Raw genomic sequence first — 72089 nt, 5'->3', positions numbered from 1 at the left:
CTTCCCTTCTCAGAAACTATCTCCACCCTCTCCTGAGTATCCTTATTTGATGGCCACCATCTTGGTTGACATACCAAGGACTGAAACAGGAAACCTCCAGATGTAAACACATGAGCTGCTCCAGCGTAAGCTAAAGGGACAACGCCCTTTAGTACTCCCTGTACCAGGTTCATATCCTCCATGGATGGAGCACAGACGGGGAAGCTCTACACACACTGGCAAGTGGGTTTCACTTGCAATGAAGTTTTGTCTGTCTGTGGCTCCTTTCAGTCATTGCAGTGGTGGGAACTGCGGAGCCACAGAATAGTCAATGGGGAAGAGGTTAGAAATTGAGATTTTCTTGTATGGGGACAGGTTATGGACCTAGAACCCAGGACTCCATTTTCCCTCTCTTGAACTGTGAGGAAGATGGGACTTTGAGCCACAATTGAATCTTGACTCCAACATCCCAGTTTGGGCCCCACTCCTATGAGGCCCATGATGTACACTGACATGGGCTCCAGCTCAGTAGGCTCACTGTATCAGGCCCTGCTGGCTGCCTTGTTCTATTCTGTGAATAGTGTGTGTGTGTGTGTGTGTGTGTGTGTGTGTGTGTGTGTGTGTGTGTGTGTGTGTGTGTGTGTGTGTGTGTGTGTAACAGTTATGAATCAGTATTCCAAAATGTGACTTATGTGCTAAGTTTGTTCCAGACAGTTCCAACATCCTCACCAACAGGCAAGGATTGAAACAGGAAACCTCCAGATGTAAACACATGAGCTGCTCCAGCCTAAGCTAAAGGGACAACACCCTTTAGTACTCCCTGTACCAGGTTCATATCCTCCAGGGATGGAGCACAGAGGGGGATTCTGTCTCCAAAAGACAGAGAAGGAGAGTAGGAAGGAGGCCAGGGACATATCTGCTCTGTGTGGGAGCAAGCACATTATAGTTGCAGGCCTCAGAGTCCCTGGGCTGGAACCCAGAGTAGGGGCAGGGCTGAGTTCTCCAACCAACTGCTGGTAAAGTGGCACAGGACCTGGCCTTGGAGCAGAAGACTGTCTGGAGCGATATGGGGACAATTGATCCATTGGGACATTGATACCCTGGAAGAGAAGGACTGTGTGGTGCCCTGGCCGGAGGGCTGAGTCACAGAGAGAGAATCCTGCAGAGTGAGGGAGGACATGCTGCGAGCAACTGTCAGAAGCGGGGTGTCAGACTTGAGTGGAGCTAATCCAAGACATAGCCACAAAGAGATGCCCAGTGTAACTTGGCAGATGGGTTTCCCTCTTGTGTTACAAGAGAAGAAGTGACCCCACCAAACTCACAATCTCTCAGAAAGCCAAGAAGCTCCTGGGTCTCAATTTCTCTCCATGACTCTGTCTCCCTCTCCCAGAGAAAAATGGGAGTTTTGAATGTTCCCACCCTCCCTGCATGTTCCCAATTACCACATTGTTCATGGTGTCTTTCAGATAGGATCCAGCTGTGAAATCTTCCTTTTGTCTCAGTCGACTTTTTCCCAGTTGACCAGTGCATTTGGCCAGGCCATGTATGCCCCCCAACTTGAATGTTCCATTGTTTGGCTGCTTGGACCCATTCATCTTTAATGCCTTGCAATCACTGGTTTTGTGATTGCGTAGCCTGTGGGTGAGGATGTTGGAATTGTCTGGAACAAACTTAGCACATAAGTCACATTTTGGAATACTGATTCATAACTATTACACACACACACACACACACACACACACACACACACACACACACACACACACAAACATTCATGACAGCTGGAATATGGGAGATTTTCTGTGGAAAACTTCAATTTTGTCTAGAAACTAAAAACAATAAAGTTTGTTTTCTTTTGGTTCTGGACAAGCAAAAAACAAAGATATTCATCTGAAAACCAAATTTTTTTGATAAAGCCTGCTGAAAACAAAACTTTTTTTATTGAAAAAAAAAACTGTTTTTTTTTTAATTTTCAGTCAAAAATATCGTTGTGTGTGTTTACAACAGACCTGCTGGCTGATTTACACATTTCTATGAAAGATTTTAAGTCAGGGGGCAGATCTGACTAATTGTTTTCTGCTGGTAACCGGATTATGAGAATCCGCACCTCTGTTGTAAAGGACTGAAAGGAGGACTCAGCAATGGACATATTTTATTTTGTTTTATCTTTTGAACAAGGTTGAGATGAACCAGACTTTTTCATTAGACTGTGTATCTTGGATTAGGAGAATACGACCTGTTGGAGAACTGGAACCCTTAGGGCTTGGCTACACTTGCAAACTACAGTGCATTAAAGCAACCCCTGGCGCTCTAACTCACTATGTGTCCACACTGGCAAGGCACGTAGAGTGCCTGGGCTCTGCAGCTGGAGCGCTTCTGGTAATCCATCTTCACAAGAAGCATAAAACTTGCTGCGCCCCAGCTGAAATGCCCCAGCATCAGTGTGAACGAGGTGTTACATTACTACACTGTGATTGGCCTCCAGAGACATCCCATAATCCCCTGAAGTTAAGTGGCCATTCTTCTCATTGTTTTGTTATCGGCTGCAGGAATGCGGACATCCCCCTTCAAAGTTTCGTTTCTGACAACCGGCTGCTTATCTGCTCCAGACAAGACATGGTCTCAGGACCCCAAAATACCTACACACAACACACTCCCTGTCACACTCTGCCCTACGCTACCCTTTACCCCAGGGAATCATTTATGTCCTTGGTCCTCAGGCTGTAATAGCTTCCTACTCTCCTTCTCTGTCTTTTGGAGACAACTTGTCAAGGTTCCTTCCCCACTCTGAACTTTAGGGTACAGATGTGGGGACCTGCATGGACTCTTCTAAACTTAATTACCAGCTTAGATCTGGTGTCGCTTCCACCAGCCCCAAGCACTACTTTTCTTCCTTGGGTAGTCTTGAGAGACTTCACCAATTTCCTGGTGAACATAGATCCAAACCCTTGGATCTTAAAACAAGGAGAAATTGACCCTTCCCCCTCCTTTCTCTCACCAACTCCTGGTGGATCCAGATCCAAACCCCTTGGATCTTAAAACAAGGAGAAATTAACCCTTCCCCCTCCTTTCTCCCACCAACTCCTGGTGGACCCAGATCCAACCCCCTTGGATCTAAAAAAAAGGAAAAAATCAATCAGGTATTAAGAAAAAGGCTTTTAATTAAAGAAAAAAAAGTAAAAGAAAATCCTCTGGTTGAGATTAGCATACCAGCTACTCTCACAGACAACAGATTCAAAACACAGAGGTTGTTCCCCTGGGCAAAAATCTTAATACACATAAGAATACCCAAATTTGATAATTCCCTTAATGATACCAAGACAAGTTACAAAGAAAATAAACATAAACCTATTCATCCCTTTCTAAACCTTACTACTCTGATAAGAGGCTGGTTCCTTGATCTTTTCCACTCCGGCTGAAACTGAAACTCTAAACAGAGTAAAACTTCCTTCCTTCCTTTTGAAACATCTTGTTCCCCCATTGGTTCCTCTGGTCATGTGTCATCTAGGCTTCATTAACTTCTTAACCCTTAACCCAGGTAAAAGAGGCATTAACCCTTAACTATGTATTTATGACACAGCCTCTGGGTTTCCCAGGTCAAACTCCCTCCTCCCAGGTGATCTGAGGGAAGAGATCGGAAGTATCCCCCGTCGACCAGAAGGCATTGATGGATTGTCCTAAGGATAGGGGTTCCCTGACCACCACTCCCAAGAGGAGGAGAAAGGTGGTGATGTTCGGGGACTCCTTCCTAAGGGAAAGAGAGTCATCCATCTGCTGTCTGGACCGGGAATTCCGAGAAGCGTGTTGCTTGCCTGGAGCTAGAATTCAGGACATGACTGAGAGTCTTCCAAGACTCGTCAAACACTTGGTCTCTTACTCCTTCCTACTTATCCACCAATGATACTGCCAAGAATGACTTTGAGAAGATCACTGCAGACTATGTGGCTTTGGGAAGAAGGATAAAATTGTTTGGAGTGCAAATGATGTTCTCATCCATCCTCCTTGTTGAAAGAAAAGGCCCAGGCATGAACCATCGACTCAAAGAAGTAAATGCAAAAGGAGAGCTTTAAACTAGATCCTATTGGGGATGGTGACGAAAATCCGGCCAATGTGCATCTAGGCTCAAGTAATGATCACAAGCGGAAGGGACTAATTTCTGGAGAAGGGACTAGAAATCACAACTGCATTAAAAAGCCCAGAGGAAAAGCAACAGGGCAGTCTGCAAAATCCACAAGGTGCCTGACAATCCGATCTTGGGAGATTCCTTCTCCACCTGAAATCAAGTGATCAATAGTGCTTGGAGAATGAGAGCCAGACCCACCAGCCAGGCAGCTAGAAAAAATGATTCTCTGGCCCACCTCAGAGCACTGACTCACCCCATTCAGTGCCCCAGCTCCAGCTGAGGCCAATATCTGATGCTTTAAATGAAGGGGAGAGGAGAAACAGAATCCATCAGACCAACTGTGCATTGGGGAAAAAAGTCCTATCTGACACCTGCAGGCAACCAGCTCAAGTCCTTTGATTGGATGTGTGTAGATTGTTTGTTGCTTTGAAATCTATTTTTAAATGTTTGTTCCAATTGCTAAAAAAAAATAGAGTTTGTTTTTAGGTGGGTGTTGGTCAATGTCACTGGTGCCTGAAGCCCAGCTGGAGCTGCAGGGTGATACGTGGTTGGTATGTGGGATATATGCGAGATAGAGTAACTAGATCCTGGTCTGAGAGTGGAAGGAGTATGAGATTCTTCCCTGAATCAGATGAGGGCATGAGGCTCAACACCTGAGGTGGGTGCTTTCAGAGAGACCAGAGAGTAGGCAGAGGTGTCTCTAGCTCATAATCAGCTCTACCCTTGGCATGGCCATATGACAGTGTCACCTATCAGGAAACTACTTCAGGTCCTAACAACAAGGATCCCGTAGAACAATTTCAAGTCATGAAAAATGAGATGCGGCCTAATACCCCTTGACTTCAAATGAAGGGGTTTGGGTTCCTGAGCAATTACCCTAGGCACTGTTCAGCTAGGAAATATCTGGAAAGAAAAGGCCCTTCTCATGATGTGGGCTTAGGAGGTGGAAGGTTTGGTGCCCCAGATTTCTCTCCTCAGTACTGCTTACAACAGAACAATGCACAGAGTGAAGCACTGAGAGAGAAGTGAATGGGGAAAAATTCATCCAATGGGTCTGCTGCAGACCCAGGAATTAAACATAGAAATCACAGCCCACATGGTCTAGTCAGCATGTCTTCTAATAAATCAGAGAAGCCCAAGTGATTGCAATGGACACAGGGTCTTTTCAAAGCATGTTAATATTACAGCTTTTTGAAAACTTTTCAATGAAACTGTGTTCAGTTGGAAACTACAAGTTCAATGAAATAAATACTATTCCTGGGAACATATTGATTTTTTAAGAGAAATTAGCAAAACAATTTGTTTCAATTTGGTCAAAATGTTTCATTTTAAATTTATCATTTGACTTTTATGTTATGTTATAATTTATGTATATTGCATATATCATACTATAAAGTATAACATAATGTTCTTATGTTCTTATGACTTTTGCTAGGGCATTTGGGACTCCACAATCTGAGCCCAATAATTGTACCCCTGGGAGGAGCTGAGTCCTTAATAATATGAACACAGGGAAAAGGGGGCCTACCAGAAACTTTCCACCCTATCATCTGCAGTCTGAGGAACAAAAAGATGAAGGGGACCTTCAGAAAAGTTGTGCTGCAGAATTTAGGCATGATCTAGGCTGTCATTTTCAGAACAACCTATGGAAGTTTGGCACCCAGCTCCCATTGGCAGATCAGTGCCTAACTTCTTTAGGCCACTTTGAATAACTTAGCCCAAATCTCAACAGAATTATGATGATTGCCTTCAAACTTTAACTGGATTGTCAGGTGAAACAAGAAATGACATTTAAAAAAAATGTTGAATAGAAAAAAAAAGAATTGAAACAAAATAAAACATTTTGTTTTATTTTCACGCTTCTGTTCCCCCCCCCCATTCAAATGATTTGAATTTCAGGAATTTTGGCAAAAGCAAAGAGAAGGAGGACTAAATTTACAAAATGGCTAAAGACGGCACCACGTGAAATAAACACTTTTCCTGGGAACATATTGATTTTTAAGAGAAATTAGCAAAACAATTTGTTTCAATTTGGTCAAAATGTTTTTATCATTTGACATTTATGTTATATTATAATTTATGTATATTGCATATATCATACTATAAAGTATAACATAATGTAATATAATGATCAAGGCAACAAGAGACATTTGAATCTTATGAAAAACATTTTGTTTCAATAAGGTAGTTCTGATGATTCCGAAATGAAATATTTTAGAAAAAAAATAGTACATTTTAAGGTTTGGTTCTGATTAAGGATGAAAGTCCATTTCTGGAGTTTGCATGGATTGGAAATTCCATTTCCCAACAAATTTCAGCTGGTGTCATTGTCTCCATTTCAAGATGGAGAAACTGAGGCACGGGAAGGGGATGTGGCTTGTTCAAGGTCCAACAATTAACAAGTGTATTGATGGCACTAGAACCCAGTCAAAATGTCACTTAAAAATGAACTGTTTTCATTTTGAGTTGACATTTTGAAATGAAATATTTCATTTTGAAACATTGGAACTAGAACGGATTGAAAATTTTCTAACAGAACAGTTCCATAGGAACATGTTGATTCCATTAAAACTTTTAAAGGAAACAAGGCAGACTGGCTGGCTGTCTTTTCTGTTTTTTCTCTATGAAATTTCAGAATTTTGTTCTGGAAGATGTTCTGAAATATTTATTTATTTTTTGTTCTGATTCTGAGTAATAATAATAATAATAATAATAATGAGGAAACTTTGGAAAATTCCATGGAAAAGGAATTCTGGGTTTTGACTAACATTGGTTTTGATCAGAATGAAATGTTTTGCCATTTCTGAGTTCTCCAGCAGCCCACCTGGAAGGCTCTTGCTAATTTCACTTTCTGGCTACAGGGTAAAAGTGAACATCAGCAAGGGCCTTCCAGGCAGGCAGGCTGGCAGGGAATCATCATTGCAATGTTCCTGATGGAAAATCAATAGTATTTTCCAATTTTGAAATTTTTGAGGGTATTGGAGGCTGCGCCTGTAAGGGCTGATCTTCCCACATGGAGAAGAGGCACATTGAGGAGCTCTTGTTGTTGTTATGCTCAGCCAGCTGGCACTGAACACAGAGCTCTTGCAGGCTCCTTCAGCACAGAGGGATCACTGAACACCTCAATATTCTTATGGAAAAGTTTGATTTTGTGAAGGGAATTTTACATTAGAAAATCATTCCAGTGGAGGATTCCCAACCAGCTGTACCCAGATCTCATGGAGAGCTGATGTACTCCAGTGGGAAGAAGATTGGAGTATTGCTGGGGTATAGCATCTGGGCTTACTCGAACTGAGAGACAAAACATTTCCCTTAGCAGGAATGTGTCCACATGAAAGAAAAGAACAGATGGGCCCAGCCAAGACTCTAATCCATGCTGGGATCCCAAATTCCTGAACTTTCAAGAGAGGAGCTTCTGGATCTGGGGTCCTGGATCTGCCCTATCACTTAAAAACCCACCACTATCTGGATGATAATGTCCCCATTGCTGGTTGGTACAATCTCTATGGAGATGCAGGTCATGAATGTGTTCTGGAGACTGAACTCCCCTTTGCACTGTTCAGATGGCATCACAGGTCAGAGCTGTCTGACTGGTCCTTCAGAAGACTTCCCAGTTGGAGATAATTAGTGACAGCTCAGATGAGTGGAAATCATGAAATCAGTGGGAGTTAGGCACATCTGAGGAACCCACTAGGAACCTAGCTGAATATTTAGGTGTCTAAATACCTAAAACTTTAGACAGTTTTCCACATTTGACTCCTCATCTCCTCCATTTCCTAGTGGAGGTTTATATCAGGACATGTCATCGTTCCTCAGGACACTTTTTCAGGCACAATCTCTTCCCATTCATGTCCCCGTATTTAAATTCTGCAGAGTATGCAAAGGCTTTAACATCAGCCAAGGGATTCAGGTATCTATAGGAAGTACAGCATGCAGGGTATGTGGAGAATTCCCCGGGCACAGCACACATTGGAAGCACAGAGCTGTGATTATCCTCAGTGGGCATTGCAAAGGATTCAGTAGAAAAACACTTGAGACTGGGCCAAATTCATCTGGTGAGAGTCCACTGAATTCCAGGGGGTTACACCGGGAATGGTTTGGCTCTGTGAGCTTATGGAGGACATTGTATGCAGCATAGTGTACACTCAGGGCTGAAACAAGACATTTTATTGGCTGCAGAGTATACACTGATAACACTGAAAGACCTGCTTTTGAGGACAAAGGGCTTTCTTCTATGCCCCCTCCCCTGCCTCTTCTGTCTTCCTTCATCATCAAACAGCCACATTAGCTGCCCAAGAGCTGTAATTACCAAAAGGAATCAAGAGTGCACAACTCCCACTGAAACACTGTGGGAGTTGGGTGCCTAAATCCCTTAGGAACCTTTGAAAACCTCAACACTATTTTTGAACAAATTATTTTTCAAAAGAACATGTAGAAGCAGAGATTGTGGCTAGATACACTTCTTCCACATCCTCCTGCTTCTTGCCAATATGTGCCAGTCCTGCCCTGCAGGAACCCCTTTTGTAGGTGACAGGAGAATCCATTCTGCAATGTTCATGGCTCCTGTCTGATCATCAGCAAGAGAAGAAACTAGTGAATTTTGTTTGCACAATCCCCAATCTCCTCTGGACGCATTGATGAGGGAGAGGACTAATGTCTTCCCATGGTTATTCTGGCTAAGGGCAGAAAATGGAGCACCAAATCTTCTGGTCAACGTCTGTCTGTGCTGCTGTCATGAGTAAAACTGTTTGAATTTTTTTTGTCAAATCTGTTTTTTGATGGAAAATTCAGTTTTCAACCACATGGATATTTTTGTAAAAAATGCCTGCTATCTCTGGAAAACCAACACCCCAACCCGCAACACTTTTTGTCTGAAAATTTGAAACTTTCAGGTGAAAAGTGAATCTGTCTACTTGGAAATGCCACCTCAGTGTCCCATGAAAGATGTAGTTTGCGTACCTTGTGGTCATATTCTTCTTTATGAGCTGGACTCTCTAGCCAGACTACATCCTCTCATGATGCATTTCAGCTGTGGGACTCCCATGATGCACCAGAGTGGCTTAGGAAGAAGAAGGAATCCTGTGGTGCAGATATCATCCAGCCATGGAACCTGTCCCACAGATAACGGGAGTTTGAGGCACACAAACTGCAACTCCTATGAGACATGGCAGTAGTATTTCCGAATAGAAATTTACATATTCAGTTGAAAGTTGTGGGGAAGAGTTGTTTGTCATGTAGTCTGTCATAAACAGATAGTTAAGGGTTAATAGAACAGGAGTACTTCATGTCTCTTTTGCCTGTAAAGGGTTAACAAGGTCAGTGAGCCTGGCTGTCACCTGACCAGAGGACCAATCAGGGGACAGGATACTTTCAGATCTTGAGGGAGGGAAGTTTTGGTGTGTGCTGTTAGCTTTTGGTTGTTGTTCTCTCTCCAGAGAGAACAACCAGATGTGCAACCAGGTTTCTCTCCAATCTCTCTGATACAGTCTCTGATACTATGTCCAGAATAGTAAGTACTAGGTAGAATAGGCAAATTGTGCTTATGTTTGTTTTCTTTATTTGCAAATGTGTATTTGGCTGGAAGGAGTTCAAAGTGGTATTTTGCTGAAAGGATTTTAATTTGTACTTGTATACTTAGGCTGGGAGGGTATTCCCAGTGTCTATAGCTAAAAGACTCTGTAACATATTCCATCTTAAATTTACAAAGATAATTTTTACTGTTTTTCTTTCTTTAATTAAAAGCTTTTCTTGTTTAAGAACCTGATTGTTTTTTTTATTCTGGTGAGACCCCAGGGGACTAGGTCTGGATCCACCAGGGAACTGGCAGGGAGAAAGGAGGGAAGGAGGAGAGAAAGGTTATTTTCTCTCTTTGTTAGGATTATTTTCTCTCTCAGGGAGAGTCTGGGAGGGGGAAGAGAGAAGGAGGGGGGAAGGTAGATTTCCCTCTCTGTTTTAAGATTCAAGGAGTTTGAATCACAGTGATCTTCCAGGGTAACCCAGGGAGGGGAAGCCTGGGAGAGGCAACAGTGAGGGAAAAGGTTTACTTTCCTTGTGTTAAGATCCGGAGGGACTGGGTCTTGGGAGTCACCGGGCAAGGTTTTGGGGGGACCAGAGTGTACCAGGCACTGCAGTTCCTGGTTGGTGGCAGTGCTACAAGTACTAAGCTGGTAATTAAGCTTAGAGGAATTCATGCTGGTACCCCATCTTTTGGACGCTAAGGTTCAGAGTGGGGAATTATACCATGACATAGTCAAAAAAGAAATAAAAGTCTTAGTCAAAAGAGTCTCATTGCTCAATGGATACACTGGGGAGATCTGTAGACTAGAACTTACCTCCCTTGTGGGGGGTGAGGAGGAGCTGGAGCAGAGGTATAAATAAGGCGAGCTGCAGACCTCAGCCCGGTTGTCCCCATTGGCCCCTTTTCCCTCCTCAGACCTTTCTCCTGAGGTGTGAAGAGGTCAGCAGCCCATTCCTTGTAATGTCTTAGTGAAAATGTTGTTAGTGTAAAAGCCTGGGGTTTACACCTTGTTGTAAAACAGAAACTTCTGTGAGAAATTCTGGTATTTTGATGTATTTTTCATGTTAGATGGGGTGAAAATAGAAACATCAAAAAATTTCACTGAATAAAAAGTTCTTAAAACTTTCATTGGGAAATGTCAAAACCAAAAATACTAATTTATTATTATTATTATTATTATTATTATTATTATTATTATTATTATTATTATTATTATTATTATTATTAATAATAATAATAATAATAATAATAATAACAACAACAACAAAATAAAATGTGTTGATGTTCCAGTGAAAATTCTTTTATTTAGAAATGTCAGCTGAAAATGAAAAATATCATTATGAATTAGACTAACTTCTGTTGGTGGAAGAGACAAACTTTCGAGCTACACAGTTCTTCTTCAGATAGTCTGGAAACTTGTCTCTTCCACCAATAGAAGTTGATCCAATAAAAGATATTACCTCATCCATCTTGTGTCTTTCATATCCTGGGACCAACACGGCTACAAAACAGAAACGAAAATAACGAAAAGTCGGTTTGACTTAATATTAAAATGACATTTTAACTAAAAATGATCATTCAAATTATTTCAAATTTTTAAAATTTTGGAATTAGCATTTGAAATAAAAAAGAGAACTTTTTATAAAAAATTGGAAATTACATTTTGAAATAAAAAAGTTCATTTTAAGTGGATATTTCAAACTAGAAAATGGAAAAATTGCAATTAGCTCTTTCTGGGATTTTCAAAGGGACCCAAAGATAATTATATTCCCATATTCTATTGAAAACTCATTGGGATTTGAGCAACTAAGAGTAAAATTTTCAGAAGTGCCTGAATCTTGTTTCAAAATGGGACTTTGGCTCCTGAGGATGCTTTAGACTATATTTCTTACAGATTTTAAAAAAATCTCAGCCAAAATCAGAAAATGCAAAACGTCAGGTTCTGATTCTAACATGAACATAGGCTGGTCCTCAAACAAAGTCAGTCAGACAGAGCTATTATATAAGGTTCAACATGGGACTACTTTATTCCAGGTGGACTCTAAGACTTCAGTGTGAGGAGTTCATTTCTCTTGAGAAAAAATATCCTGCCTATCATTTTCCATAGAGACCCTTTTATCTCTTTGTTTCTTAGACTGTAAATGATTGGATTCATTAGTGGTGGCACCACACAATACAACACAGCAGCCATCAGGTCCAGAGATGTTGATGACATCGACCTGGGCCTCATGTACGTAAATGATGCTGTACTGATAAATAAACAAAAAACAGCCAGGTGTGGGATGCAGGTGGAGAAGGCTTTGTACCTGCCCTGCTCAGAGGGGATTCTCATCACCGTGGAGAAGATGTGAATGTAGGACACAATTATGAATATAAAGCAGACCACATCTACAAGGGACACAAGGACAATCACGGCAATAACATTAGCATGTGTATCAGAGCAAGAGATTTTTAGCAACTGTGGGATATCACAGAAAAACTGAGCGATAACATTGGACCTGCAGAAATGTAACCTAAAGGTATTAGTTGTGTGTAATACAGAGCACATCATGCTGCTGATCCATGAACCAACTGCCATCTGGGCACATGCACCTCTGTTCATAGTCACCTTGTAATGTAGAGGTCGGCAGATTGCAATGTAGCGATCATACGCCATCACCGTGAGAAATGCCAGCTCTGCTCCTGCAAAAGTTATAACCAGAAAGACTTGGATGACACATCCAGAGAAAGAGATGAGTCTGTTGTTGGTTAGGGAGTCAGCCATGGATTTGGGAACCGTGACTGAGATGTAGCAGAGGTCTAGGAAGGATAAATTGCCCAGGAAAAAGTACATGGGGGTGTGAAGGTGCTGGTCAAGGGCTATGACGGTGATGATGAGAAGATTCCCCACCAGGGCTGCCAGGTAAATCACTAGAAACACCAGGAAATGTAAAATCTGCTCTTCCCGCATGTCAGAGAATCCCAGGAGGAGGAACTCAGTCACGATGGTTTGGTTGGACATTTCTTCTGTAGATGTACACTGCAGAGGGAAGACCAATGGGCAGTGGTTATGGAAGGAGAAACAGAAGATAGATGGACATTGGTTTTATTTATTACTCTGCAGGACACATGTGGCAGCTCAGGAAATTAACAAGATCCTTCCCTTTCTTCACCATCACCATGTAATTACAACGTTTATAATGCAGATTCATAGGGCTCTACTTTATTGGCAGCTTTTTATTCAACAGACTTACTGCTTGTGTTTATTTTAATCTCTCTCTGGTTATTTTACTGACTAAGAAGCTGGGAGTAGATGACAGGGGATGGATCATCTGATGATTGCCTGTTCTGTTCATTTCCTTTGAAGCACCTAACATGGGCCACAGCCAGAAGACAGGAGACTGAGCTTGATGGACCATTGATCTGACTCAGTATGACCGTTCTTACGTTCTTAAGGCCTTGACTCACAAAGGGTCTTAGGCCCTAAGTGCCATTTTAGGGAGTTCAGTCCAGTACTTGTGCCCCACCGGAAATCACAAAACTCCCACTCATCTGCTCCATTACCCCATAGATGGCTACAGTCCATCAGGGCCAGATTTTTAAATATATTTAAGCACCGGGTGGGATTTTCAAAATTCTCTAGGTGTGTAAAATTCATTGATTTCAGTGGGTGTTAGGCTATCAGGTGCATTTTAAAATTCCACTATGCACCGAAATACCTTTAAATACCTAGGCCTAGGTGCCTAACTTTCCACTGGTAAAAGTCCTCTCGGCATCTAAAAACCTGCTGGTAGGCAGGCTGAGGGGTTGCCTCAGTCTAGGCATCCAGGTTTATGCCTCATACCCAATAGGACCTCAAACTAGGTGTTTCTCTGCCCATTTCACCTGCAAAGCCCAATCCAGTAGGTCAGGACATGCCTGAACCCACCCAGCAAGTAGACAGGGTTCCCCACATGGTGTTTAGCATAGTGGTTAAAGATCTCACTCAGGATGTAGGAAGCCTGCATTTGATACTCCCTTCTCCACACTCTAGAAAAGGAAGTTGAGATTCTGGTCAAGTGAAAGAGGGCCCTAGTCACTGAGTTATGGGGTATTCCAGGCAGGGCGCCTTCAATCTGTTGTACCGAAGCTGTTCCTCAGGGTATAAAAATTTGAAAGTGAATTGGGCCAACTATACAGAGGGCAAGAATCACTCTATAGGCTGGCAGTCATGGCTCTCACCAGTTCCGAGCTGGGCTAACTCAGGTGAATTTAAACAAAGGTGAGATATGATAAGATCTGGCTCACTTGGTAAACTTGGTGCAAGCAATTAATATGTGCTTTAATATGGCTAAATGTAAAAAAAAAATACATCTAGGAACAAAGAGCAAAAGCCATGATTACAGGATGGGAAAATCTGTCCTAGGAAGCAGTGACTCTAAAAAAATGTCAGGGTTGTGATGAATAAATCAGTTGAACATGAGCTCCCAGTGTGATGCTGTGGCCAAGAGAGCTAATGCGATCATGGGATGAATAAACAGGTAAATCTTGAGTAGGAGCAGAGAGGTTATTTTACCTGTGTATTTGAACATAAGAATGCACATACTATGTCAGAGCAATGGTCCATCTAGCTCAGTATCCTGTCAGTGGTCGGTGCCAGATGCTTCAGAGGGAATGAACAGAACAGGGCAGAGTCAGAGGCTTAGGGACACCCAGAGTATGGGGTTGCATCATGACCATCTTGACTAATAGCTATTGGTGGATCTATCCTCTCTGAATTTAGCTCGTTCTTTTTTTAACTCAATTATACTTCTGACCTTCAGACAGGGCTGGCGCTAGCATTTAGGCAGCCTAGGCAATCGCCTAGGGCATCAAGATTATTGAGGGGGCGGCATTTTGCCGGGGGGGGGGCAGCAGGTGGCTCCGGTTGACCTGCCACAGGCATGCCTGTGGAGGGTCCGTTGGTCCGTGGCTCCGATGGCGCCGCCACAGTCATGTGTGCGAACGGTCGGCTGCTCGTGTGGCTCCGGTGGACCTCCCGCAGACATGCCTGCGGCAGCTCCACCAGAGCCATGGACCAGCGGACCATCCGCAGGAATGCCTGCGGCAGCTCCACTGGAGCCATGGGATCAGCGCAGGGGGCGGCAAAATGGCCGTGCACCTACGGCGTGAGAAACCCTGGCTCCAGTCCTGCCTTCAGAACATCCCCATCAACAAGTTCCACAAGGTTTGTGTTGTGTGAAGAAGCACTTCCTTTCGTTTGAAACCTGCTACCTCTTAATTTCATTTGGTGAACTCTGGTTCTTGTGTTCTGTGAAGGGGTAAATAATACTTCCCTGTTCACTCTTCCACACCATTCATGATTTTGTGGACCTCTACCATGCTCCCTCCCCCATTCATCTCTTTTCAAAGCTCAACAGGTCTAGTCTTTTGAATCTCTCCTCATATGGAAACTGTTCCACACTCCTAATAATTTTTGTTACCCTTCTCTGTACTTTTACCCATTCTAACATATCTTTTTTTAGATAGGGTGACTAGAACTGCGCACAGTGTTCAAGTTGTGGGTGTATTGTGGATTTATATAAAGGCATTAAGATATTTTCTATTTTATTATCTATCCCTTTCCTAATGGTTCCTAACATTCTGTTAGCTTTTTTTGTCTGCTGCTGCACACTGAGCAGATGTTTTCAGAGAACTATCCACAATGACTTGAATATTTTTTTTTGAATGGTAGCAGCTAATTTAGACCTCATTATTTTGTATGTATCGTTGGGATTATGTTTTCCAGTGTACATTACTTTGCATTTGTTAACATTGAATTTAATCTGCCATTTTCTTGCCAAAGGCATAGAATCATAGGACTGGAGGGGACCTTGAGATCTCATCCAGTCCCATCCCTTGCATTCATGGCAGGACTAAGTAGTATCTAGGCCATCCCTGACAGGTGTTTGTTTAACCTGCTCTTAAAAATCTCCAAAGATGGAGATTTCACAACCAATCTATGCAATTTTTTTCCAGTACTTAACTACCCTGACAGTTAGGAAGTTTTTCCTAATGTCCAACCTAAACCGCCTTTGCTGCAATTTAAGCCCATTGCGTCTTGTCCTATCCTGAGAGATTAAGAATAACAATTTTTCTCCCTCCTCCTTGTAACAACCTTTTATGGACTTGAAAATTGTTATCATGTCCCCTCTCAGTCTTCTCTTCTCCAGACTGAACAAACACAATTTTTTCAATCTTCCTTCATAGGTCATGTTTTCTAGACCTTTAATAATATTTGTTGCTCTTTTCTGGACTTTCTCCAATTTGTCTACATCCTTCCTGAAATGTGGGGCCCTGAATGGGACACAATACTCCAACTGAGGCCTAATCAGCACTGAGTAGAGCAGAAGAATTACTTCTCGTGTCTTGCTTACAACACTCCTGCTAACACATCCCAGAATGATGTTTGCTTTTTTTGCAACAATGTTACACTGTTGACTCATATTTAGCTTGTGATCCACTATGACCCCCAGATCCTTTTCCGCAGGACTCCTTTCAAGGCAGTCTTTTCCCATTTTCTATGTGTGCAACCTATTGTTCCTTCCCAAGAGGAATACTTTGCATTTGTCCTTATTGACTTTCTTCCTATTTACTTTGGACCATTTCTCAAGTTTGTCCAGATCATTTTAAATTACAATCCTATCCTCCAAATCACTTACAACCCCAGCAAGGTATCAAATGAAAACTTTATAAGTGTTGTGAGAAAGTTCCTCTTCTACCTTGGTGGATCCTGCGCCTATTGGCAGATTTGCTCACCTCAGTGATCTTCCCCACAGTCTGGATCAACTCCTCCTGTGTCTGATCAGGAGTTTGGAGGTTTGGGGGGAACCCGGGCCTGCCCTCTACTCCGGTTTCCAGCCCAGAGCCCTGTGGATTGCAGCTGTCTATAGTGTCTCTTGTAACAGCTGCATGACAGCTACAACTCCCTGGGCTACTTCCCCATGGCCTCCTCCAAACACCTTCTTTATCCTCACCACAGGACCATCCTCCTCGTGTCTGATAATGCTTGTACTCCTTAGTCCTCCAGCAACACACTCTCTCACTCTCAGCTCCTTGTGCCTCTTGCTCCCAGCTCCTCACACACACTTCCTGTCCTCTGGCTCCTCATCGCCTGACTGGAGTGAGCTCCTTTTTAAACCCAGGTGCCCTGATTTGCCTGCCTTGATTGGCTGCAGGTGATCTAATCAGCCTGTCTGCCTGAATTGGTTCTAGTAGGTCCTGATTACTCTAGTACAGCCCCTGCTCTGGTCACTCAGGGAACAGAAAACTACTCAGCCAGTGACCAGTATATTTGCCCTCTACCAGACTCCTGTACCCCACTGGTCTGGGTCTGTCACAGTGTCCTCTCTATGCCATTATCTAAATCATTGATGATGATATTGAACAGAACCATACCCAGAACTGATCCCTGTGGGACCCCACCTGATATCTCCTTCTAGCATGACTGTGAACCACTGATAATTACTCTCTGGGAACGGTTTTCCAACAAGTTATTTACCTATCTTATAGTTGCTCCATCTAGGTTGAATTTCCATAGTTTGTTTATGTGAAGATCATGCGAGACAGTATCAAAAGCCTTACTAAAGTCAAGATATACCACATCTACCACTTCCCCCCATCAACAAGACTTATTACTCTGTCCAAGAAAGCTATCAGGTTGATTTGACTCTATTTGCTCTTGACAAATCCATGCTGACTCTTACTTATCACCTTATTATTTTCTAGATGTTTCCAAATTGATTGCTTAATTATTTTCTTCATTATCTTTCCGGATCCTGAAGTTAAGCTGACTGGTCATCAAGTTTCGTGAGTTATCCTTGTACTCTTCACAGTTTGCTTTGGAGTTAACGATCTTGAGTAATTTTGTATCACCGGCAAACTTTGCCACATAACTGCTTACCCCTGTTTCTGGGTCATTTACGAATATGTTGAACAGCACTGATCTCAGTACAAATCATTGGGGGACCCCTCTATTCACCTCGCTCTACTGTGAAAACTAACATTATATTCCTACCCTTTATTTCCTATCTTTTAATCAGTTACTGATCCATGAGAGGACTCTCTTTCTTATACCATGTCTGCCTACGTTGCTTAATTGCATTTGGTGAGGGACCTTGTCAAAGGCTTTCTGAAAGTCCAAGTACACTATATTTACTTGATCACCCTTGTCCACATATTTGTTGACACAGTCAAAGAATTATAATACATTGATCAGATATGACTTCCCTTTACAAAAGCCATGTTGACTCTTCCCCAGTGTATTGTATTCATCTACGTGTCTGATCATTCTGTTCTTTATTACAATTTCAGCGAAATTGCCTGGTACTGAAGTAAGGCTCACTGGCCTTTAATTGCCAGGATCACTTCTGGAGCCTTTTTTTTTTTAAATGGCATTACATCAAGCATCCTCCGGTTAGCTGTACAGAGGCTGATTTATGCAATAGGATATATACCACATAGTAGTTCTGCAATTTCATATTTGCATTCCTTTAGAACTCTTGAGTGAATCTTGGCACTGATATGACTAGTGCTAGAATACTATGTCCAGGTTTGGTGCCCACAATTCAAGAAGGATGTTGATAAATTGAAGAAGGTTCAGGGAAGACCAACAAGAATGATTAGAGGATTAGAAAACATGCCTTACAGAGATAGATTCAAAGAGCTCAATCTATTTATCTTAACAAAGAGAAGCTTAGGGATTGACTTGATTACGTTCTCTAAATATCTACGTGGGTAAAAATATTTAAAAATGGGCTCTGCAATGTAGCAGAGAAAGGTATAACACAATTCAATGGCTGGAAGTTGAAGATAGAAAAATTCAGTCTGGAAATAAGCTGTACATTTTTAAGAGTGAAAGTAATTAACTATTGGAACAATTTGCCAAGGGTTGTGGTGGATTCTCCATCACTGACATTTTTAAATCAAGATTGGATGTTTTTAAAAGATGTGCACTAAGAACTATTTTAGGGAAGTTCTGTGGCCTGTGTTATACAAGTGGTCACACTAGATAATCACAAAGTTTCCTTCTGGTCTTGGAATCTTTGACTCTGTGAATATTTTTCAAAGTTGTAGCCGTGTTAGTCTGTATCAGCAAAAACAACAACAACAACAACAACAAAAACTAGCAGTACTTTTGGCACCTGAGAGAGTAGGGGCATTGGCGACAAAAGCTGAGGAAGCATTGTTTTAAGTCAGCCATAAAAATGTTGGCATACAGTGGTGCTATGCGGGTACATTTTTATGGCTGACTTAGAACAACGCTTCTTCAGCTCTTGTCCTCTAAAGTCCCTACTCTACTTGCAATACATTGATGACATCTGCATCAACTGGACTCATGGAAAAGAAACCCTTGAAGAATTTCACCATGATTTCAACAATTTCCATCCTACCATCAATCTCAGCCTGGACCAGTCCACACAAGAGATCCACTACCTGATCACATAAACACCACCCTATACTGGAAACCTATGGACCGCTGTACTTACCTACATGCCTCCAGCTTTCATCCAGACCACACCGCACGATCCATTGTCTATAGTCAAGCTCTAAGATACAACTGCATTTGCTCCAATCCTTCAGGCAAACACAAACTCCTACAAGATCTCTATCAAGCACTCTGAAAACTACAATACCCATGTGCTGAAGTGAAGAAACAGATGGACTGAGCCAGAAGAATGCTCAGCAGTCACATACAGGCCCAACAAATAAAGTAACAACGCCACTACCCGTCACCTTCAGCCTCCAAATAAACCTCTCCAGCACATCATCAAGGATCTACAACCTATCCTGAAGGATGATCCCTCACTCTCACAGATCTTGGGAGACAAGCCAGTCGTCGCTTACAGATAAATCCCCCAACCTAAAGCAAATACTCACCAGCAATCACACACCACACAACAAAAACACTAACCCAGGAATCTATCCTTGCAACAAATCCTGATGCTAACTCTGTCCACATATCTATTCAAGGGACAACATCATAGGATCTAATCACATTAGCCACACCATCAAAGGCTTGTTCACCTGCACATCTACCAATGTGATATATGCCACCATATGTCAGCAATGCCTCTCTGCCATGTACATTGGTCAAACTGGACAGTCTCAACGCAAAAGAATAAAGACATAAATCAGACATCAAGAATTAAAACATTCAAATACCAGTCGGAGAACACTTCAACCTCCCTGGTCACTCAGTTACAGACCTAAATGTCGCAATTCTCCAACAAAAAAACTTCAAAAACAAACTCCAACGAGAAACTGCAGAATTGGAATTAATTTCCAAACTGGACACCATTAAATAAGGCTTGAATAAAGACTGGGAATAGATGGGTCATGACACAAAGTAAAAACTATTTCCCCATGCTAATTTTCCCCCCACTGTTACTCACACCTTCTTGTCAACTGATGGAAATGGGCCATCCTAATGATCACTACAGAAGTTTTTTTCTCCTGCTGATAACACTGCTCTACAATTTTTAAGAAGTCGTCTGCTTCAGAGATAAAATGTGATATTTATTATGTATTTTGATGTGCTGAATTCAAATATGACAATTAAAACAACTGATTGGCTACTGTTTCTACGATATTTAAGGTTTTACATTTTAAGTCTATGTATATTGTGTAAATAGTAGAGTTTTAATCATAAATTGTAAACCTAGGTCTTTTCATGTGTTTATGGTTGCTTTACATGATAATATTTCACCTGTCCTGTTTATGTAACACTTTAAAAATCAGCAAAAGTTTATATAAATAAAATTTATTATGAAACAAAGGGGAAAAACTATTATGTACATAGTTTAGTCCTATTCAGTGTCTACTCGGCACTTCTTGGCTTGTCTCTTGTATTTATTAAATGGAGCATCTCTTGTCACTGTCCAGCAATAGTCTGCAAGCATTGATGGGCTCCATTTGCTCTGATAGCCTGCCAGGAGATTCCATTGCTGTAGTCTGGAGCCCAACAGCTCTTCCTTACTCTTGGGTAGTTCCAAATCCCTGACAAGATCATTCAGTTCACCTTGCGTTATGAGGTGTGGTTCAGAGGAGGAGGATGGGAGAAAATGTGGGCCCTGTGACATTGATGGTTAAGGACCAGAAGTTTCATCCTCTTCCTCTTCCTCGTCTGACTTAAGTAAGAATGATTCTGGTGCATCAGGAACCGGCAGTCCTTCTCAATGGGGTACTGGGCGTATAGCTGATGGAATGTTTGGATAATGCACAGTCCACTTTTTCTTCTTTGACACACTTTTCCCAACTGGAGGCACCATGCAGAAGTAACAATTGCTGGTATGATCTGTTGGCCCTCTCCAAATCATTGGCACTGCAAAAGGCATAGATTTCCTTTTTCTGTTCAACCACTGGTGAAGATTTGTTGCACAAGTTTTGAAGTATATGTTTGGGGCCCACCTCGTGTCCTGATCTCCAATTTTCCAGCCAAAATAAAGGTGATAGGCTTTCTTAACCATAGTGGTTATACTGCGCTTATGTGATACAAAAGTCACCTCATCACAAACATAGCAGAAGTTATCTGCACTGTTCACACAATTACGAGGCATCTCTGCTCACTTTGGATAAACAGAAATGTGTCCCTTTACAAAATCAAACACTGACAAATAAGAGAGCACAACACTGTATAATTTCTAGAGCTGATCTAGGGCAATTTTTTCAGCAGAGTGATGTAAGCTTCGTTATGATTGCATCATCCATGACTTCTAGGAATAACATGATGCAATTCATATCATGTATGAGCAATACCAGCTTCAGATTGCATCATTCTTTGTTTTGCCTAAAAAGCAAGTACTGTCCAAACCAGTCATAGATTTATTCATAGATCCAGTCAAAGATGTATTTTAGTCATTTCTGGTTTAAATTGAGATCCCTTCCCTTTATAACTCACTTATCCTCCGCCATTCCCAAGTCAACGTTCGTATGTACTGACCCAATAGCATATCTTGAAAACTAGAGCCAATCAACAATTTTAAGCATCATTTTCTTTCTCAGTGACCCATAATTAGTAAAGTTGGACTACATTTATTTCAGAAGCATTTTGGCTGTAGAGCAGTGTAATAGTTCACCTTAATTGATTAGTCTCATTAGAATTGGTATGGCAACACCCACTTTTTTATGTTCTCTGTGTATATATATCTTCCTACTGTATTTTCCACTGCATGCATCTGATGAAGTAGGTTTTAGCCCACAAATGCTTATGCCCAAATAAATGTGCCAAGAGCTTGGCTTGTTTAGCCTAACCAAAAGAAGGCTGAGGGGAGATATGATGGCTCTCTCTAAATATATCAGAGGGATAAATATCAGGGAGGGAGAGCAATTATTTAAGCTTAGTACCAATGTGGACACAAGAACAAATGGATATAAACTGGACACTAGGCAGTTTAGACTTGAAATTAGATGAAGATTTCTAACCGTTAGAGGAGTGAAGTTCTGGAACAGTCTTCCAAAGGGAGTAGTGGGGGCAAAAGACATATCTGGCTTCAGGACTAAGCTTGATAAGTTTATAGAGTGGATGGTATGATGGGATAGCCTAATTTTGGCAATTAATTCATCTTTGATTATTAGCAGGTAAATATGCCCAATGGTCTGTGATGGGATGTTAGATGCCATGGGATCTGAGTTACTACAGAGAATTCTTTCCTGGGTGCTGGCTGGTGAGTCTTGCCCACATGCTCAGGTTTTAGCTGATCGCCATATTTGGGTTGGGAAGTAATTTCCCTCCAGGGCAGATTGGCAGAGGCCCTGGAGGTTTTTCATCTTCCTCTGCAGCATGGAGTACAGGTCACTTGCTGGAGGATTCTCTGCATCTTGAGGTCTTTAAACCACGATTTGAGTTCTTCAGTAACTCAGACATAGGTTAGGGGTTTGTTACAGGAGTGAGTGGGTGAGATTTTGTGGCCTGCGTTGTGCAGGAGGTCAGACTAGATGATCATAATGGTCCCTTCTGACCTTAAAGTCTGTGAGTCTATGTGTTAGTCTCTAAGGTGCCACAATTAATCCTTGTTTGTTTGTTTGTTTGTTTGTTTGTTTGTTTGTTTGTTTTTCCTGTGAATGGTGAGGCACCAAGACATGAAGTGATGTGCCTGTAGTTAGACAACATCCTGACATGGCAGAGCTAGAGCTGCCCAGAAAATGAAAATCCCAAACATTTGATTTTGTTGTGAGGTGCAATGAAAAGGAGACCTTTTAATTTTTTTTTCATGAAACAAAAAAAGAGTGAGAATCATTGACTTGCTTGCTGCATAATTGCCAATCATCTGATGGCTGCGGCACTCACCTGGGATGTGGGCAGTTTGGCTATGTCTATACGGCAATAAAAAACCTGCAGTTGCCAGCCAAGGCCATACCGTGGGGCATTTATCACTGTGAAGATATAGCCTTTGTGTTCCTCATCTGCCTGATTAAGAGGAGAGATATGAAGTTGGTTCTCTCACATCCTAGGTGAGAGCTTTAACCACTGGGCAATTCTGGGGTGGATCGCTCTTTTATTCTGAGCGGAAATTCCACCCTGGACCTGAAAAACCTTCCCAATGAAAGCTGCATTGAAACTGATACATTTTGGCAAAACGCTTTGGTTTTGACAATTCGCACTTTCTGACCAAAAAAACATTTCACTGACAAATTCCTGACCAGCTCTAACTGGAGCTAAGTTCTTCCTTCCACTGCACCATGTAGTGGATTAAAAAAGAAGGGCTAGTTTTTAAAGATATAAGGTGACAAATAGGATTTTCAAAAGCATATAGGTGCCTAACATCCATTGATGTTAATGGGTTTTAGGTGCCATAGGTTCTTTTGAGAATCCCACTAGGTGCCTAAATACTTTTCAAAATCTGGCCCTAAGTGTCTGCGAGAGACTAAAGGTCTGAATATGACCTCACTGACACCAGCCCAATCCCACCAACTCCCTGAGCTTGTTCGTGCTTTACACTCATTCTACAAACTGGGGAATGGAGGGACAGGGATGTTAAGTCACTTGCCGAAAGTCACAGAGCAAGACACTGGCAGTGCAGAAAGTGGGGCCAAGCTCTTCATTCAGATCCCACCTTTATCATTATGTAAAAAAGATACAAATTATCGAAATGAGTTTGCCTCTGGGTACAATTAAATTAGTTAAACCAGGCTGATTCAATTCACAGTAAAATGTGACATTTTCATTCATGTTTAAATGGTTAAATTCAACCCCTTAAGAAGCTCAGGGATTTAATGACAGCAGTTAACTTACTGTGCTGAGAAGTGTGGCTGTCACCCAGTTGATGTTGTGTTTGCTTTCCAACTTCACAATACTGCTGATCACAAAAGAAATTATCATTGAAGTTTCTGTCTAATCTGTCTGTCTACAACCAATGCCCCAGTCAGTGTAGTATCTGGATGCCAAATGCTCAGCTACTGAAGAGCCCTTTCATTGTTCGCACTGAGATTGGATATCAATAAATGCAGTCCTCTTGCTCGCTGCTGTGGGCAGAAGATTTATCTATGTCTGTTCTCTAAGGACAGTTGGCGAGTCACTCCCTGGAGCCCTGTTCAGGCTCAGAAGCGGAGGCTCAAAGGCAAAAGTTAACTTCTCTGGAAGTTTCTGCTGTTTCATGAAACTCAAGTGAGACAAAGCTGAGAGGCAGGAGGACTTCATGGGCTGAGCTCAGGGCTGGGAGCCAGGATCACCATGTGCAGAGGATCTGTGTGTTTCCTAGACACTGAAAATGTCTCTATGTCTATTACATTGTGCTGTGTCTGTGTATTCATTGCGAGTCCAATAATCTGTCAGTTCCTGGCTTCCCTGGTCATCATCATGCACATCATAGATGTGAGTGCTTAGTTTTGTGCTTCTATCCCAGGCCTCACTCCTGCTGCTAGGCTGGAGATGCTTGGGAAACCAAAAGCAGCCTGTTATTAAAGCAGGATCAAAATCTTCAGCACTTCCCATCCTGCTCAGCTCTGTTTAACTTGTGCTGAACTGTGCAACAGTCTGCTCCTGTCCTGGACAGGGTAGAGCCCTCTCTGAACCAAAATCACCTGCCTGGTCCAGATCAGGGGGTGAGATTAGCCTTGAATACATATAATAGCCAAACTCAGTTTAGTGACTTGCAGGTTTGCATGGCAGGGGACCAAAGAGAACAGAGTCTGATCCTGGAATTCTTCTCAGGTGGTTGAAACTTTATTAAATCTTCAGGCTTGGGATTTTCAAAGCTGCCTTGGAGAGTTCAGCACCCAAGTCCTACTGATTGTAATAGAATCTGAGCATCCAAATCCCTCCAGCAGTTCTAAAGTCCTCACCAATAATTTCTAAAACGATGGCTCTTGGTCTAAAGCATCTAGCGGTCTCAAGGTGCGGTTTAAGGAGTTGGTTCTGAATAAAGCTGGCCAAAATTTTTCAGACAAAACTTCCCTTTCTAAAAAAATGCATGTTAAGCTTGTTAAAAAATTTTGCTAATTTGTGTCAAAGTCACTGAATTGTTTAAGCTGGGAAAAAATGACATTTTCTAAACAAAATGTTTGGTTTGTTTATTTGAAATGACTTTTGGTTTTGAATTTTGCGTCGATTTTCTTTTCTTTGTTAAATTGCATTTTGGGTGAAGCAAAACCTTCTGTTTGACCTAAGACTTTTTTTTTTAATGTTTCTGTTCAGCCACAAAACTGAGATGTTTCTTATTTGCACTGCTGTAGGTATGACTTATAAAGCTGACATGGCCTGAGCCTGGCCCACCTGAGGGACTGCCTCTGACCTGTGCCTTACTGACACACAGCTGTGGTTAGCCTGGGCTCCTGAGCTGCATCCACCTCTTTATAAAGAGAAGGGGTGTCAAACTCAGGTATAACCACACAGCTCCTTCTCCGCACTCATATCAATTAGATGTATTATTTAGAGTTGGAGAGAAGATTTTTCCCTTCTCAGAAACTACCTCCACCCTCTCCTGAGTATCCTTATTTGATAGCCACTATCTTGCTTGACAAAGCAAGGACTGAAACAGGAAATCTCCAGATGTAAACACATGAGCTGCTCCAGCTTAAGCTAAAGAGACAATGCCCTTTAGTACTCCCTGTACCGGGTTCATATCCTCCATGGATGGAGCACAGAGGGAGAAGCTCTACACACACAGGCAAGTGGGTTTCACTTGCAATGAAGGTTTTGTTTGTCTATGGCTCCTTTCAGTCATTGCAGTGGTGGGAACTGCGGAGCCACAGAATTATCAATGGGGAAGAGATTAGAAATTGAGATTCTCTTGCATGGGGACAGGTTATGGACCTATAACCCAGGACTCCATTATCCTTCTCTTGAATTGTGAGGAAGAGGGGACTTTGAGCCACAATTGAATCTTGACTCCAACATCCCAGTTTGGGCCCCACTCCTATGAGCCCCATGATGTAAACCCACATGGGGCCCAGCACAGTAGTCTCACTGTATCAGGCCCTGCTGTCTGCCTTTTTTTATTTTGTGGTTCCACAGCTATTAGAGCCTGAGGACCAAGGACATAAATGATTCCCTGGAGTAAAGGGTAGCGTGGGGCAGAGTGTGACAGGGAGTGTGTTGTGTGTAGGTATTTTGGGTTGCTGACAGCGTGTCAACATGCTGTCTTGTAAGTCCAGACAGCAGCAGACTACCCTCACCCCCACCTCTCTCACACTCACATTCACAGCAAGCAACATTTCACAGTAATGGTTGCTTTGTCCTGGAGCAGATAAGCAACCGGCTGTCAGAAACGAAGCTTTGAAACGGGATATACGCATTCCTGCAGCCGATAACAAAACAATGAGAAGAGTGGCCACTTGACTTCAGGGGATTATGGGATGTTTCTGGAGGCCAATCACTGTGCAGTAATGCAACACCTCATTCACAATGATGCTGGGGCGTTTCAGCCAGGTGCAGCAAGTTTTATGCTTCTTGTGGAGATGGATTACCAGGAGCGCTTCAGCTGCAGAGCCCAGGTGCTCTACGTGCCTTGCCAGTGTGGACTGATTGGGAATTAGAGCACCTGGGGTTGCTTTAATACGCTGTAATTTGCAAGTGTAGCCCAGCCCTAAGGGTTCCAGTTCCCCAACAGGTCCTATTCTCCTAACCCAAGATACACAATCTAATGAAAAATCTGGCTCATCTCAACCCTGTTCAAAAGATAAAACAAAATAAAATATGTCCATTGCTGAGTCCTCCTTTCAGTCCTTTGCAACAGAGGTGCGGATTCTCATAATTCGGTTTCCAGCAGAAATCAATTAGTCGGGTCTGCCTCCTGGTTTAAGATCGTCCAGTGAAATGTGTAAATCAGCCACCAGGTCTGTTGTAAACACACACAAAGATATTTTTGACTGAAAATTAAAAAACCTAGATATCAATTTATTATTTTTGTTTTCAATAAAAAAGTTTGGTTTTTATCCAAAAATATTTGGTTTTCAGATGAATACCTTTGGTTTTTGCCTGTTCAAAACCAAAAGAAAACAAGTTTTATTGTTTTTAGTTTCTTGACAAAAATTGAAGTTTTCCACAGAAAATCCCCCAAATTCCAGCTGTCATGAATGTTGGTGTGTGTGTGTGTGTGTGTGTGTGTGTGTGTGTGTGTGTGTGTGTGTGTGTGTGTGTGTGTGTGTACTAGTTATTAATTGCTATTCCAAAATGTGATTTATGTGCTAAGTTTGTTCCAGACATTTCCAACATCCTCACCCACAGGCTACAGACAGTCACAAAACCAGTGATTGCAAGGCATTAAAGATGAATGGGTCCAAGCAGCCAAACAATGAGGCATTCAAACTGGGAGGCAAACATGGCCTGGCCAAATACACTGGCCACCTGGGAAAAATAGACAGAGACAGAAGGAAGATTTCACAGCTGGGTCCTATCTGAAAGACACCATGAACAATGTGGTAATTTGGAACATGCAGAGAGAGTGGGAGCATTCAAAACCCCCATTTTTCCCTGGGAGAGGGAGAGAGAGTCATGGAGAGAAACTGAGAGCAGGCGGGGTCCCAGGAGCTTCTTGTCTTTCTGAGAGATTGTGAGTTTGGTGGTGTCATAAACAGATAGTTAAGGGTTAATGTCTCTTTCACTTGTAAAGGGTTAACAGTGAACCTGCAACACCTGACGAGAGGACTAATCAGGAGACAAGATACTTTCAAATCTTGGTGGAGGAAAGCCTTTGTTTGTATTTTTGGGGTTTTGCTTTGTTCTCTCTGGGTCCTGAAAGGGACCAGACGTGCAACCAGGATTCTTGCCAATCTCCCTGCTACAGTCTCTTATATATTCAGAATAGTGAGTATTAAGTAGAAAAGGTGGTTATAGTCTTTTGATTGTTTTCTGTATTTGCAAATGTGTATTTTGCAGAAATGATTTTAATGTGTATTTGTGCTGGGGGGAAGGCTCCTCTCTAGTGTCTATAAGCTGAAAGACCCTGTACAATTTACCATCTAAATTACAGACAACTCTTACATTTTTTCTTTCTTTTTATTAAAAATTTTGCTTTTTAAGACGTAGTTGATTTTCCCCCCTTGTTGAGGCTCAAGGGAATTGAGTCTGTACTCACCAGGGAATTGGTGGGAAACAGGGAGAAAGAAGGGAAGGGGGAAAGGTGGAATCCCTTTGTTTTAGACTCAAGGAGCTTGAATCTGTCTATCTCTCCAGGATAGCCCAGGGAGGGAAAGACTGGGAGGGGGAGAGAAGGGGGAGAAAAAACCTGATTTCTCTGTGTTGTGATTCAAGGAGTTTGAATCACGGTGATCTCCTAGTGTACCCAGGGTGGGAAAGATCTGAAAGGAAGAAAGAAGGGGAAGGGGAAATGGTTTTATTCCCCTTTGTTGTGAGACTCAAGGAATTTGGGTCTTGGGGTCCCCAGGGAAGGTTTTTGGGGGGACCAGAGTGCCCCAAAACACTATATTTTTGGGTGGTGGCAGCCTATCAGATATAAGCTGGTAATTAAGCTTAGGGGAATTCATGCTGGTACCCCATCTTTTGGATGCTAAGGTTCAGAGTGGGGATTTACGCCATGACATGGCGTGCAGCGTTGGGATCAGAATCCAAAAGCCAGTGAGTTAAAAGCAAAACTTTTAATAAAATGCAGAAAAAAAAGTAAGAGTTGTCTCTGTAATTTAGACGATAAATATTGGTGTTGGTCAATGTCGCTGCTCACTGGTCCCTGAAGCGCAGTTGGAGCTGCAGTGGTAAGCGGTTGGTTTGTGGGATATATGCAGGATAGAGTAACTAGATCCTGGTCTGAGAGTGGAAGGAGCATGAGATTCGTCCCTGAATCAGATGAGGGCACGAGGCTCAGCAGCTGAGGTGGGTGCTTACAGAGAGACCAGAGAGTAGGCAGAGGTGTCTCTAGTCCATAACCAGCTCTACCCTTCGCATGGCCATATGACAGTGTCACTTATTACGAAACTACTGCAGGTCCTAATAACAAGGATCCCGCAGAACAATTTCAAGTCATGAAAGATGAGATGTGGCCTAATACCCCTTGGCTTCAAAGGGAGGGGATTGGGTGCCTGAGTGATTGCTCTAGGCACTGTTCAGGTAGGAAATATCTGGAAAGAAAAGGCCCTTCTCGTGATGTGGTCTTAGGAGGTGGAAGGTTTTGGTGCCCCAGATTTCTCTCCTCAGTACTGCTTATAACAGGACAATGCACAGAGTGAAGCACTCAGGGAGGAGTGAATGGGGCCAATTTCATTCATTGGGTCTGCTGCAGAACCAGGAATTAAACATCGAACTCATGACCCACATGGTCTAGCCAGCATATCTTCTAATAAATCAGAGAAGCCCAAGTGATTGCAATGGACACAGGGACTTTCGCTGGGGCATTTGGAGCTCCATCATCTGAGCCCAGCAAAGGTCCTTAATAATAAGAACACAGGTTAAAGGGGGCCTACCATAAAATTTCCACCCTATCATCTGCAGTCTGAGGAACAAAAAGGTGAAGGGGACCTTCACAAATGTTATGTGGCATGATTTAGGCAGTCATTTTCACAGCAACCTATGGAAGTTTGGCACCCAACTCCCATTGTCAGATCAGTGCCTAATTTTTTTAGGCCACTTTGAATAATTTAGCACAGATCTCAGCAGAATTATGAAGATTGCCTACAAACTTAACTGGATTGATTAACAATCTCTAGGCCTGGGCCTTTCTTCTTCCCCAGCGTCACTCAGAATTTCACAACGCTGGGCCTGAAAAAATTCCTGTGAACTTAGAGGCAGGAAGTTTGAGAAGGGACTTTTATCATTGGGGTCCTTATAGTCCAACTGAGTTTGAAGACTTTTGGCATGGTTGCAAAATGAAATGCTCGTCTCCCATAGTTCCCTCAGCTTTATCTGCAGAGATCCTCTCCCAAAATGCAGACCACTCAGAAAATACTTTGTGCAAAACCAAGTATTCAAGGTTGGAGGCAGGGTAAAGCAGCTGTGAAGACATGCTTGAACTAAGTCCCTCTTTTCAGTCTGAAATATAATTACATTGCATAGCTGAGGCTCTAATGTTGGAACTAATCCTTGACCAAATATGAAGTCTGGCTGAGATTTTCAAAGGAGATTAAGGGAGTTAGGAACCCACATCCAACTGTGATTTGGGTGCTTATTTCCCTTTGCTTTCTTCCCCAGCCTTCATAGTTGCCAGATGACAATGCTATTGTGGGTTTGGAAGTACTGGCCATCACTTGAGCTGAAGAAAACCTGTTCTACACAGTGTAAAAAAGAGCAAATTTCAGAACCTCTGAAACCAGGCAGAAGAGAACAGTGGTTTGTGCAGAAGGATACACATGCACATTTGTGTGTGTACACACATCAATTAATGTAAACATCCTGGCATAGTCTATATAACCATTGCAATTATGCATCACAGTATATTGTCTACATCTGGTTTCACAGGGAAGCATTTCCATCAGTAAGTTTTCTGAGGAAAGCTGTCCCACATTGACCTGAATTATATTGTGTTTTGAGGAAAGAATAAGTCGAGCCACATTTTTTTTATTCTGGAAGATTGTTATTCCCTGTCCGGTTCAATGATTTTCATAAGTACAAATGAGTCCCAAACTTTTAAACCCAATCCATTATTATTATGGACAATTTTGTGTCTCCAGAGCTCTGCTCTTAGCAATGCCCAATGTGACTTGAGTTGTTTTTACCCAAATGTAATTGCATTTAGTGAAACAGCCTCATGAGTCTCTGGGGGGAAACGATTCCCATCGTGAGGAAGCATAGTTTACTTTTCTGAGGGATAATGGTCGGTTATAATGCACAGCCCTTGCCAACAGTGATCCTTTTCTTCAAGAACTAGCTGTCCATGACTCGTTCTTGACACAATGCTTCTATCTAGTGGTTACTGCAAATCTCTCTATTCATATTAGGTATCATTTGGTGATATCTACTGGCCAATATGCTCCACCCATTTATCAACATTTCCTTTTGCTCCCCAATCAAACTTTATGGGCTATATTCTCCATTGGTGTAAAATAAGGTTGCTCCATTGAAGATAACGGACCGGATTGCCATCTGCTTTAAATTGACCTAGCTCCAGTGGAGTCAGTGGGAAACCTTCTCCTCTGGTGTAAATTGATGTAGCTCCTTTCGATCAGTGGGGCAGACCCAGCTGCTGGGAATCAGCCATAGCTCCACTGGAGTCAATGGCCCAGATCCCCAGCTACGGAAAATGGGTGTAGCCCCACTGAAATTAACAGAGCTACATCAGCTTACTAGAACTGAGAATCTACCCCTGTAATTGCTTCTTTTGTATCCCTTGTTTTCTGCAGCCACCTAGAGGTCTTTATATAGTACGGCTGCCCCTTTGCAGCCCCAGAAGTTCTGCTGACTTCTTTCCCTCTTTATACAACGTAGCTGCTTCTTTTTCACTGCATATTAATCATCCAGTACAATATACATGCTAAGTTCTCCTCAGGGACCCAGTTCAGCCATGCACCTGCCTTTAAATAGCATAGCTGCTCTGTTCTCCTTCCTTCCCAGCCTGAGGCAGCAAGCTCTGGTGGATCAGGCACTGGAGATGTAGATTTGTGACCTCACTCTGCCATGTATCTACTGTGTGGCCTGGGGAAATTACCTCACTTCTGTGTGCCTCAGTTTCACTTCCCACTTTTTGTTTCCTTTCTGTCTTTAGACTGTAGTCATTGAGTCAGGGTCATCTCATCCTGTGTGTACAAGCCTGGCGAGCACAATATGACTGTGATCTTGAATAGGGCATGAAATCACAGCCGTGATATATAACTACTACTATTAATTGTCCCTTCAGGCCCTCTGGAACTTTTCATCGGGCCCCTCCTCCAGGGACCCACCCAACCATTCCACCACTTTACCACGAGCCGGCTGCACGGATTGCAGCCAGCTCATTTCCAGATCATGCCAAGGAAACATTTGTACATGCTCATGCTCCACATCCTTCCCACCCTTATCCTCACCTCCAGCCCCGTCAGGAAGTGGTGAGACCTCCTACCACCTCTAGATGTTGAGGAACCATGGTAGGCCAGCCTATACTCCACTCTGGTCCCGAACTCCTCTAGGGATATCTGTTGGTGGCTCCTTCACGGAGCCCTGTGCACAGGCATGTTCTTGGCACAGTTCACCCCCATCCCAGACACCTACCCTTTTTGAGACGTGAAGGAGACCCTGGCGCACGTGTATCTGGAGTGCACCAGTTTGCAGCCCATATTCTGGCTCTTTCAGAACCTCCTGCTGAGGTTCTGGCTGCATTTCTCCCCACACTTGCTTATATTTGCACACCCTATCCATGGCCCCACTAAGTCCTGAGACCTGCTTGTCAGCCTCCTTCTGGCCCTAGCCAAAGTAGCCATCTACAACACCAGGAGGAAGATGCTGGACAAGGGGGTGCTCTGCGACTGTGGGGCCTATTTCCACTCCTCCCTGGCAGTGTCCACTGGCTCCCGTGATGACTTTGAGGAGCACAGGCACTGTCTGGGGTTCTCTACTGGGTGTCTTGTCAGGTTCCCTTTGTTTAGCCCTGTGACCTCACTCCTGTGCCTGTTATATCTTTTGTTGTTCCCCGTAATTAATTGAGATCCAAGACCTTGTGGATCATCCCCTTAGGCTGGGGAAGGTCTTTTAGAGCCCAATCAATTCCAGGATCCAAACAGGTTGAAGCTAATATACCTTTCTTCCTGCATTCTCTTGTAGCCATCTGGTCTAACCCTGTCACAATATTAAAATGCAAAAACAGGTCTGTAAAACCCTTAGAGATGTTTTAGAAGGCCCCAAAAATCACAAGGGCTACCAGCTCTCATTTTTCCTATCATCGGGTCTGATCTTTTTATACTTAATTCACTCTAATAGTTCTTTTGAAATCAAATGAACACAGTGCACGATTAAAGGCTACTTGCATGAGAAACAGGCTGAATGCTAATCATCAACAGAAGTAACTAACAGATCTGGTTGAATAATGGATTTTTCAGTTATTGGCAATTTCAGGTGGAACGAGAAATGACATTTTTTTAAAAATTGGTGAATAGGGAAAAAAAAGAATTGAGACAAAATAAAATATTTTGTTTTATTTTCACCCTCCCGTTCCCCGCCCCCTAAATGTTTTGAATTTCAGGAATTTTGACAAGAGCAAGGAGAAGGAGGGCTAAATTCACAAAATGGCTAAAGGAGGCACCATATCCCTTGAAAGTTTACCTCAGCGCTTAGGACACTCACCTGAGCTGTGGGAGACACAAGTAAAATTCCCTCCTCTGCCTGATAAGGAAACAATGTTTGCCCAGTGGTCTCCCACATTGTAGAAATGTGCCCTGAAAACCAAGCTAAATCTTATAAGGGAGGCAACTCCACTATGAACACTGCTCCTCCTCCACCTTTTTATGAATCCTTTGGCGTTTGTCAAAATGCCTGAAAGTTTAAACAAATTTTCTTGGGACGAAACAAAATTCTTCATTTTGACACTACTAGATGTTTTTCAAACTTCCACGAGGTGCCTAAATATCTTTAAAACTTTGGCCCTGGACAACTAAATAGATTAAAAAACTGGTCCTAAATGATTTAAGAGTCCCACCAACTTTCAATAGGACCTAGGCTCCTACGTCCCTTACACACTTTTGAAACTTTTCACCTTAAATCCCATGGAATTCACTTAGGTCCCTACTCTAGTGACCTCATTCCATGATTGGCAGATAACTGTAAAATGCAAATGCAACCCTAAGGAACAGCTCCTCGTGTCCCCCCATGTTGGTGTTAGGTGCGAAATTCTAAATGAAAGAGTCATTGATTTTACATACATACAGACACAGATCTGAAAGCACTTTTCAAAGCAGGTTAATATTACAGCTTTTTGAAAACTTTTCAGTGAAACTGTGTACAGTTGGAAAGTGCAAGGTCAATGAAATAAACACTTTTCCTGGGAATATATTGATTTTTTAAGGGAAATTAGCAAAACAATTTGGTCAAAATGTTTCATTTTAGATTTGTCATTTGACTTGTATGTTATATTATAATATATGTATATTGCATATATTGTACTATAATGGATAACATAATGTAATATAATGATCAAGGCAACAAGAGACATTTGAATCTGATAAAAATATTTTGTTTCAAAAAGGTAATTCTGATGATTCTGAAATGAAATATAAAAAAAAAATCAGAAAATTTTAGAGTTTGGTTCTGATTAGGGATGAAAGGCCATTTGTGGAGTTTTGCATGGATAGGAAATTCCATTTCCCAACAAATTTCAGCTGGTGTCATTGTCTCCATTTCAAGATGGAGAAAGTGAGGCACGGGAAGGGAATGTGGATTGTTTAAGGTCCAACAATTGACAAGTGTGTTGATGGCACTAGAACCCAGTCGAAATGTCACTTGAAACTGAACTGTTTTCCTTTTGAATTGACATTTTGAAATGAAATATTTCATTTTCAAACATTGGAACTAGAACAGATTGAAAATTTTCTAACAGAACAGTTCCATAGGAACGTGTTGATTCCGTTAAAACTTTTAAAGGAAACAAGGCAGGCTGGCTGGCTGTCTTCTCTATTTTTTCTCTATGAAATTTCAGAATTTTGTTCTGGAAGATGTTCTGAAAAGTTTATTTATTTTGTGTTCTAATTCAGAGTAATAATAATAATGAGGAAACTTTGGAAGTTACTATGAACAAGAATTCTGGGTTCTGACTTACATTAGTTTTGATCAGAATGAAATGTTTTGCCATTTCTGAGTTCTCCAGCAGCTCACCTGGAAGGCTCTTGCTAATTTCACTTTCTGGCTACGGGGTAAACATAAACATCGGCAGGGAGGCTGGCAGGGAGCTGTCACTGCAATGTTTCTGATGGAAAATCAATAGTATTTTCCCATTTTGAAATTTTTGAAGGTATTGGAGACTGCGCCTGTAAGGGCTGAGCTTCCCACGTGGAGAATATGAGGAGAAGAGGCACATTGAAAAGCTCTTGTTGTTATATTCAACCAGCTGGAACTGTACACAGAATGAAGCATAGCTCTTGCAGAGGGATCACTGAACACCTCAATATTCTCATGGAAAATTTTAATTTTGTGAAGGGAATTTTACATTAGAAAATCTTTTCAGTGGAGAATTCCCAGCCAGCTGTACCCAGAACTCATGGAGAGCCAATGGACTCCAGTGGGAAGAAGATTGGGATATAGCTGGGGTATAGCATCTGTCTCTCTGTGCTGCTGTCACAAGTAAAACTGTTTGAATTTTTTTTGTCAAGTCTGTTTTTTTATAGAAAATTCAGTTTTCAACCACGCGGATCTGTTTGTAAAAAATGCCTGCTATATCTGGAAAACCAACACCCCCACCCACAACACTTTTTGTCTGAAAATTTGAAACTTTCAGGTGAAAAGTGAATCTGTCTACTTGGAAATGCCATCTCAGTGTCCCATGGGAGATGTAGTTTGCTTATCTTGAGGTCATATTCTACTTTACGGGCTGGAATCTCTAACCAGACTACCTCCCCCCATGATACATTGCAGCTGTGGAACTCCCAGGATGCACCACAGTGGCTTAGGAAGAAGGAATCCTGTGGTGCAGATATTATCCAGCCATGGAACCTGTCCCATACATAACAGGAGTTTGAGGCACACGAACTGAAACTCCCATGAGACACGGAAGTGGTATCTCTAAATAGAAACTCACATATTCAGTTGAAATTTGTGGGGAGGGGTTGTTTTTCATGAAGTAAAAATTTTTTAAAGAAATAAAAGAAATTTTCTGCCCAGCCCTAGTCAAAAGAGTCTCATTGCTCAATGGATAGACTGGGGTGATCTGTAGACAAGCAGCTACCTCCCATGTGCGGGGTGAGGAGATGCTGGAGCAGAGGTGTAAATAAGGCGAGCTGCAGACCTGAGCCAGATTGTCCCCACTGGCCACTTTTCCCACCTCAGACCTTTCTCCTGAGGTGTGGAGAGGTCAGCAGCCCGTTCCTTGTAATGTCATAGTGAAAATGTTGTTAGTGTAAAAGCCTAGGGTTTGCAGCTCATTGTAAAACAGAAATTTCTGTGAGAAATTCTGGTATTTTTCTGTTTGTTTTCATGTTAGATGGGGGGAAAATAGAAACATCAAAAAATTTCACTGAATAAAAAGTTCTTAAAAATTTGATTGGGAAATGTCAAAACCAAAAATTCTAATTTATTTCTTTTCTTTTTTTTTAACAAAATAAAATGTGTTGTCGTTCCAGTGAAAATCCTTTCATTTAGAAATGTAAACTGAAAATGAAAATTATCATTATAAATTAGACCGACCTCTGTTGGTGGAGGAGACAAGCTTTCGAGCTACACAGTTCTTCTTCAGATAGCCTGGAAACTTGTCTCTTCCACCAATAGAAGTTGATCCAATAAAAGATATTACCTCATCCACCTTGTCTCTTTAATATCCTGGGACCAACGTGGTTACAAAACAGCAATGAAAATAATCATTATGAATTGTCTGTGTGACTTAAAATAACATTAAAATGACATTATAAGTAAAAATGACCATTCAAAATATATTTTTTTTAAATTTTGGAACTAGCACTTTGAAATGAAAAAAAACCTTTTTTTAAAATTGGAAATGATATTTTGAAATAAAAAAGTACATTTTAAGTGGATATTTCAAACTAGAAAATGGAAAAATTGCAATTAGCTCTTCCTGGGATTTTCAAAGGGACCCAAAGATAATTAGATTCTCACATTCTATTGAAAACTCATTGGGATTTGAGCAACTAAGAGCAAAATTTTCAGAAGTGCCTGAGTCTTGTTTCAAAATGGGACTTTGGCTCCTGAGGATGCTTTTGACCATATTTTTTTTAGATTTTAAAAAATGTCAGCCAAAATCAGAAAATGCAAAATGTCAGGTTCTGATCCTAACATGAACATAGGCTGGTCCTCAAACAAAGTCTGTCAGAGCTATTATATAAGTTTCAACATGGGACTACTTTATTCCAGGCGGACACTAAGACTTCAGTGTGAGGAGTTCATTTCTCTTGAGAAAAAATATCCTGCCTATCATTTTCCATAGAGACCCTTTTATCTCTTTGTTTCTTAGACTGTAAATGATTGGATTCATTAGTGGTGGCACCACACAATACAACACATCAGCTGTCAGGTCTAGAGATGTTGAAGACATTGACCTAGGCCTAACATAAGTAAATGATGCTGTACTGATAAATAAACAAAAAACAGCCAGGTGTGGGATGCAGGTGGAGAAGGCTTTGTAACTGCCCTGCTCAGAGGGGATTCTCATCACCGTGGAGAAGATGTGAACGTAGGACACAATTATCAATACAAAGCAGACCACACCTAGAACTGATCAAAGGGTAATCATGATTATTACATTAGCGTGTGTATCAGAGCAAGAGATCTTTAGCAACTGTGGGATATCACAGAAAAAATTGAGCGATAACATTGTACTCACAGAAATGTAACCTAAAGGTATTAGTTGTGTGTAATACAGAGCACATCATGCTGCTGATCCATGAACTCACTGCCAACTGGGCACATGCACCTCTGTTTATAGTCACCTTGTAATGCAGAAGGTGGCAGATTGCAATGTAGCGGTCATACGCCATCACCGTGAGAAAGGCCAGTTCTGCTCCTGCAAAAGTTATGACTAAAAAGACTTGGGTGACACATCCAGAGAATGAGATGAGTCTGTTGTTGGTTAGGGAGTCAGCCATGGACTTGGGGACCGTGACTGAGATGTAGCGGAGTCTAGGAAGGATAAGTTGCCCAGGAAAAAGTACATGGGGGTGTGAAGGTGCTGGTTGAGGGCTATGACGGTGATGATGAGAAGGTTCCCCACGAGGGCTGCCAAGTAAATCACTAGAAACACCAAGAAGTGTAAAATCTGCTCTTCCCGCATGTCAGAGAATCCCAGGAGAAGGAACTCAGTCACAATGGTTTGGTTGGACATGTCTTCTGTAGATGTACACTGCAGAGGGAAAGCCAATGGGCAGTGGTTATGGAAGGAGAAACAGAAGATAGATGGAAACTGGTTTTATTTATTACTCTGCAGGACACATATGGCAGCTCAGAAAAATAACAAGATCCTTCCCTTTCTTTGCCATCACCATGTAATTACAATGTTTACAATGCAGGTTCATGGGGCTCTACTTTATTGGCAGCTTCTTATTCAACGGACCTATTGCTTGTGTTTATTTTAAGCCCTCTCTGGTTATTTTACTGACTAAAAAGCTGGGAGTGGATGACAGGGGATGGATCATCTGATGATGCCTGTTCTGTTCATTCCCTTTGAAGCACCTGACATGGGCCACAGTCAGAAGACAGAACACTGAGCTAGATGGACCATTGGTCTGACCCAGTGTGGCCAGTCTTATGTTCTTAAGGCCTTGACTTACAAAGGGTCAAAGGCCCCTAAATGCCATTTTAGGCAGTTCAGTCCAGTATCTGTGCCCTACTGGAAATCACAAAACCCCCACTCAGCTGCTCCCTTACCCTGTAGATGGCTACAGTCCTTCGGGGCCAGGGGCCAGATAGTTAAATATATTTAGGCACCGGGTGGGATTTTCAAATATCTCTAGGTGTGTAAAATTCATTGCGAGTGCATTTGAAAATTCCTTTAGGCATCTACATACCTTTAAACATCTGGGACTAGGTACCTGACTTTCCACTGGTAAGGTCCTCTAGGCATCTAAAATCCCGATGGTGAGCAGGCCGAGGAGTTGCCTCAGTCCAGGCATCCAGGTTTACACCTCAGACCCAGTAGGACCTCAAACGAGGTATTTCTCTTCCTATCTCACCTGCAGGGCCCAATCCAGTAGGAGCTGTCAGTGCGTGCCTGAACTCATCCAGCACAAAGGTAGACAGGGTTCCCCACATGATGTTTAGCCCAGTGGTTAAAGCTCTCACTCAGAGTGTAGGATGTAGGAAGCCTGTACTCGATACTCCCTTCTCCACGCTATAGAAAAGGAAGATGAGTCTCTGGTCAAGTGGAAGAGGGCCTAGTCACTAGGCTATGGGATATTCCAGGCAGGGTGTCTTCAATCTGTTCTGCTGAAGCTGTTCCATGGTGTATTAAAAGTGAATTGGGCCAGACATATAGAGGACAAGGATCAACTGGCCTAAGCAATTAATATGTGCTTGAATACAGCTAAAAGTAAATGAATACATCTAGGAACAAAGAGCATAGGCCATACTTATAGGATGGGAAAATCTGTTCTAGGAAGCAGTGACTCTAAAAAAATTTCAGGGTTGTGAGGAATAAATCAGTTGAACGTGAGCTCCCAGTGTGATGCTGTGGCCAAGAGAGCTAATGCGATCGTGGGATGAATAAAGAGGGGAATCTTGAGTAGGAGCTGAGAGGTTATTTTACCAGTATATTTGAACATAAGAATGGCTATACTGTTTCAGAGCAATGGTCCATCTAGCCCAGTATCCTGTCATCCGACAGTGGCTGGTGCCAGATGGGAGTGAACAGAACAGGGCAGAGTCAGAGGCTTAGGGACACCCATAGTATGGGGTTGTATCCATGACCATCTTGACTAATAGCCATTGATGGACCTATCCTCCCTGAATTTAGCTAGTTCTTTTTAAAATTTGTTTATACTTCTGGCCTTCACAGCATCCATGGCAACAAGTTCCATAGAGTGTGTGTTGTATGAAGAAGCACTTCCTTTTGTTTTAAACCTGCTGCCTATTAATTTCATTGAGTGATTTCTGCTTTTTGTGTTCTCTGAAGGGGTACATAATATTTCCCTATTCACTTCTCCACACTATTCATGATTTTATAGACTTCTATCATACTCACCCTCCCCCATTCATCTCTTTTCAAAGCTCAACAGTTCTAGTCTTTTGAATCTCTCCTCATATCGAAACTGTTCCACAAGCTTAATAATTTTTGTTGCCCTTTTCTGTACTTTTTTCCCATTTCAATATATCTTTTTTGAGATAGGGTGACAAGAACTGCATACAGTACGCAAGGTGTGAGTGTATCATGGATTTATATAATGGCATTAAGATATTTTCTATTTCATTATCTATCCCTTTCCTAATGGTTCCTAACATTGTCTTAGCATTTTTTGTCTGCTGCTGCACACTGAGTGGATGTTTTCAGAATTGACTTTAAGATTTTTTTTTCATAGTAACAGCTAATTTAGACCCCATCATTTTGTATCAATAGTTGGGATTATGTTTTCCAGTGCGCATTACTTTGCATTTCTTGACATTGAATTTAATCTGCCATTTTCATGCCAGAGTCATAGAATCATAGGACTGAAGAGGACCTTGTGAGGTCATGTAGTCCCATCCCCTGCATTCATAAGAACATAAGAATGGCCATACTGGGTCAGACCAAAGGTCTTTCCAGCCCAGTATCCTGTCTGCCAATAGTGGCCAATGCCAGGTTCCCCAGAGGGTGTGAACCTAACAGGTAATGATCAAGTGATCTCTCTCCTGCCATTGGTCTCCACCCTCTGACAAACAGAGGCTAGGAACACCATTCCTTACTCATCCTGGCTAATAGCCATTTATGGACTTCACCACCATGAATTTATCCGGTTTTCTTTTAAACCCTGTTATAGTCTTAGCCTTCACAACCTCCTCAGGCAAGGAGTTCCACAGGTTGACTGTGCGCGGTGTGAAGAAGAACTTCCTTTTATTTGTTTTAAACCTGATGCCCATTAATTTCATTTGTTGGACCTAGTTCTTATATTATGGGAACAAGTAAATAACTTTTCCTTATTCACTTTCTCCATATCAATCATGATTTTATATACGTCTATCATATCCCCCTCTTAGTCTCTTCTTTTCCAAGCTGAAAAGGCCTAGCTTCTTTAATCTATCCTCATATGGGACCCGTTACAACCCCTAATAATTTTAGTTACCCTTCTCTGAACCTTTTCCTACCCCATGATAACTTAGTTTATGTAAGAACCGTTGATGAGGGACCTTGTCAAAGGCTTTCTGGAAATCTAAGTACACTATATCCACTGGATCCCCCTTGTCCACATGTTTGTTGACCCCTTTAAAGATATCTAATAGGTTAGTAAGAGACAATTTCCCTTTACAGAAACCATGTTGACTTTTGCACAACAATTTATGTTCTTCTATGTGTCTGACAATTTTATTTTTTACGATTGTTTCAACTAATTTGCCAGTTACTGACGTTAGACTTACCAGTCTGTAATTGCCAGGATCACCTCTAGAACCTTTTTTAAATATAGATGTTACATTACCTATCTTCCAGTAATTGGATACAGAAGACAATTTAAAGGACAGGTTACAAACCATAGTTAGTAGTTCTGCAATTTCACATTTGAGTTCTTTCAGAACTCTTGGGTGAATGCCATCTGATCCCAGTGACTTGTTACTGTTAAGTTTCTCAATTAATTCCAAAACCATCTGTAGTGACAATTCAATCTGTGATAATTCCTCAGATTTGTCACCTACAAAAGCCTGCTCAGATTTGGGAATCTCCCTAACATCCTCAGCCATGAAGACTGAAGCAAAGAATTCATTTAGTTTCTCTGCAATGACTTTATCATCTTTAAGTGCTCCTTTTGTATCTCAATCATCCAGGGTCCCCACTGGTTGTTTAGCAGGCTTTCCGCTTCCGATGTACTTAAGACGCATTTTGTTATACCTTTTGAGTTTTTGGCTAGCTGTTCTTCAAACTCCTTTTTGGCTTGTCTTATTACATTTTTACACTTAATTTGACAGTGTTTATGCTCCTTTCTATTTACCTCACTAGGATTTGACTTCCACTTTTTAAAAGATACCTTTTTATCTCCCACTGCTTCTTTTACGTGGTTGTTAAGCCAAGGTAGCTCTTTTTTAGTTCCTTTACTGTTTTTTTTTAATTTGAGGTATACATTTAAGTTGAGCCTCTATTATGGTGTCTTTGAAAAGTGTCCATGCAGCTTGCAGGGATTTCACTCTAGTCACTGTACCTTTTAATTTCCTTTTAACTAACCTCCTCATTTTTGCATAGTTCCCCTTTCTGAAGTTAAATGCCACAGTATTGGGCTGTTGAGGTGTTCTTCCCACCATAGGAATGTTAAAAGTTATTATATTATGGTCACTATTTCCAAGCGGTCCTGTTATAGTTACCTCTTGGACCAGATCCTGCTCTCCACTCAGGACTAAATCAAGAATTGCCTCTCCCCTTCTGGGTTCCTGTACCAGCGGCTCCAAGAAGCAGCCATTTAAAGTATTGATAAATTTTGCCTCTGCATTTCATCCTGAAGGGTGATATGTTCCCAGTCAATATGGAGTCAATTGAAATCCCCAACAATTATTGACTTCTTTATTTTGATAGCCTCTCTAATCTCCTTTAGCATTTCATCTTCACTATCACTGTCCTGGTCAGGTGGTTGATAATAAAGCCTTACTGTTACATTCTTTATTAGAGCATAAGATTACTTTCCATAGAGATTCTATGGAATATATGGATACACTTTATATTTTTACTTCATTTGAGTCTACATTTTCTTTCATATATAGTGCCGTTCGCTCCCTTCCCCACCCACCAACGCATGGCCTGTTCTGTCCTTCCGATATATTTTGTACCTCGGAATGAATGTGTCCCATTAATTGTCCTCACCCCACCAGGTTTCTGTGATGCCTTTTATACCAATATCCTCCTTTAACACAAGGCACTCTAGTTCACCCATCTTATTAGTTAGATTTCTAGCATTTGTGTACAAACACTTTAAAAACTTGTCACTGTTTATTTGTCTGCCCTTTTTAGATGTGTCAGATTCTTTTTTATGAGAATGTTTCTTTTGTGATCTGGCCCATACTTTATCCTCTTCCATCCTCTTCTCCTTACTAAAACCTAGAGAATCACTATCAATAGACTCTCCTGTAAGAGAAATCTGTGTCCGATCCGCATGCTCCTCTGCAGCAGTCGGCTTTCCCCCATCTCTTAGTTTAAAAACTGCTCTGCAACATTTTTAATATTAACTGCCAGCAGTTTGGTTCCACTTTGGTTAAGGTGGAGCAAATCCCTCCTGTATACGCTCCCCCATCCCAAAAGTTTCCCCAATTCCTAATAAATCTAAACTTCTCCTCTTTACACCATTGTCTCATCCACGCATTGAGATGCTGAAGTTCTGTCTGCCTACCTGGCCCTGCGTATAGAACTGGAAGCATTTCCGAGAATGCCACCATAGATGTCCTGGATTATCTAGACCATCTAGACTAAGTATTATCTAGACCATCCTTGACAGGTGTTTGTCTAACCTGCTCTTTAAAAATCTCCAATGATGGAGATTCCACAACCTCTCTAGGCAATTTATTCCAGTGTTTAACTACCCTGACCGTTAGGAACTTTTTCCAAATGTCCAACCTAAACACCCCTTCCTGCAATTTAAGCCCATTGTGTCTTGTCCTGTCCTGAGAGGTTAAGAACAACAATTTTTCTCCCTCTTCCTTGTAACAGAGCGGAAGAATTACTTCTCAAGTCTTCCTTATAACACTCCTGCTAACAAATCCGAGAATGATGTTTGCTTTTTTGCAACAATGTTACACTGTTGACTCATATTTAGCTTGTGATCCACTATGACCCCCAGATCCTTTTCCGCAGGACTCCTTCCCAGGCAGTCTTTTACCATTTTGTATGTGTGCAATTGATTGTTCTTTCACAAGAGGAATACTTTGTATTTGTCCTTATTAAAGTTCATCCTATTTACTTCAGACCATTTTTCAAGTTTGTCCTGAACATTTTAAATTTTCATCTTATCCTCCAAAGCACTTGCAACCCCTCCCAGCATGGTATCATCCGTAAACTTTATAAGTGTACTCTCTATGCCGTTATCTAAATCACTGATGAAGATATTGAACAGACCCAGACCCACAACTGATCTCTGTGGGACCCCACCCAATATCCCCTTCCAGCATGAATGTCAACCACTGATAATTACTTTCTGGGAATGGTTTTCCAACAAGTCATGCACCTATCTTATAGTAGATCCATCTAGGTTGAATTTCCATATTTTTTATGAGATGATCATGTGAGACAATATCAAAAGCCTTACTAAAATCAAGATATACCACTTCCCTCCTATCCACAAGACTTGATACCCTGTCAAAGAAAGCTATCAGGTTGGTTCGACACTATTTGCTCTTGACAAATTCATGCTGACTGTTACTTATGACCTTATTATTTTCTAGATGTTTGCAAATTGATTGCTTAATTATTTGTTTCATTATCTTTCTGGATACTGAAGTTAAGCTGACTGGTCACCAAATTTTGTGAGTTCCCTTTGTAACTCTTCACAATCTGCTTTGGATTTAACAGTCTTGAGAAATTTTGTATCATCTGCAAACTTTGCCACATAACTGCTTACCCCTTTTTCTGGATCATTTATGAATAAGTTGAACAGCACTGTTCCCAGTACAAATCACTGGGGGACCCCTCTATTGACCTCACTCAACTGTGAAAAGTGATCTTGTATTCCTATCTTTTATTTCCTGTATTTTAACCAGTTACTGCTCCATGAGAGGACCCTCTTTCTTATAGCATGTCTACCTATGTTGGTTAATTGCCTTTGGTGAGGGACCTTGTCAAAGGCTTTCTGAAAGTCCAAGTACACTATATTGACTGGATCACCCTTGTCCACATATTTGTTGACACACTTAAATAATTATAATAGGTTGATCAGATTGTCCTTTACAAAAGCCATGTTGACTCTTCCCCAGTGCAATGTGTTCATCTATGTGTCTGATAATTCTCTTCTTTACTGAAGTAAGGCTCACTGGTCTTTAATTGCCAGGATCACCTCTGGAGCCTTTTTTTTTTTTTTAAATGGCATAACATTAACCATCCTCCAGTTATCTGGTACAGTGGCTGATTTATGCAATAGGATATATACCACAGTTAGTAATTCTGCAATTTCATATTTGCTTCTTGGCACTGATGTGACTAGTGCTAGAATACTGTGTCAGGTTTTGGTGCTGCAATTCAAGAAGGATGCTGATAAATTGAAGAAGATTCAGGGAAGACCCACAAGAATGATTAGAGGATTAGAAAACATACCTTACAGAGATAGGTTCAAAGAGCTCAATCTATTTATCTTAACAAAGAGAAGCTTAGGGATTGACTTGATTACAGTCTCTAAGTATCTACATGGGGAAAATATTTAATAATGGGCTCTGCAATCTAGCAGAGAAAGGTATAATACAATTCAATGGCTGGAAGCTGAAGACAGAAAAATTCAGTCTGGAAATAAGCTGTACATTTTTAAGAGTGAAAGTAATTAACTATTGGAACAATTTACAAAGGGTCGTGATGGATTCTCCATCACTGACATTTTTAAAAAGATTGGATGTTTTTAAAAGATCTACTCTAGGAATTATTTTAGGAAAGTTCTATGGCCTGTGTTATACAAGTGGTCACACTAGATAATCACAATGTTCCCTTCTGGCCTTGGATCTATGGCTCTGTGAATATTTTTCAGAGTTGTAGCCGTGTTAGTTTGCATCAGCAAAAAAACCAACAACAATAAAAACCGAGCAGTAATTGTGACACCTTAGAGAGTAGGGGCATTGGGGAAAATTGCTGAGGATGCATTGTTTAAAGTCAGCCATAAAAATGTTGGCATACTGTGGTGCCATGTGGGCACATTTTTATGGCTGACTTAGAACAACTTCCTCAGCTCTCGTCCCCTTAAGCCCCTACTCTACTTGCAATACATTGACAACATCTTCATCAGCTGGACCAATGGAAAAGAAGCCCTTGAGGCTGATTTAATTCACAGTAAAATCTGACATTTCCATTCACATTGAAATGGTTAAATTCAACCCCTTAAAAAGCTCAGGGATTGAATGACAGCAGTCAATTTACTGTGCTGAGAAGTGTGACTGTCACCCAGTTGATGTTGTGTTTGCTTTCCAACTTCAGAATACTGCTGATGGCAAAAGGAATTATCATTGAAGCTTCTGTCTAAACTATCTGTCTACTACTAATGCTCCAATCACTGTAGTATCTGGATGCCAAATGCTCAGCTTCTGAAGACCCCTTTCATTGTTCTCGCTGAGACTGAATATCAATAAACACAAACCTCTTGCTCGCTACCTATGAGCTGCGTGGCTGACTCTGGGTGTCTCTGGCAGCAAAGAGTTGGTGCTGTGGTCAGAAGATTTATCCATGTCTGTTCTCTAAGGACAGTTGGCAAGTCACTCCCTGGAGCCCTGTTCAGGCTCAGAAGTGGAGGCTCAAAGGCAAAAGTTAACTTCTCTGGGAGTTTCTGCTGTTTCATGAAACTCAAGTGAGACAAAGACTGAGAGGCAGGGGGACTTCATGGGCTGAGCTCATGGCTGGGAGCCAGGATCACCATGTGCAGAGGATCTGTGTGTTTCCTAGACACTGAACAAGTCTCTATATCTATTACATTGTGCTGTGTCTGTGTTTTCATTGCGAGTCCAATAATCTGTCAGTTCCTAGCTTCCCTGGTCATCATCATGCTATGTGAGATGCTTAGTTCTGTGCTTCTGTCCCAGGCCTCACCCCTGCTGCTAGGATGGAGATGCTTGGGGAGCCATGAAGCAGACTGTTATTAAAGCAGGATCAAAATCCTCAGCCCTTCCCACCCTGCTCAGCTTTGTTTAATTGTGCTGAACTGTGCAACTGTCTGCTCCTGTCCTGGACAGGGTAGAGCCCTCTCTGAACCAAAGTCAACTGCCTGGCCCAGATCAGGGGGTGAGAATAGCCTTGAATACATGTAATAGCCAAACTCAGTTTAGTGACTTACAGGTTTGCATGGCAGAGGGACAATGAGAATATAGGCCTCTACTGAAATCGTTACCAAACAGTTGAAACTTTATTAAATCTTTAGGCTTGGGACTTTTAAAGCTGCCTCAGAGAGTTTAGCGCCCAAATCCTATTGATTGTAATAGGAACTGAGCATCCAAATCCCTCCAGCAGTTCTGAAGTTCTCATCAATAATTTCTAAAGTGATGGCTCTTGGTCTAAAGCATCCAGCGGTCTCACCGTGTAGTTTAAGGCAGTGGTTCTGAATAAAGCTGGCCAAAATTTTGAAGACAAAACTTCCATTTTCCAAAAAATGCATGTTGAAGTTGTTAAAAAACATTCCTAATTTGTGTCAAATTTGCTGAATTGTTTAAGCTGGGAAAAAATGCCATTTTCTTAACAAAACATTTTGGTTTGTTTATTTGAAATGAATTTTGGTTTTGAAGTTTGTATAGATTTTATTTTCTCTGTTAAATTGCATTTTGGGTGAAGCAAAATCTTCTGTTTGACTTAAGACTTGAAAAAAAAATCCTTCGGTTCAGCCACCAAACTAAGATATTTCTTATTCGTACTGCTGCAAGTATGACTTATAAGGCTGACATAACTTGAGCCTGGCCTACTGAGTGACTGCCTCTGACCCGTGCCTTACTGACACACAGATGTGGTCAGCCTGGGCTCCCAAGATGCATCCACCTCTTTATAAGAGAAGGGGTGTCAAACTCAGGTATAACCACACAGCTCCTTCTCCGTACTCATATCAATTAGATGTATTATTTAGAGTTGGAGAGAAGATCCTTCTCTTCTCAGAAACTATCTCCACCCTCTCCTGAGTATCCTTATTTGATGGCCACTATCTTGGTTGACATACCAAGGACTGAAATAGGAAACCTCCAGATGTAGACACATGAGCTGCTCCAGCTTAAGTTAAAGGGACATCGCCCTTTAGTACTCCCTGTACCAGGATCATATCCTCCAGGGATGGACCACAGAGAGGGAAGCTCTCTACACACAATGGCAAGTGGGTTTCACTTGCAATGAAGGTTTTCATCTGTCTATGGCTCCTTTCAGTCATTGCAGTGGTGGGAACTGCGGAGCCACAGAGTTGTCAATGGGGAAGAGCTTAGAAATTGGGCTTCTTTTGCATGGGAACAGGTTATGGACCTAGAACCCAGGACTCCATTATCCCTCTCTTGAACTGTGAGGAAGATGAGACTTTGAGCCACAATTGAATCTTGACCCCAACATCCCAGTTTGGGCCCCACTCCTATGAGCTCCATGGTGTAGACTCACATGGAGCCCAGCTCAATAGCCTCACTGTATCAGGCCCTGCTGGCTGCCTTGTTATGTTCTGTTGTTCCACAGCTATTAGAGCCTGAGGACCAAGGACATAAATGGTTCCCTGGGGTAAAGAGTAGGGAGGACCTGACACTCTCAGAATTGACTTGTGGCCTTAATGGTATTGATGGTTTGCTTGATGAGTTTTATAAGGCTTTTTGGACCCATCTTGGGCCTAACTTGCTCCAGGTTTTTCAGGAGCACATCGGAGAGGAGATACTGCTTTTCAGTTGTTGTCAAGCAGTTCCTACCCTGTTGCCTAAGAAGGGGGGCCTTGAGGAGGTGAAGAATTGGAGATCTATTTCCCTGCTTTGCTTTGACAATAAACTTTTCAAAGGCCTTAGCATATAGATCAAAAACTGTGATTTGTTTGGTAGTTCACCCTGAGCAGACATATTGCATCCCCAACAGGTCCATTTTTGATCACTTTGTTCTCTTGCGGGATGTAATTTCAACCTCAGAAATGTTTGATTTGCACATTGGGTTGATTGCCCTTTGATTTTGTAGATTATGGATATGTGTTTTGTACCCTTTATACTTTTGGTTTTGGGCCCAGGTTTGTCTCCTGCTTTCAGTTACTCTATATTGAGAGATATAGTCTACTTAAGATGAATGGTGTTTTGAGCATCCCCTTTCTAGCCTGTAGGGGAATCACAGAGAGTGCAACCTATCTGGGTTATTGTATGACCTTTTTATCAAGCTCCTGTTATGTATGTTGCAAAACCACCTTTCTTGCCCTTTGTCATAGGTTTCACCCCCACTCTGGACTTTAGAGTATAGATGTGGGGACCTGCATGAGAAGCCCTAAGCTTAATTACCAGCTTAGATCTGGTTTTGCTTCCACCACTCCCAAGTACTAACTCCCTTCCCTGGGTAGTCTTGAGAGACTTCTTCACCAATTCCCTGGTGAACACTGATCCAAACCCCTTGGATCATAAAACAAGGAAGAATTACTCATTCCCCCTCCCTTTTTTCCCCCCACCAGTCCCTGGCGAGTCCAGATCCAATCCCCTTGGATCTAAAAAGCAGAGGAAAAATCAGTCAGGTTCTTAAAAAGAAGGCTTTAATTAAAGAACAGAAAGGTAAAAGAAAAAAACCTCTGGGAGATAGTATCAGGGTAGGCTTCAGCCAGTGCAGGGCCTGATTCGCGGGGCATGTACACTCCCAGTGGCACTTCGGATTTCCGCTCCAGCGGTGGTAGTGTGGCCGCAGAGTTGCGAAGCTCCAGCCCAGGGAAAGGGGCAGCTGCACTTACCAGTCTCGGGTGGGGGAACCGAGGCCACAGATTTGCGGGGCTCTGGCCGAAGGCGGGGGATGCGGGGTTAAAGGGGCTCCGGCCAAGGGAGAGTGACTGCGGGGCTCTGGCCTGGAGAGCGGGGCTGCGGGGTTGCAGAGCTCTGATCGGGGTAGCGGGGTTACGGGGATGCGGGGCTATGGCCCCCGTAGCGGGGCCATGGAACTTGCCGCTGTGGGCCAGGGGAGCAGGACCGTGGGGTCGCGGCACTCCAGCTGGGAGAGCAGGGCTGCGGGGCTCCGGCTGGGGTAACAGGACCGCGGGGATGCGGGGCTCTGGCCGGGGTAGCGGGGCTGCGGGGGTGCAGGGCTCTGGCCGAGAGAGTGGGGGTGCGGGGCTCCGGCCGAGAGAGCGGGGCTGCGGGAGTGCGGGGCTCCAGCTGGGGAAGAGGGGCCTTGGGGCTCTGGCAGGGACAGCGGGACAGAGGGGTTGCAGGGTTCCGGCCGGGAGCGCGGGCTGCGGGGATGCGGGGCTCTGGCCGGGGGAGCAGGGTCGCGGGACTTGCCGGGCTCCGGCCTGGGGAGCGGGACCGTGGGGTTGCGGAGCTCTGGCTGGGAGAGAGGGTCACGGGAATGCAGGGCTCTGGCTGGAATAGCAGAACTGCAGGGATGTGGGGCTTCAGCCGGGAGAGCGGGGCTGCTGGGGTGCAGAGCTCCAGCCTGGGAAGTGGGACCATGGGGTTGCGGTGCTCTGGTTGGGAGAGCGTGGCTGCGGGGTTACGCAGCTCCAGCTGGGGGAGAGAGATTTCTGGGTTGCGGGGCTCCGGCCAGGGGAGCGGGGCTGTGAGGATGCGGGGCTCTGGTTGGGGTAGCGAGGCCGTGGGAGTCCGGCCAGGAGAACGGGGGAGTGGGGCTCCTGCCAGGAGAGCGGCCGCAGGGATGCGGGGCTCTGGCCGGGGTAGAGGGACTGCAGAGATGTGGGGCTTGGGCTGGAGAGCGGGTCTGCGGGGTTGCGGAGCTCCAGCCGGGAGAGCGGGACCTCGGGGTTGCAGGGCTCTGGCCGGGAGAGCAGGCAGCGGGACTTGCAGTGCTCCTCCGGGACAGCGGGACTGCAGGGTTGCAGGGCTCTGGCTGGGACAGCGGGACCTTGGAGTTGCAGGGCTCTGGCCAGGAGAGTGGCCGCGGGGATGCGGGGCTCCGGTTGGAGAGTGGGGCTGCGGGGTTGCGGAGCTCAGGCCGGGAGAGCGAGACCTCAGTGTTGCGGTGCTCTGGCTGGGAGAGTGGCCGCAGGGATGCGGGGCTCTGGTCGGGGTAGCGGGACCAGGGGGATGCTGGGCTCTGGCCGGAGAGCGGGGCTGCAGGGCTCAGGCTGAGGGAGCGGGACCGCGGGGTTGCAGGGCTCTGGCCATGTAGTGGGGCCGGGGGACTTGCCGCCCTCCGGCCTGGGGAGCGGGACCGCGGTGCTGCAGGGCTCTGGAAGGTGTAGCGGGGATGCGGGCTTGCGGTGCTCTTGCCAGGAGAGCGGGACCGCGGGGCTGCGGAGCTCTGGCCAAGAAAGCGGAGCTGCGAGTTTGCGGGGCTTCGGCTGGGGTGGCTGGGCCTTGGGGCTCCAGCCGGGAGAGCAGGACCGAGGAGTTGCAGGGCTCCAGCCGGGATAGTGGGGCTGCGGGTTTGCGGGGCTCCAGCTGGGGTAACGGGGCCTTGGGGCTCCAGCTGGGAGAGTGGGTCGGAGGGCTTGCGGGGCTTCAGCTGGGAGAGGGGGGCTGCAATGTTGCGGGGCTCCGGCCGCTGTAGCGGGGCCATGGGACTTGCCTGGAGAGCGGGACCGCAGGGTTGTGGGGCTCCAGCCGGGGTAGCGGGACCGCGGGGTTCCCCTCCGGCCGGGAGAGCACGGCTGTAGGATTGTGGAGCTCTGGCTGGGGTAGTGGGGCTGCGGGGATGCAGAGCTCCGGCCAGGGGAGTGGGACCGCGGGGTTGTGGGGCTCCGGCCACAGTAGCGGGGCCACGGGACTTGCCAGGAGAGCGAGACCGTGGGATTGTGGGGCTCCGGCCGGGGTAGCGCGACTGCGGGATTGTGGAGCTCTGGCAGGGGTAGTGGGGCTTCGGGGATGCGGGGCTCCAGCCACGGTAGCAGGGCCTGCGGGGCCACGGGGTTGCGGGGGTCCTGCCAGAAGAGTGGGTCTGCGGGGTTGCGGGGCTCCATCCGGGGGAGTGGGACCGAGGGGTTGTGAGGCCGGGAGTAGGGCCAAAAGGCAAAAGCTGACATTAACATTGTTTCAGTCTATGTGTTACTTGGCATCGTGTATTCAGTGTCACCATAGAAGGGAAGGGCCCTGCATAGACTGAAATTTGCCTGGGCATCAGTAGAAAATGTTGAGTAAAATTTGCTTTAAAAATTAAACCTGGCGCTTTGTTATCTGGTGTTATCATTTTTATTTCTTAGCTTTCAGCTATTTAAGTCAACTCTAAAACTTTCCTACTGACTGTTTACTATCTGACATTGTATCTCTCTAATATTCTTCATCACCATCATTGACTTTTTTCCATTTTAATACTATCCCATAGTATCAGAGACAGTAAGAAAAATGACAAATAAAGGTACATGACTTTCTTTCTATCTCTATAGAGAATGATAGATATACATGCATCTGTCTCACATAGAGAGATGTGATATATTCCCTGCAGCCAGGGCCAGCTTTAGGAAGTGCGGGGCCCAATTTGAACTGTTTTGACAGCCCTCCACGCAGGGATGACTAAAAAAAAAAAAAAAGACACATAAAAAAACATGTAGGACTTGTACTCACTGGATAGTGCTCCGAGTCTTCGGCAGCACTTTGGCAACAGTCCTTCACTCGCTCCAGGTCCTCAGAGGCATTGAATGACCCGCCACCAAAGACCCAGAGCGAGCGAAGAACCTGCCACCAAAGTGCCACCGAAGACCCGGAGCACCACCAGGTGAGTAAAAATTAAAAAAGCACCTCTAGCCAGGGAAGGGATTCTCACTGAGTGCAGGACCCTCTGAGGCGTAGGGCCCTGGATAGCATACAAGCTGATCTCACAGACAACAGATTTAAGACACAGGATGTTCCCCTGGACAAAAACCTTAGTACACACAAGAATACCCAATTTGATTATTCCCCTAATGCCAAGACAAGCTACAAAAAGAAAATAAACATAAACCTATTTATTCCTTTCTAAAACTTACTACTCTGATAAGAGGCTGGTTCCTTGACCTTTTTCACTCCAGCTGAAACTGAAAACTGACTCTAAATAAAGGAAAACTTCCCTTCTTCCTTTTAAAACATCTTGTTTCCCCATTGGTTCCTCTGGTCAGATGTCAGCTAGGCTAGGTGAACTTCTTAACCCTTTTCAGGTAAAAGAGGCATTAACCCTTAACTATCTGTTTATGACACTCTTCTCTTCCTGTACCAGTTTGTGCTCCCTTGAAAGTCTCTGCATATGCTGACAACATGACTGTGTTTATTACTCATGATTGCAATGTCCAGGCTTTGACTGAATGTCATTATTCTTTCTAGCAGGCTTCCTCAGCTGACATAAATTGGGGGATGAGTGAGACACTCCTGCTGGGGGCTTGAGTGATCTCCCACCCTCTAACTTTGCCAGGAGAGGCTACCATGCAGGTGGTCTGGCTTTAAGGCACAGGAAATATGCTGGGACCAGATGATATTTTGGGTTGGATTTGGAAGAGAGTTATGGAAAAGTTGGAGGGGAGGTTGCAAAGGTGGAAGTGGTGTTTGCCTCGACTCTTATTCCGAGGGTGTGTGTCACTGATTAATAATTAAATTGCCTCTGTGTTGTGGCGTAAGTGTATTGTTTTGGATTCCCCTCCACTCTTTTTAGAAAAAGTTCACAAGGTTCTTTTGGATTTTTCTGGGATGGCAATCGCTTGCTGAGGCAGAGTATTTTGTATCTGCCGATGTGGAAAGGGGTCAAGGTCTCATTGATCTTTTGAGCAGAATCTCTACTTTTTAGATACAGTCGCTGCAGAAGCTGTTGCTTGGGGATGAGTTTGTTTCTTGGAAGCAACTGGCCTTTGCTTTTCTTTGGCAGGTGGGGAGTTTGGCTTTTGATCAGGAACTTTTTTGGTCGATCCTGGTTGCCTCCACTTTGGGGTGTTAATTTTTCTAATCAAGGCCTTTTTAGTGCTTGGAGATTTTTTAAGTTGAGGCTTCTGGACAGGCTGGAGTTCCCAGGACTGCTTGCTGAACCACTTGCTTAAAACCTTCTTGTGAGGATTCCTAGTCTTGTTTCTAGGAGTCTTGTCTATTCCTTTACTGCAACAGATATAACAAAACTGGTTCATTTAACTGATTTTACTAATTTTGCATGCATCTCAGCAGATATCTTGGCTGTCAAACTTGGTTTTCATTTGGTTCATTGAATTTCTTGGTTTTTATCACTGCTGGAATCCGTCCTTCCTAGGGCAATGTTGTCAGTCTGGACACTTGCTTCCTTGATAATACTAATTCCTGATTATGCTAATGTTTCTATTTTCTTGCCTGTTGCTTCCGTTGTGGATGAGGATGTTGTGAAGCCTGGCAGTTTGCTTGCCTTCAATGGATCTTCTGAATTTACTGCTAATACCTTGGGCCATAAGCCATTGTATATGTTTGCAGTAAAGATTCAACATTTTTGAATGCTTGTTGATTATCTCAACATGATATGGGAGACAGGAACGGTGCCAGGGCTTTTGGCGCCCTAGGTGGGGGTCTTTCTGCGCTCCTGGTCATTGGCAGCAATTCTGTGGCTGGGGGGGGCCTTCCGTGCTCCCGATCTTTGGGGCACTTCGGCAACGGGTCCCAGAGCAAGTGAAGGACCCGCCGCAGAATTGCCACTGAAGACCTGGGGCGTGGAAGGGCCCTCCAGCTGCCAAATTGCTGCCAAAGGCGGCAAATGCCACCCCCCCCCAAATCCTGGTGCCCTAGGCGACTTGCTAGGTTGCCTAAATGGAAGCGCCAGCCCTGATGGGAGACAGCTTCTGGTGGTGGACTCCATTCATCCAGCCTGGTGAACTGTATACAAGCGTCCAATTGCAGAAAGGAAGGATGATCTCCAATGGAAAATTCTTCATGGGGCTATTGCCATGAAAATGTTTATACATCATTTGACTCTGCAGGTGTCCATGTCAGGTCCGACATGAAAGAGACATATTTTTTTCATGTTTCAGGTGACAGATATTATTTGTTTTACCTTGGAGTATTTTTAAGTTATTATCCCTTGATTTTTCTCCTACTGTATTTATTTTACTGTTAAGTATAGATTCATAGAGAGATCTGTTGTATGCCTGGAAAACTTTATTTTGGGTCAAGCAAAGATGTCCATTATAAAAGTAGATGATAGTAATTTATTGGTACTGGGGTTGCAAAGGTATTATTATTAATAATATTTTAGATGTTTAGGGGTTTCATGTCTTCATTTGGAGTTTAGATATTATATTCTTATAAGCAATTTGAAACAATTTATGCAGCACTGGGCTATTATAAATGAACTGTTGGGGTGGCCAACTGCTGTGGAATTTATATTTTTTTCTTTCTGTGTTTCTTTACTGATATTTATTAAAAGTATTTTAAAAGCCAAAATTCTCTCTCACTCTCTCTGATCAAAAAATGTATTTGATTGGATATTGAAAAAAAATGGTATATGAAAACTTTCAGATACAATTTCCATGTATACATTTGTCTGAAATACACCATTGATATAGATCTATATCTATATTTATATATTTTTAGACATATATGTCTGAAAGATAAATATCTATGTAAGGTGGTTTCATGGGTCACTGTGCCCCTAAGGGCAGCTAATCATCAAGAGGAGCCATTACCTGATGTCCCTCTGATTTGGCCACAGTGGGTTTCAGTGGCCCGGGTTCTTAGCCCCTAATGGGTGGTTATGGTATTCAGGAACCCTACCTTACCTCCCTATGTGGCTTTGACTATCCCCAACCTGGAGTTTATCCTTATGACTGGCCTGATACCTCAAAGATATACTCTGTCACCTCTGTAACTTATAAACCACCAACCAAGGTACACTTTATTTCTATGGGGAAAGAGAGAGGAAGCATATAATGGGAAGGAGAAGATTGATGTGAATGGGGTACATCAGTAACACTATACAACCTGCAAGTAACACTACCCTCAGGGCGGATTTTTCTGGATTCATGAGTCTGTGTTACTCAAACACTAGTTGGCTTCATCATGTAAAGGAACCCACGTACTCTCATGAGCCATTGTAGGCCTGAAAATGCTTGAGTGTAGTGAGGTGATGAGTCAGTCTTCCATCCCCAAGGGTTCACCCATTCATAAGGCTTAATACATTCCTCCCTTGTACTGGAGAGGGGAGCACAGTCCTGTCTTCCCCATCTATCATCTACAAGCTTTTTCATCAGACCCCTTAAGCCCACTTACATAAGTTACATAACATGTTATAAATATATGTTTTATATATGTTAATATATATGGCAATATTGTCTGAAAAATTTCATATACATCTCTACACTCCAATATAATGTGACCCGATATAACACGAATTCGAATATAGCACCGTAAAATAGTGCTGTGAGGGGGTAGTGCTGCACACTCCAGTGGATCAAAGCAAGTTCGATATAATGTGGTTTCACCTATAACATGGTAAGATTTTTCAGCTCCCGAGGACAGTGTTATATCAGGGTAGAGGTGTACTGAATATTTTTTCAATATCCATGCTGAGATACCTTTGATCTCTTCTTCAAATACATTAAAAATGCATGATTTCTTGTCATGAAAAATGTTGACAATGTTGACAATTTCAACTAAAAAAGGCCAAATATTTTCAAAGGAAGTATTCTTTCTTGGAAAAATGCCAGGCAGATCTAAGTGAATAAAAGCAACGGCCAGAATCTCCCACCATTCAAGGTGTGACCAGGTCACGACCAGCATGGGGTGTATTTTTGATACTTGCAATATTACATTGTGCATATTTACAACTTTATGGAAACCCTTATGTCATAACTATAAAGCGAAGGATAACAGCCCTCCTGTGTACAATACTATAAAATCCCTTCTGGCCAGAGACATCAAAATCCTTTTACCTGTAAAGGGTTAGGAAGCTCAGGTAACCTGGCTGACACTTGACCCAAAGGACCAATAAGGGGACAAAATACTTTCAAATCTTGGTGGGGAGGAAGGTTTTTGTTTGTGTGCTCTTTGTTTTGGGAGTTGTTCGCTCTTGGGACTAAGAGGGACCAGACGTCAATCCAGGCTCTCCAAATCTTTCTGGACAAGTCTCTCATATTTCAAACTTGTAAGTAACAGCCAGGTAAGGTGTGTTAGGTTTATCTTTGTTTCTCAATTTCTAAATGTTCCTTTTGCTAAAAGGTTTACCTCTGTTTGCTGTAACTTTGAGCCTAAGGCTAGAGGGGGTTCCTCTGGGCTCTATGAATCTGATTACCCTGTAAAGCTATTTTCCATCCTGATTTTACAGAGATGATTTTTACCTTTCTTTCTTTAATTAAAAGCCTTCTTTTTAAGAACCTGATTGATTTTTCCTTGTTTTAAGATCCAAGGGGATTGGATCTGGACTCACTAGGAATTGGTGGGGAGGGGGGAAGAAGCGGGAATGGTTAATTTCTCTTTGTTTTAAGATCCAAGGGTTTGGCTCAGTGTTCACCAGGAACTTGGTGGCGAAGTCTCTCAAGGCTACCAAGGGAAGGGTTATAGTACTTGGGAGGGAGGAAGATATTCTGCGGGGAGAGGTAGACAGAGTTTCCCAAATGACTCACAAATAATTTGGGTGGTGGCAGCCAAACCAGATTTAAGCTGGTAGTTAAGCTTAGAGGTTCTCATGTAGGTCCCCACATCTGCACCCTAGAGTTCATAGTGGGGAAGGAACCTTGACATGGTAGCAGAGCAGTGGGATTATTTTAAACCAAAAGCCAGTAAGATTTTTTTCCCTCCTTTTCAGCTGTTTAGGAAGCAGAGCTGAAGGCAGAGGTGTTAAGTTTTTTTAACAAGGGTCTTTGTTAAGAGAAGGTTTTAAGCTGTGAGGAAGCAGCTAGCAAAAGGAATTTACAAGCTGAATTTTTTTCTTTGTTTGTTTGTTTTTTCTTTCTGTCTCTTGGATATAGTTAGCTTAGAAAGTCTCTGTTCACTAAGCAGCCCTGAGCTGAGTGCATCCCAGTTTCAGTGAACTGCAAAGGGGGTGTGACCCAGCACAAGAAAGCAGGAAAATGACTACCAGTGAAGCAGCAACTAAACTAGGGGTGTATTTTTGATACTTGCAATATTGCATTGTGCATAGTTACAACTTTATGGAAACCCTTAGAAAGAAAGATGGAAGAAAAAGTATGTGGAAATCACTCCAAGAGGAAAGAACTGGGCCATGTTTCGTACCTGGGTGTCCCATAGCATAATTCTAGTGTCTCAGCTAGGGACAAGTTTGATACACTTTTGTACTCCTTTTTTCCATTCTTCTCACATACATCTGGGATAATATCTGATCAAGTCAAATCTCAGCCCCCTATTCCTATTTGGTAATCCAGGATACCAATTTTAGGGTTCCAGTTGTCCATAGATGGTGTTCCAATTCACCATAATTACCTTTTCAACAGTAATACAATCATCTGCACCAGTTTCTTTCCCAATAGTTTTGAAGGTCAATGCAGTTAGCTCTTGTTGCAAAAAGCCACTAAAATACTACTGTCTGTTCCTTTCTGGTTTACATGTTTCACCCCAAATGCATTGCTAACTATTACAAGATACATATTGCTGCATCTTAAAACCTTAGGTCAAGCTAGTATGATTCATAACCTTCAGTCAAGCACTCATAACACTCACGCTATCTTATGCAACTCCAGCTTCTGCTAGGCCTCACTCTAACCCCTTAACAATTAATGTTTAACACCCAGAGACAGCCAACTTTTAATACGTATATTTTGTATTAAATATTTGTATTTCCTGTGCTTCACGTTACAGCTCCAGAACTTCCATTATTATTTCTATAAGCAGGCTTAACAGCTAAATTACATTTTACCCAAACTATAAACTCTTCAAGATCAGATCAGTGGACAACAGTCAATAACTTGATCTCATCCAAGAAAAAAGTAGCAGTTTATTACTGCAAATGAGGAAAGCCAAAAAGCAAAGACATGATCACCTGCACAAAGAAAGTAGATTAGGATTTAAGGTAGGATTTACGTGTCTGACTCCCATTTTAAGAAAAACCCTTTTTCCTAGTTTTCTACTATATTCATGACCTTCAGGAATGTTTTGGTCCTTCTGACTAAATTTCTACTAAAACCAGTTTGAACACCTACTGAACGCCTTTGCCAAGGCTTCCTTCACCTCTTTGTTTCTTAAAGTGTAAATGAAAGGGTTTAATATCGGAGTTACAACAGTGCTAAAGGTGCTGATTGTTTTATTCAAATCCAATAAGTTCTGTGCAGAAGGCTTGACAAAAAGAAAAGTGGTGGAGCCGTACCTGATAGTCACAACAGAGAGATGGGCAGAGCAAGTGGAAAAGGCCCTTTGCCGGCCTTGGGCTGATGGGATTCTCAAGATGGTGGAGATGATGTAAAAGTAGGAGACCAGTGTTATCGCACATGAAACCACGACAACAATGATTGAGATAATGAATGCTGTCAGTTCAATGAGGCTTGTGTCAGTGCAGGAAAGCGCTATCCAGGAATCTATGTCATAAACAAAATGACTGATGATGTTAGGGCCACAGAAAGACAACCTGGCTATTAGAGACGCCAGCACAGAGATAGCCAGGAAACCACACAGCCAAGAGATAAGGGCCAGCCAAACAGTGATGGTGTTGTTCATGAAGGAGCTGTAGCGCAATGGGTGGCATATGGCCAAAAAGCGGTCATAGGCCATGACAGCCAGGAGGAAACATTCTGTAGAACCCATGGAGAAGGAAAAAAAGAATTGCAGGAGCCAGACAGTGGAAGAGATAGCTTGACTTGTCCCTAGCATGACACCAATAGCCTTGGGGACACATGCTGTGGTGAACCAGATCTCCAGGAAGGAGAGATTGCAGAGGAAGAAGTACATGGGGGTGTGGGACTGTGGGTGGATCCACACTAAAGCTATGATGGACACATTCTCTAGGATTGTTAGCATGTACATCACAGAAAACAGCACAAGGGACATCCGGAAATACCAAGTGCCAGGAAAGCCCACTAAGATGAACTCTTGCACACTCGTTTGGTTTTCTATTTCTCTACTGGTCATGAGGTCCATCTGCCAAGAAATAAGAGAACATTGGAGGCAAGCAGTTAAAGTGCTGAACTCAGTTACATACTACACAACTTGAATGTTCAAGTGCTGGACTGTAACACCTTACCCTGTTGTAATGTCTGTCAACAGCCTTGTCTAGATGGAGTGTCAGTGTGTGGCAAGCTGGTGTGTGAATCTACAGTGCACTATGTGTCAGTGTGGGCACTGTTACCACTCACTAAAAAGTTCCCATCAGACTACTCCTGTTTTAAATTACAGTAAATCAAAGCACACTAAGCAACTGTTAGTGAGAAGCAGCAAGATTCATGCGGAAACTTAAAGCATGTCTACACCGCACACTTCTTTTGACAGGGTGTATGGCAAACGGTGTATATATAGCTGGCCCCCCCAGCATGGATAATAATACCTGTGTAGATGGTGAGACAGTGCTTTGGCAAGTAGAGTAAACACATGACACTTCTTTTACAGGCATATAGATACATACACAGCTCGCCCCTCTAGCATGTGCCATCTTTAGCAGCATGGTGTCTCACTGCCTCCCCACTGCTGGAGCCTTTCCCTGGCACAGTGAAGTACTCTGAAATCTCTCTCCTGACAAAGTCTTTCACTCCCACATATAGCTACACACAGCAGTGTGGACCCAGCTTCCTATTCACTGTGGTGCTTAGCTACATCACCCCTATGCTGCTGAAAGTGATGTGCAATACAGAAGTAGCCCTTATGCGTGCTGTAGACTGACAGGCCAACTTGCTGCGCACTAACAACAAACCCAAACACTCATATGAACCTTACGGCAAAATGACACAAGTTTGTTTCAACACTAGTATAATTGTTAACCTTCCAACAATGTTCAGGTGATTGCTAAATATGGTGAGAAGCATCAACATTCCTGTAAGATATATTTTTTAAGGCTGTTGACACATTTATCATTCACATAACTTGCTTAAAAATTCCACTAGGTGCCAATCCACCTAGCACTTAGGTGCTATTGAAAATCTTACAATTTTTCTTTTTCAGATATTAGATGTCATCCTCTTCAGCTTACTGAATCTCTCCTCTATTTATATTTCAGTAACTTCTAGAGACTTCAGCTGAGATCAGGGAGCCATTAGAGTACTGTAGATACATAGAGTAAAAGAAAGACCTTTCCTTAATTAGATTACATTTTAAATAGACAAAGGGTGGATGGAGAAACAGATGCACACAGATGTCAAGTAATTCACCCAAAGCCAAACACAGCAAGTTGGAGGTAGAGGTGGGAAAACAATTCACATATCCTGACTCCCAGTTTACTCCCCTATGCACTAGATCATACTCTCAGTGAAAGCAATTGGATGATCAATTATTTCTGGATGCCAAGTAGTTTTGGCTGAAAATTTCGCATCAAAACTTGTTTTCAACAGAAAATATTGGCTTTTAAACTAAACAAAAATTTTCATGGAAATTGTGTCCTCTCCAACCCCCCAAATTGTTTAATTTTCACCAGTTTTCAGGCAATGATTTCCTGTTTTTTTGCTGCTTATCACACATGAGATATGGAGGACACTGAATGAGATGATTAAAGTGGTCAGCTAACGAGTCTTGTGTCAGTGCAGGAGAGTGTTATCCAGGAATCAATGTCAATAAAGAAGGGAATGATAATGTTAGGGCCACAGAAGGACAACCCGGATATTAGAAATGCCAGCACAGAGATAGATAGGGATCCACCACCCAAGAGCCGAGGGTAAGTTAAGCAGAGAAGGTGCTGTTCATGAGACAGTTGTAGCACAACGTATGGCATATGGCCAAATAGCAATCATATGCCATGACAGCCAGGATGGGAAATTCTGTAGAGCCCAGAGAGAATACAAAATATAGCTGCAGAATGCAGGAGGTGAAAGAGATGGTTTGGCTTCTCCTAAACATTACACCAAAGGCTTTGGGGACACAGGCCATCAATTACCATATCTCCACGAAAGAGAGACTGCAGAGGAAGAAGTACATGGGGGTGTGGAGTAATGGGAGGGTCTACTTTATGGCCATGACAGACATATTCCCTACAAATTGTTAGAAAGGACATAACTGAAAACACCACTACAATGAAAATCCAAAAAATATCAAGTGCCGAAAAAGCCCAGGAAGATGAACTCCTGCACGCTGGTTTGTTTTTCTATTTCTGCCCCAACCATGAGGTTCATTTGTCAAGACATGAGGGATCAATCATAAGGTATTTAAGCATGTTGAATACTCTTTTAGATGTGCAAATATGCAGCACCTAATATCCTACCCTTTGAGAATATCAGTAAACTATCTGCAGATCCACAGCCCTGAACCTCTGCCCACATCTCCTAAAACACTTTGAAGATATTTTTCTGAGCTGTGGGATTGTGGGATTTGACACTGCACCTGGCAGACCTGGCTCTTGCTTGAACTCGCTTCACTGGTGAGATACAAGTGACAAGATTACAGGCTGAAGTTCGAAGGGATTTTGGCACTTTAGGGCTCTTTTTAAAATCCCAGCTGTAATACTTAGAACCCAGGTTAAAGATAAGAAAGGGGAAGGGAAGCAAGTGCTGCTCAACACTGTGCTGTCCTTATGCAACTTGCAGGTTTCTCAGCAGAGAGAAGAGCTCCACTCCTCATTCCCCTAAGGTCCATGAGCAGCCAGTGGGGGGGCTGACTCAAAGGCATCGTTCTGCTGCTGCCGGTCTAGCCCATCAACCCCACTTCACCCACCTGTGAGAAAGCCTCAGGATTTGGCTCACCTTGAAAATAACCTTGCTTGCTGCTCAGAAAAACAGCCTGGCACTTTTAAAAATACCTAAGTGACCTAGAGGCACAAGTCCCACTGAAAGTCAACAGGACTTCTCTTCCTAAGCCCTTTTGAAAAATACCATTTTGTTTAAACTGAAATCTTTCACAGAAACATATCAGTTTCATCAAAAAATTAATCTGGATGCATTTTTAGGTGCAGGATGGAATTTCTGAGCAACATGAGAACAAACAGAAAAGGCCAACTGTATAATCTAGTAGTACAGGCAATTACCTAGGCTATACAAGGCCCAGGTTTGAGACCCTCCTCTGAATCAAACTCAGCTGGGATGTCCATATGAATCTCCCATGACCCATGTGACTGCCTGAACCACCTGGCTGTTGTGTGGTAGGTTTCTTAATTTCTCTTTTTAATGCCATCAGTGTTGAAACGTCTCATGTTCTCTCCATATCAGACCAAAACAAAATTTGAAACCTACAGATTTTTTTTTTTTACAAAATGGAATTCTTCCTTTCCAAGAGAGTTTGAAATAGGTCCTTTAGAAAACCCTACCCCAGATTCTCAGGAACAAGGAACTGACATTGGAAATACAAATTATATTGATTATTTATTGTATGTCTTCAGGTAGAACCTTAAGGTCCAAATGTGCTGTGTGCTGCACAGACATAGCTTAGAAGACCGTCCCTACTTAAAAAGCTTTCAATCTAAAAGACAAGCCAGACAAACGGGTGGAGACAAACAACAGAGAAACAGCTTCCCAGAAATAACAGTAGAATTGCTTCCCAGTTTCCCTTTCATAGAACAACTCTCCTCTTCCACCCATCTTCCCTGGGCTCAGCTTTCAGTCAAACCCTCACAGCCTGGGTTAGACCAGAACAATAGCCTAACTAGTTAGGAATCATGCTCCAAACACGGCACAATGCCAAATGCTTAAGAAACAACCAATAACCCACTCTACTACTCTAGGTACTTCTGCTGCATTGTACGGAGGACATTGCTTCCTGAACTGAGGGAGACATCAGTTTATAGTTTTTGTATCCTGATATTTTAGTTTATAGTTTTTGTAGCCTGATATTTTCAAACGGGCTAGACGTAGTCAGTGCAATAGAAGCTGGGTGACTAACTCCCTCATGCGTCTTTGAAAATCCCAGCTGTAATGCCTACGCTCTCCATTGTAATTTGAATTTATTCATGTGCAGATAACAATACTTAGCACTTGTACAGCTCTTTACATGTGCATAGCAATGTGCAAAGAATGACTATTAATCCACACAACGTGACTACAAACTAGAGGCCTGATTTAAGGCACTTTGGAGTGAAAAGTTGACAAGGTCAGTATAATTGTTCCCATTTTACAGATGGGGAACCTAAAGCAGGGATGTGAAGTGATCTGTTCAAATCACAGAAACAGCTGAGGATAGACCACAAGAACTGATATTAACATTTCTCTGCAATGTGCAGTGTTCAGAAATAGATCTATCTAGCTATCTCCTTCTTTTCTTATTTGCCACTGTTAAGTTACTATACCAGAAAATTCCACAGGTTAATGTATTAGAACTGCTTGGAAGTTTTCCACCAACACATTTTATCAGTGGAAACTGTCTTTATGAAGAAACCGAGATTGTTGCAAAATAAATAAGGAAAGAAAGAAGATAACTTGGGATTTTCGTGAAAACAATAACAACGAGAAGTTGTTTCTGGTGCAAAAAGGACAACATATTTTGGCTTAAACTTGAACACTTTTGGCTAACTGAAAACTCATTTGTTTGTTGTTTTTTGACCAAAAAACCCCCAAAAAATTAAAAGAAAAATTGGACAAAAATGAAAATATTTTTCATTTTTGTCAAAAATTTTGATGTAAAACAATAATTTCCCAAATGGCTCTACTAGTTTTACAATTTACAAAAAAAAATTCCTTTTGTTCATTCTGACTTTATACTAAATTAAAAAAGAGGAATAAGATATACTCATTCTTTCAGTACAGGTGTGTTGACTCCTCAATGATGCAAACTTTTTGAACAGCAATTTTCAGGTAGCTCACATTACAAAGAAAGGCAAACTTATTTCGCTGTACAGTTACTTTAAACTGTAAGTCCAGGATAGGCTTTAGCTGTCTGGTGGATCTAACTTACCATGTCTTCTGATAGAGCTTGTCAATACAAACTCCCTTCATTCACAATCTTTTTCTCTTTGGATGATACACAGTAGCACGGGTGCTGAAAAATAGTGATTCATAAAATGATATATCTTCCTTTCCCCGCAACTAAACATATAGCAAATACAGAAATATTTCACATGAGGTTCACATTTACATCACAGTCATTTTACACCATTGTAGCTGTGTAAAGGGGCCTTACAATGTGTATAATAAGTATAATTCACTCCAACATTAGCCCCCATTCTACTGCCAGAGTGGTGTGAAGTGTTGTTAGCATAAATGAGAATCTGTCTCTTCAAAACTAAAAGACTCAGGCACATTTTGTAGATGTTGACATTGATAGGAATCTGTTTCCAACATCATCCAACTAGCTTTACCCCTACCTACCTTGTAAATGAACTGCTGCTGAAATTGGCGGCATGAGGGGATTTGTTTTGTACTCCACCCTCACCTCCCCATCACCCCTGAGATATTAGATCTCAACAGAATTTCACAGACTTCCCTATGTTATGTATCAGACTCTGTTAAATCAGGCTAGTCTCCTGGTGAAAGCGTGGTACTGGCAGCCTGGAGACCAACATTCTATCCCTGCATTTGCCAAACTGTTGCTACACAGCAGGAGCTTTGGTATCTTAGTTAAACCCCCACCCAGCCTCATTTCCCAAGCTTTAAAATAATGGCAAATGCCAAAATTGGACCCCTTCGACTTGCTGAACACAAGTGGACAAAGAGCTGGACAGAGGAAGCGCCAACAGTGAATTTTATTGGTTCTACAAAACTAAGGAAATATGTTTCATATACTTGACACCATCTTCTGGCACTTGATCAATTCCTCATTTACATGTTTAAAGATCTAGAGAATTCCTGTAAGAAAGGGGAGTAAACTGCATCTAATGGAGGAATCGTGCCTTGGAGCGCTATCTCTGAAACAGGCAGTAAAACGTTCAAGAGTTTCCAAATGTGTTAGTCTCTAAGGTGCCACAAGTACTCCTTGTTCTTTCTCCTTATAGTTAGAAAGTTCTTCCTATTATCTAACCTCAAGCTCCCTTGCTGCAGCTTAAACCTATTGCTTCTTCTCCTATCTTCAGTGGACATAGAGAACAGTTGATTATAGTCATCTTTCAGCTCCCCCCTTGATCTTCTTTTCTCAAGAGTAAACATGCCCAGTGTTTTTAACCTTTCTTCATAGGTCAGGTTTTCTAAACCTTTCATCATTTTTGTGTTGCTCTCCTCTGCTCACTGTTCAATTTTTCCACATCTTTCCTAAAGTGCGGCACCCAGAAGTGGAAATAGTAATCCATCTGAGGCCTCATCAACGCTGAGCAGAGGAGGACAATTATCTCCCATGTCTTAAATACAACATTCCTGACAATACACATCAGAATGTTATGAGCCTATTTTACAACTGCATCACATTGTTGGCTCATATTCAGTGTGTGATCCCCTATAATCTCCAGATGCTTTTCAACAGTACTAACACCTAGCCAGTTAGTCCCCACTTTGTAGCTGAACATTTGTTTTTTCCTTCCTAAGTGACGTACTTTGCACTTATCTTTACTGAATTTCATCTTGTTCTTTTCAGAATAATTTTCCAATTTGTCAAAGTCCTTTTGAATTCTAATCATGTCCTCTCAAGTGCTTGCAACCCTTACCAGCTCGCTGTCATCTGCAAAATTTATAAGCATACTCTCCGCTTCATTATCCAAATTATTAATGAAAATACTGAATAGTACCAGACCCAAGAATGACCTCTGTGGGACCCCACTAGATACACTCTTCAAATTTGACAGCAAACCATTGATAAATACTCTTTGAGTATGTTCTTTCAACCAGTTGGTCACCTACCTTATAGTAATTTCCTCTAGACCACATTTCTTAGTTTGTTTATAAGAATGTCATGGAGACTGTGTCAAAAACCTTACTAAAATTAAGGTATATCTCATCTACTACTTTCTCCCATACACCAGGTCAAGAAACCTGTCAAATAAATTAAAAGTTTTATTTTTAATTCAATAAACCCCTGCCTTTTACTGGCTAGGTGAGCACAGTGCAGCATTTCTCAAATCTCATCTACACATCAAAAAGCTTGCCTCTCTTTTTCGTCAGATCTCTTAAGCAGGGTTACATGTATAATATAATATGTTATAAACATGTATGTTAGAAACACACACACCTATCAATAGTGTGTGAAAAATGTCATGAATTTTTTTCAATATCCATTCTGAGATGTTTTGATCATTTTTTCAATCAATTAAAATATATATAGAAAAAATGCATAATTTCTTGTGATGAAAAATTTTGACAATGTTGACAATTTCAACTAAAAAGGGCCAAGTGTTTTCAAAGGAACTACTCTTTCTTGGAAAATGCCAGGAAAATCTAAATAAATAAAAGCAGCTGCCAGAATCTCTCGCCATTCAAGGGGTGAACTGCTCGTGACCAGAGTGGGGTATGTATTGGTGGATTTAAGACATTGGTTTAACTCCTCAATCCTCGGCTCTCTATTTGGGGGGCTGGACCCAAATGTAAAGTAAAGCCACCCAAATCCTTCTTTCATGTGTGTCAGATGCCAACGGTCTTCATGGGCTATTCCAAAAGCTGGGAACTGGCCAGACATATGGATATCTTTGCCATGTTCTTTTTCCTGATCAGTAAGAGGTGAGTTGGGTAGGAGTCATGACAGCTGTCCCACACAAGTGGATAAGTGGATCAGAAGTAATATTCCAGGGGACAAATCTAGTTTTAGGGGTGTTGATCACTATCTATGGGCCAGACCTTGAGCTGGTATAAATATGATCTATTCTGAGGGCGTAGAGGTGGGAATCAAGTGGCTTTTTGCAGGCTCATTGTACAAGTGTGAACTTTTCTCTCTGGCATTAAATTGCCACTTAGCATGTACCCTTGGAGTGAAATCCTGGTCCTATTCAAGCCAGTGGGAGTGAAATCCTGGTCCTATTCAGCTAGTGAGAGTCTTGCTATTGACAACAGTGTGGTCTGGTTCACCCCTGGAGTCTTAAATTTCTACATTCATGCATCCACCTTTTGGAGAGACCTCACAAGTAATTCAAATAGTTTCATACTAAAGGAGAGGAAGTCCTGTGTCTATTTGTGGCTGGGAATTTGAAAATAAATAGTGTTAAGCACATAGGTGCTTTTGAAAATTTCACTAGATGCCTAAATACCTTAAAATCTGGTCCCCTATTAGTAGCTACATAGAGAAGTACATCACATAATGGAACAGGCCACCCAGATACCCAGAAAGAATCTGCTTCGATACAGGAATAACATTCCCTTTTGACTACACGCCCCTGGTTGTCACCTTCCATCCCACACTGGAACCCATATGGGGTATCATTAAATAACTACAACCCATACTCAATGGGGACCCCATCTTGAAATAAATCTTTCCTGAACTCCCTCTCCTGGCATTCAAATAGCTCCCTGTCCTCTCCTAGCTCATCATCAGAAGCAAGCTGCTCACAAACCAACACCAACTCAACCAGACCCTGCAAGAAAAACAGATGCAAAACCTATAGACATATCTCTACTGCTACAATGATAACGCCTCCCACAACACACTTGTCAAGATCCATGGATCCTACATATGTCTATCACAATGTGTGGTGTATTTCATCCAGTGTGCTAAATGCCCCGATAGCAACTATGTGGGTAAAACCAGACAATCACTACACTCGTAAATAAACTCATGCAGGAAAATGATAAAAGACAAAAACACCACATCACCTGCAGGTGAACACTTTACACAAAGTGATCACTCTATATCTGGTCTATCAGTCCTCATCCTCAAAGGAAACCTGCACAACACTTTCAAAAGATGACCCTGGAAGCCTGAATTCATATTTTTGCTAGACACTAAAAATCATGGTCTTAATGACACTAGATTTATAGCTTATTACAACAATCTGAAATCCACTAACCTCTCTTTGTGTCCTTTCATCTGGTGACCCCTGGTTTTTGTATTGTGGGAAAGGGTAACTAACACTTTTCAATTCACTTCTTCCACACCATTCTTTATTTATAAACCTCTATTATATCCCCCTTAACCATGCTTAAGTACTCCACTTAGGAAGTAACAATCAGTTGCACACATACAAAATGGGAAATGACTGCCTAGGAAGGAGTACTGCAGAAAGAGATCTGGCGATCACAGTGGATCACAAGCTAAATATAAGACAACAGTGTAACACTGTTATAAAAAATGCAAAGATCATTCTGGGATGTATTAACAGGAGTGTTGTAAGCAAAACAGGAGAAGTAATTATTCCTCTTTACTCAGTGCTGATAAGGCCTCAACTGGAGTATTGTGTTCAGTTCTGGGTGCCACATTTCAGGAAAGAGGTGGACAAATTGGAGAAAGTCCAGAAAAGAGCAACAAAAATGATTAAAGTTCTAGAAAACATGACCTATGAGGGAAGATTGGAAAAAATGGGTCTGTTTAGTCTGGAGAAGAGAAGGCTGAGAGGGGACATGATAACAGGTTTCAAGTACATAAAAGGTTGTTACAAGGAAGAGGGAGAAAAAAAATTACTCTTAACCTCTGAGGATAGGAAAAGTGGTGTGGGGTATGGCAGGGGGTTCAGGGCAGGGGTTGGGTGTAGGAGAGGTGCGGGTTGCAGCGGGGGCTCAGGGCAGGGAGTTGGGTTGCAGGGTGCAGGAGGGGTTTGGGCTCCGGCCCAGTGCCGCTTACCTGGAGTGGTGTTAGGGTGGCAGCAATGCACACTGAGGCAAGGGCAGGCTCCCTGTCTGCCTGTACTGGCCCTGGCCTGGTGGTGCTTTGGTCATTGGGGAAGGGGGGCTCCACACGCTGCTCTTCCTGTGTGTGCCTCCCCCAAAGCTCCCATTGGCCATGGTTTCCCATTCCTGGCCAATAGGAGCTTCGGGGCAGCTACCCACGGGCAAGAGCAGCACATGGAGCCCTCTGTCCTCCCTCCCCTAGGGGCCGCGGGGATGTGATACTGGCCACTTCCTGGAGCATCTCAGGGCCTGCGGCGCCACAGGAGTGGCAATCCTGCGGGCCATATCTAAAGCCCTGAGGGGCTGGATCCGGCCCACAAGCCACAGTTTGCCCATCTCTGGTCTAGATAATACTTAGTCCTGCCTTGAGTGCAGGCGGCTGGACTAAATGACCTCTCAAGATCCCTTCCAGTTCTATGATTCTGTTAGCCTTTTAGACTTCTTTTGTGTATTGAGATGAAGTTTTCAGAGAATTAGCCTCAATGACTCCAAGATCTCTTTCTAGAGTGGCAACAGATAATTTAGAACCCATCATTACCATTTTATATATATAGTTTGAATTATTTTTTACAACGCACATTGCTCTCATTTATCAATGTTGAATTTCATCTGCCATTTTGTTGCCCAGTCACCCAGTTTTCTGCAGTCAGCTTTGGACTTAACTATCTTGAATAGTTTTGTATCATCTGCAAACTTTGCCACTTCACAGTTCAATTCCTTTCCCAGATCATCAATGAATATGTGGAACAGCACAGGTCCCAGTACAGATGCTTGGGAGACCCCACTCTTTATCTCTCTCCATTTTAAAAACTGACCATTTATTTTTATCCTTTGTTTCTTATTTTTTAACCGGTTACTGATCCATGAGAGGACTTTCCCTGTTATCCCCTGAATAATTTCCTTCAGAACCTTTGGGGAGGGACCGTGTCAAATGCTTTCTGAAAATCCTAGTACACTATATAGACTTCATCACCCTTATCCATATGTTTGTTGACCCCCTCAAAAAATTCTAATAGATTGGTGAGGCATGACTTCCTTTACAAAAGGTGTTTTGACTCCTCCACAACAAATTCTGTGCATCAATGTGTGATAATTCTGTTCTTTAATATAGTTTCTACCAGTTTGCCCAGTACTGAAGTTAGGATCACTGGCCTGTAATTCCCAGGACTGCCTCTGGGGCCCTTTTTAAAAATTAGAGATACATTTGTTACCATCCAGCCATCTGATACAGAGACCGATTCAAGTGATAGGTTACATACTACAGTCTGTACTCCTGCAATTTCATATTTGAGTTCCGTCAGAACTCTTGGGTGAATATCCTCTGGTCCTGATGATTTATTACTGTTTAATTTATCAAGTTGTTCTAAAATCTCTTCTATGGACACATCAATATGAGACAGTAATTCAGTAAGGTCTCCCAAGGATATTGCAGGAAATTGCCATGTCTGTCACAGTCAGTTCCATGGCATCACGCAAGTCCCCACTACTGGAAAATATATCATAAAAGTAAGCTGAGGAGATAAAGTGTAAAAGTGGGAATTTCAAAGGAGCACAAGGAAACTAGTCACCTAACTTGTGCTGAAATTCAGTGGGATCTGGGCAATTAATTTCCACACATTCCTTTGAAAATGTCAGCTTGAATCCACATCTGACATTCAATGGGAGCTTGTTACCCAACTCCCTTAGGCCTAGGCCCAGGTGTAATTATCAATGGGTGCATCCATACAGATCCTGGCAAATGCCACACAAATTTAGCAACTTGGAATTTTCAGCATACCAAATTTGTATTTCTCCCACTTCAGTTCATCTGTAAGTCAACATCAGGTTGTTACAGTCAGTGAGGAACCCTGTAAAACAAAGAAATGTTCACATGCACTAAGAATGACCTTCAGAAAATTTTAATTTTGTTCCCTATGACTACATTTCTACTAAATGCGGACCATTTGAAAAGCACTACATCCCACTGATTACCTTTTCCAGGGCTCGCTTCACCTCTTTGTTTCTTAGAGTGTAAATGAAAGGGTTTAATAGAGGATTTACAATAGCGCTAAAGATGTTGACTATTTTGTTTAAATCCAATGAGTTCTGTGCAGAAGGCTTGACATACAGAAAAATGGTGGAGCCGTACCAGATAGTTACGACAGTGAGATGGGCAGAGCAAGTAGAAAAGGCCTTTTGGCGGCCTTGGGCTGAGGGGATTCTACAGATGGTGGAGATGATGTAAATGTATGAGATTAGAGTTATTGCACATGAGCCCAGGAGGACATTAATAGAGATGATAAAAGTTGCCAGTTCAACGAGTCTCGTGTCAGTGCAGGAAAGTGCTATCCAGGAATTTATGTCACAGAAGAAGTGATTGATAATATTCGGGCCACAGAAAGACAACCTGGATATTAGAGATGCCAACACAGAAATAACCAGGAACCCACACAGCCAAGAGACGAGGGCCAGTTGAGCAGAGAAGGTGCTGTTCATGAGGGAGCTGTAACGCAGTGGATGACATATGGCCAAATAGCGGTCATATGCCATGACAGCCAGGATGAGACATTCTGTAGAGCCCAGTGAGAATATGAAATACAGTTGCAGGATGCAGCCGGTGAAGGAAATCATCTGGCTTTTCCCGAACATGACACCAATGGCTTTGGGGGCGCAGGCCGTGGTGTACCAGATATCTAGGAAGGAGATATTGCAGAGAAAGAAGTACATAGGGGTATGGAGCCACGGGTGAGTCCACACTAAGGCTATAACAGACATATTCCCTACAATTGTAAAGAAATACATAATTGAAAACACCATTGCAAGGGAAATCCGAAAATACCAAGTGCCAGGAAAGCCCAGGAGTATGAATTTCTGCACACTGGTTTGGTTTTC

General features: G+C 42.6%; 2 protein-coding genes and 1 pseudogene across 2 annotated transcripts in view; all 3 read right to left on the bottom strand.

Annotated features, from left to right (window-relative positions):
• Positions 1-11661: 11661 nt before the first annotated feature.
• Positions 11662-12621, bottom strand: LOC115643241 (olfactory receptor 14A16-like). Its single transcript, XM_030547130.1, has one exon. The coding sequence runs from the start codon at positions 12619-12621 to the stop codon at positions 11662-11664; it is 960 nt and encodes a 319-aa protein (XP_030402990.1).
• A 24370-nt stretch (positions 12622-36991) lies between these two features.
• On the bottom strand, positions 36992-37951 carry LOC115643240 (annotated as a pseudogene).
• Positions 37952-71171: 33220 nt separating this feature from the next.
• The window catches only part of LOC115643239 (olfactory receptor 6F1-like), a 936-nt gene continuing 18 nt past the window's right edge, over positions 71172-72089 (bottom strand). The window contains exon 1 of the mRNA XM_030547128.1: positions 71172-72089. This exon is cut by the window's right edge and continues 18 nt beyond it. Coding sequence (XP_030402988.1) covers positions 71172-72089 — 918 coding nt within the window.

Source organism: Gopherus evgoodei, unplaced genomic scaffold (genome assembly GCF_007399415.2).
Source record: "Gopherus evgoodei ecotype Sinaloan lineage unplaced genomic scaffold, rGopEvg1_v1.p scaffold_53_arrow_ctg1, whole genome shotgun sequence".
Lineage (NCBI taxonomy): Eukaryota > Metazoa > Chordata > Testudines > Testudinidae > Gopherus > Gopherus evgoodei.
Note: the sequence above shows the minus strand (reverse complement) of the source record. Positions and strands in the feature narration are given on the sequence as shown.

Bases quoted from the DNA above. Each gene is read 5' to 3' on its own strand.
- LOC115643241 (XM_030547130.1), bottom strand. From the start codon at position 12,621: ATGTCCAACCAAACCATCGTGACTGAGTTCCTCCTCCTGGGATTCTCT.